General features: G+C 45.4%; 1 protein-coding gene across 4 annotated transcripts; it reads left to right on the forward strand.

Annotated features, from left to right (window-relative positions):
- Positions 1-12,708: 12,708 nt before the first annotated feature.
- Positions 12,709-58,687, forward strand: MECOM (MDS1 and EVI1 complex locus). 4 transcript variants are annotated; one of them, XM_032193713.1, is made up of 15 exons: positions 12,709-12,837; positions 21,834-21,936; positions 23,884-24,100; positions 26,702-26,849; positions 27,702-27,858; positions 33,724-35,080; positions 37,025-37,112; positions 40,014-40,040; positions 47,642-47,808; positions 49,039-49,116; positions 51,228-51,397; positions 52,432-52,576; positions 55,353-55,589; positions 56,395-56,581; positions 57,453-58,687. In XM_032193713.1, the coding sequence occupies exons 2-15, from the start codon at positions 21,888-21,890 to the stop codon at positions 57,585-57,587; spliced, it is 3,162 nt and encodes a 1,053-aa protein (XP_032049604.1). In that variant the 5' UTR covers positions 12,709-12,837; positions 21,834-21,887; the 3' UTR covers positions 57,588-58,687. The 4 variants fall into 4 exon arrangements, with proteins under 4 accessions (XP_032049604.1, XP_032049605.1, XP_032049606.1 ...); XM_032193714.1 differs by having other exon boundaries at positions 12,711-12,837; positions 27,705-27,858; XM_032193715.1 differs by lacking the exon at positions 40,014-40,040 and having other exon boundaries at positions 12,711-12,837; positions 27,705-27,858.
- Positions 58,688-60,948: the final 2,261 nt, after the last annotated feature.

A 60,948-nucleotide genomic window follows, 5' to 3' on the forward strand; every position in this document is an offset into this window, starting at 1 on the left:
AGCACCTAGTTAGACATTAAAAAGAAGACATTTTTAATTATGATTTCTGCCTTGGGCTCCGATCAGCATGTAGAAAAAAGCAAGCAGCAGTGTATGGTTGCTTGTCCTTCCTTCTGATTTCCTCTTACTCTTAAGTTCCTGAAAGGTCATAAAATAGAGAAATAAAAAAGTCAACTATATGTAGTTTTGTTAACTTTATCTTCTGAACATTAAACTTTGTTTCAAATTTCTTACGGTACATAAAATGTTTTGCCTTGCTGTATCATGTATACAGAACTTCAAAAAGTGAATGAGACAGCTCAGAAAATGTAATGGATGTGTAAAAACAGCTCTTTAGATCTCTTGTTTTCAGCACAGCATCCTAAAGGTGCTTTTAACATGATATCTAAAGCTATTTATGAAGTCATTCATTTTTGCATGGTGATTGGGCTTGCTTTGCAATTAGCTCATGTTTTCTATTCTGCTGTTGTGTGTAAGCCCCCCTGAAATGTTGTTCGGTGTTCATTGACCCTTTTTGTTTTCCTTTGAGGTATTCACCCTCATAACTTCCATCCCATGGCCATGTACATCCTAGCTCCCTTTGGCCCCTTCTGCAAAACTGTTCCCAAAATGTTGCATTAGAATGGAGCTCAGCACTTTTTGTGGGGCATTTTGAGCATAAAGAAGTTTTCCTGTTTGCCTTAAATCCATCCATCACATGAATTTCGGCTTCTGTGCTTAACCACTTCTGCTCCACATCCTGTTCCCGTGGGCCACAGCGGAGCTTTAGGGGGCTCGGCAGGGACGCAGCGTGCTGGGGCCGGTGTCTGGCCAGGGGCCTCATTGGCCACACTTAGCTGGAGTTTTAGGCAGAAGAGAGTAACTAAATCGTGATTAGTCTAGCTGGGAATCTCTCATGCATCCAGGCATGATTTATCCTGGTGCGAACTGGTGTGAGCCCCGAACTGGGCACGGTGGCATCGCTGAGGATCTCGAATCCGCTACCACTTGCATATATGCAACCCATTGAATTTCACAGGATTTCCCTGACGCACTTGCCAGCAGTAGCAATGACATTGGTTTCCTCCAATATGTCAAGCAGCTCGCTGTTAATCCATCAGCAGCAGGCTCTGCGTGCCAGCTGCTCAGCTTGTTCTGCTGCTCGCTGCAGCAGGGGTGGCCTTCAGGTGCCAGCACGGACCCCAGGAGCTCCCTATAAAGATATTTCTATACTAACGGGAAATTTTGCCCACTCCATAAGCCAGCACAAGTGGGAATTTTGAAGGCACAACCACTAGGTGAGAAATATTCAGGTGCATTGCCCATGGGGTAGCAAAGGCTCCATGGGGAGTTGCACGTGGCTCCAAAGCCAGCAGTGGCAGTGGGGTGGTGGCATCTGTGCAGGGGGTTTATGAACTTTATCCTCATGTACCAACGATCCTGGAGCCACACACAAAACTCTTTGGGATGTGAGCAAAAGTGTGTTCAGGGGCTGGAGGGGGGTGCTGGCAGTGGGACCCTGCTTGAATTGGCCTGGAAGCACTGGGGAGCTTGGCAGGAAAGGTGCGGAGAAGAGCTTGATAAATAAGATGATGTGAAACTGAATCACTGCATAGAGATGCATCAAAATTATAAAATCAATAGGTATCGATCTGTATATATCATACAAATAACTGTGCCTGAAGAGTGCCCAGATTTAACATGCTGATTATACAGCAGTCAGTAGAAATACCTTGAGATCCGAAGAGCTATTGCATTTTAGTTCTGCACCGCAGCTGAAACTGATAATATCTTAGTCAAGTCTCTCTTAAATTTTTTCCTGCTTGAAGTTCTTGGTAACAAGTATATTTAATCAACAAACCCAAACTGAAGAACAGATTTTTGGCTTACGGAATACTCCTGAGCCATCCAAAGCTGGAGTCCAAACACTACAAAATCTTCTGAAAACATACACCTTTCATCATAGCTTCCATTCACTTTTGCTGCTGGTCTGGCTCACACAAGCCGGGATCACTGCACCTCCCGTGTGTCCAGTGGCCACTCGGCTACTAACAGGAGTTGCAACGAGACAGCACCACCCATGGCCACCAAAAACCCAAGGGAAATAGAAACTGAATACAGGTGTAAGAGGCTTCAGACCAGTTACTGGTCAGACACGAGCAAGCCTCGTCTTTAACTTCTACCACATCACTTCCCATCTTTACTCACAGATGGGTAATGTTCCTTCTCCTTTGCTGGATTATATTTGCTGGGTGCATTTCTGGACATATACATGGTATTTTGGAATGAAAGCCTCAGATTTTATAAATCATTCAACCAGTTTAGTTTCTTCTTTCTGTAGTAGAAGCCCTTACTGGTAGGAAGATACCTGTTTTAACACATGTGCCTCACTTTGCTTATATGGACCCCAAACCTGCAGCAGCCCCAAGCCTGTGCCCAAGCCCTGCTGCATTTTCCAGCCCCTTGCTGAGACTCAGCAGGGGCCGGTGCTGGGCTGTGGGCAGGCTGCCCCCTCTCTACCCCCAGGGACTGGGGACACTGGTAACACGACATCGTGAACTCCAGTTCACGTTTTTCCCTCAAAAGAGGGAGTTTTGTGTATCCCCTTCAAACCTCCTCCTACAGGAGGAGTTTCCATTTATAGCACCAGGCAGCACAATGTGCTTATGTTCAGAGATCTGTTCCAAAGCATCAACGTCTCATTTCCAACGTTCAAATATTTTCCAAGCTAAAAAAAGGTGATAAAGTACAATTTCTGCTACAGATGAGCCATAGTAAAACACGCGGAGCTGTTTTCGCTGGCAGAGACGGAGCAGACTCCCCCTTTTTGTGCATGGGAAGCTGCGAGCACCAGGGGGGAGATGGTAGTTTCTGTTCAGTAGAGGCAAAGGGAAGAAGTAAAAAGCAGCTTCTCAGCGAAGGAAAGTTATGGGAAAGTACTGCACGAGGTTTGTTCCCAGCCTGTTGCTGATTTTCTCCATGAGCAAGTCTCCATACCCCCTCTGTCCAAACACCACACCGGTCTTCCCCTCATCGTGCAGCCCATGCCAACTGCAGGCCGGTCAGGGCAGAGACTCGTGTTTGTTATTTCTCAGCCCACAAAGGGCCCCTGTTTCAGCCAGGGCCTCTAGGTGCTGCTGTAATGCTAATAATGCTAATATTCATAATTCTGCTGGTGGCAAATTTAGCCCAACATCTTAAGCTTAAATAAGTTATATGGAAAAATGGTTATAAAGCAGCCTCCATCCTCATTTAAATTCTGCAGGTCATTTTGCATCTGCAGGACTCAGTTTATGGATTGATATGCATCTTATATATTGTATCTTGGGAATGTTTTCTCTATGAATCTCACACAAAATCTGCAGCATGACTTGTATAAAAAAAGCCACAGGAAAAAAATGCCTGGAGCTGTACCACTCACCTCCCTCCTCCTTCGCATGCACACATGCCTAACTTCTTTATTTTCCCCTTTGTTTTATCAGTATGGTGCTAAATTACCAAGTTTGAAATTTCTTCAGCAAATAAGGGATGCATGCCAGCACACAAGTGCCCTGAGGGATCTAAGTCTTAGGGGAAAAAGCCCTTAATTTCCAAGTTTATAGGTAGCAGCACTTTCCTGAAATTGGAAAATGTTCAACTCATTTATGAAAGAAATCTGCCACAAGGATATGCTGATGTTCATAGCTATTTCATTAATAACCCATTGTGATCAACACACATTTTTCTGGTTAGCAGAACAGGTTTATTTTGACACCTGTATCAAATACATCCAGCCACCCTCTCCCCCAGAGATTTTCCTGGCAAGCAAAATATCCTCGCTGCTCGTTACTGCACTCCTCAAGCAGGCAGGCAGAGGGATGCTGTGGCATGCTCTCCCTGCACCTTTGCAAGATCCCCAGCGAAATACTGCCTTCTTCACACCCCCTGCTTAGCAGGAGGAGAATTAGTGTTTCTAGGGGCTTGTTTGGGGTGGAGAGGTGGTGGGTTTTGATGGATGTGGGGGTCTTCATAGAATCATAGAATATCCTGAGCTGGAAGGGAGCCATAAGGATCATCAAGTCCAACTCTTGGCACCACACAGGTCTACACAGGTCTTTGGTGGACATGGTGGATTTTGGTGGATGTGGTGGGTTTTGGTGGACATGGTGGGCTTTGGTGGACATGATGGGTTTTGATGGACATGGTGGGTTTTGGTGGATATTGTAGGATTTGGTGGATGTGGTGGGTTTTGGTGGGCATGATGGGTTTTGATGGACATGTTGGGTTTCGGTGGATGTGATGTGTCTCGTTGGACGTGTTGGGCTTTGGTGGACATGTTGGCATTTTTGCTGCTCCTCTGCTGCTCCAACCAAGATCTTTTGTGCAAACCAGGTAGCTCTCAAGCCTTTTCAAAACGAGTGCGTGACTAATTTATGTGCAGAAGCACTTGAGCTGCGCACCGAGCCCTGCAGCCACGCACCACCCGGCTGGTTAAGCATTTACTGGTCATGCGTTCGCTCGGGACCCTGATTTCTGCCCCGGGGCAGGGGCACACACGTAGTCCTACCGATGCTGGGGACCCGGGCTGCCGAGCAGGCACCGCGACCCCGAGAGCTCTGTGGCCCTGTCATGGGGAGCCTGTGGGATAAGGATCAACCTTGCGAGCACGTCCCTGGGCCAAATAACTTCACATTCCTGAGTTGCAGTCCTCGGACTTATCTACAAGCGTGACTCGAATTGCTGTCAGGATTTCAGCCTATTTATAGTTTCTTAACGAGGCTGTGACAAAGGGTTGTCCGGCTCCTACCCGCGGGCAAATAACATGGGGTGCTACTGGCAGGGCAGCAGGATTTCGGACCTCAGGGGGCTCCTCTCCCCTTGCTGCAGGAGGAGGATAACTTGTGGCTGCTGGAGCCCTTGCAGGAAGGGACGGTGTGCCGCTTTCCTCTGCCTTTCCCAGGGATGACGAGTTAATTCAGCCGGAACGACGCTCGTTCATCGAGTTTTGTGGTTTATCTGAAAATCGAAATCTGGTAATTTCCAATGCCAGCCGACGTAATGCCCCTTTAGTTCAGGTTTTGGACAACTCCAGTCGATTATCACAGTGGGTTTAACGTGAGACGTAGGCGGGATGAAGCTGTGTGGAGACCTTGTGGGCAGGTTTTCCTGGCGGTGTGCGTGTGTGCGAGGCACGTCCCGCTTCCTTCGAGCTCGTGCTAGAACCATCCACACGTGCACGCTTAAAGCAGCAAATGCAAACCTGAAAATTTTAAAATGAGTGTTTGACTTTTTATTGGGTGATAAATTGCTTCTTACTCTTATAAAGTCCGCAGGTGTTTATGTCCACTCTTGTACGCCTAGTTAAAACTTTGGCTACAATAGGAATGCTTTGAAAATAGCCAGTGGTTCCTCAAATTGATTATTAAAATAGAATTACCTGCCATGCATCACATTAATCTTTGTAGTGTTAAGTTCTGCCCATTAACCCTCCCGATCCCTTTCATCCTGGCGTTTCCCCGGGCTGTTCGGTTCTTTCCCAATTTCCAACCCTTTGCTCTGGGATCGAGCAGGGCCCCACGCTTGCCACATGCACCAACCCCAGCCAGCGCTGAGCCGGGCCCTGGTGGGCTCCAGGCTTGGAGAGGTCTTTCAGTGCAGGCCCTGGGATTTTAGGGCAAATGAAAAGTCCTGAAAATTAAACATTTGGAGGGAGTGAAGAGTTAACGGATCCCTGTTGAATTCTTATGCACCTAGATACAAAGGAAGCCTGCAAGATCCTTGCTTGGCTTTCCACCTCCTGGGTATGGTGCCTTCTGGGGAGGCTCCTCGGCCACCTCCGGGGTCATAAGGGCATTTCCTAGAGTTCTGCTATATTTAGAGCAGCTTCTGCCAAAAAGTTGTGTTTCCAGGCAGAGAAGGAGCAGCCAAATGTGACGGGAACCTCTGGCCACCCCACGTCCACCTGCCCGCAGGGTCCTACTGCTTGGCCCGAGGAGGAGCAAACTGGGGGAAGCAGCAGTGGGTACACACTCGGTGTGGGTTTGTTCAGCTGTGGTGCACCAAGTATGAGTGGCAGCATGCTAAAAAAACAAACAAACAAACAAAAAAAACCACATACATATCAGACTATTTTTCCATCATGTTGGGCATCACTGGTAGAGTTTCCCTGATCCTCCAGAATTTTGGCTTTCTTTCAAAATAGGAAAAGTTAAAGCACAGTAAAAACCCCAGCTCCTTGGACAGGAGGCCAGCATCCACGTTAATCAGCTGGTGCATTGAATCGTCCTGTGTCCAGTAAGTGTTAAAATGAGCAAGATATCAGGGGTGTTTTAGGCGACTTTTGGCTCAGGACACGCACGTGCCAAAGCCGGCTGGCTCAGCTGGGCACTTAGTAACCGGGAGCATGAGAAGGGTCTGAGCTCGGAGGCTTCCAGACTCTTCTGTAATGGAAGTAATGAGCGTTACAACTGGGAACAGCCACAGTCCTCAGCATCCCGTGCCAGAGCACGTGCCTTGGCAGGGGAACTGCTGGGAAAGCTTGGAAAAGGGAAACTGGGAGCGCTCTGCCCTTGGGGTGCCCATTGCAGGGCCGGGGAAGGAGTGGGCGTGCAGTGGGAGGGTGGGCGAGCAGCAGCGCATCCCCAGCACCTTGTGGTGAGCTGCCAGGGGCTGGGGTTGTTGGCAGCAAGGCTTTACAACATCACTTGGCCAAGGGATTGCTGCAGTTTCCACAAGGTTTCCAAACCTTCCTCGAGGAGCAAATTCACGCACCTTCTGCTCAGGCAGCTGCACACCCATCATTGACCCATCTTTATGTCTTACTGATGGAGAAGGTAAATCCTCCTTCTCTTAGGTAACCACAGTAGCAGGGATCCTGCAACTTTTTTGGCCACCCACACATCCAACCCTTTCTATATTTTATTTTATATTGGACTATGTTTTGTTATTTTTTTTTTTTCCGCAGAAGTAATTAGTATTTTTAAGGGGGTGGTTGCTCCATGCACACTCCCCATATCCAACCAGTCCCTAACTGCCCAGCACTGAGGACCCCTAAAAGGGGACCCACTGCTGGGGGGAGTCCCCAAAGCCCCCAAGCACTGCACACCATGCTTGGGGAGCCCCAGGAAAGGGGTGCCGGGAAAGGGCTCCCCCACGTCCCGCCACCGGCCGGGGTGAGGGGAACCCACCCTCCAGCAGCGCCGGCAAAGCCAGCCTGACCCGAGCAAATGAAAATAATCAAAAGTAATTAGAAGCGTGCTGGACTGCTCCTCGGAGATCTGTGCGAGAGAATAAACATGCCGGAGCCCTCCGAGCCACTGCAAGGCCCATGTCGGAGCTGTTAGGTGCCCTGACCTTGTCCACATAAAGCCGTGATTTATGAAGTGCAGGGCACAGCAGCAGGGCTTCTGTCTTCTCCAGAAGAACCAAATTACCGAGGTGGAGATTAACATGCTTTCAGTTGGGCCCATTTCCAGACCAAGGGAAATTTTTTATTTACATTTTTTTTTTTTACCTTTAATTTCCTCCTCCTCTCCCTCGCTCCAGAGCTGCCTCTGGCCGGGAGGGACGAGCGGGAGGGCAGGGGGCCGGGGAGGGTGGCGAAACCCCGGCTGCCACCGCCACCGCCGCGAGGGCTGCGCCAGCAGCAGCTCCTCGTCCTGAGACAGGCAGCCGTGCCGGTGGTTTGCTCGATTTGATCTATTTATTATTATTTTTTAAGTCGGTATCTGCGGCGCAGGACGGGGGGGGATTTGCATGCAGGACTTGTGCCTCTTTCCCTGCTCGGCGCTGCTTTCCTGGGTCTGTCCTGGGGCGTCTGGTCCGTCGGAGGGCTGCTGTTTGCCGTGTTTGTTTTATTTTCCTGCTCCTTGCCCCCCTCCCTAGGATTTGAAGCGCTTCACCACGGCGTTAGCCAGGATGCTCAGTGTTGTGTTTAGTCACCTTGAGGAACATAACATTAAACCCCACTTACAGATGCGGTTACCAAGCGGCTCGCTCTATAAACGCCCGGCTAACATCGAGCCGAACGCGAGCACCGACGGCCCTCTAAAAAATCACCAGCGGCTCGTCTGCTTTTCCCCCATTGTCCCCGGCAGTGTTTGTCCACAGGAAGCCCATTAAAAGCGGACAGTGCAGTTATTTCATCTGGCTTCGGCTGAGCTGCTTGGCCGTGCTTTAATGATGTGCTGGAATGCGCGATGCCCATAGGGTCTCCATTATGAGAACTTTTACTTCTGGGACGACCATGAAGTTAAAGGCTTAAAAGAGGCATCAGTTTACAGCCTGGTGGGAATTACTAGCAGACTCGAGCACTAACTCCTTACTGCCTCCACTAATATAGCGACTTATTTTAAATAAACAATCGCAAAAGGGACCCTGTGGAAATATCGGGGCCTCTCGAAGCGCCTACCGAGCCGTCCACGGGGAGGGCGGAGAGGCTGCAGATGTGTTTCAAAGGCTCTGGCTGGAAAGAAGGAAAACACGCGGGGGTGCGCGGGGCATCTGCTGGGGGGGGGGGGTCACCTTCATCCTCCTCCTCCTCATCCTCCTCCTTCTCCTCTTCCTTCTCTGCTCCAGCCAAGCCCCCGCGAGCGGCGCGCGGACCCAAAATGGGGTTTTTCACCCCAAAACGGAGAACGGCCCGGGGGGGAGGGCTGCGAGCCGCCCGCCCCCGGCCGGTTCTCGGTCCCGCTGCCGGTCCCTGCCCCGCTGCCGGTGCGGGGGCTCCGTGTCCCGGCCCCGGGCACCACCTGGCGGCCGCAGGCGGGGCGGCGGCGGCGGAGCCCCGGTGCTGAGCGGCCCCGCTGCCGGTACCGGAGGCCCTTTTGTTTATCCAGCGGCGTTTCCTCCTTTTGTGGTAAAGCCGGGGGCATGGAAGGGGGGGCTCCGGCTCCTCTCCGGGGCCTCCGGCTCGGGCTATATGGGCTCGAGCAATCAGTTTCCCAGATTACTTGTATTTAATACACAATGCATCATAAAACAAATCCCTCATCCTGACAGGAAGAAAATAGAACAGCTCATAGCTCGAGCCGGTCCAATTTATGGCTAAATTAAAAAAAAAAAAAAAAAAAAAAAAAAAAAAGAGAGGGAGAGAGAAAGAGAGAGAGGGAGGAGAAAAGCCGGGCAGCTCCGGCAGCGGGCGGCCAGGAGCGGGGGGCGCGCCCCGGGTCCCCCGGTGCTGTGCGGTGCCAGCCCCCGGCCGGGTCCCCGTGCTGCCCGGTGGCTGTGGGGATGTGAGCGGGGCTCCTTCCCCTGCTCTGCCCCCTCCCCGCCTCGAACAATGGCCATTATCTGAAATAACAGTTCAATGTCACAGATAACAGGCCGCTGAGACGAATTAATCATCATCTCCTGGCAGCCGGCTTCTCGCCCTCCTCCTGCCCTCCCTGCCCGGCCCCCCCTCCGGGAAAGAAAAATCGACTTTTGGTCGGAGAAATGTATTTGGGGAGGAAAAAAAAAAAAAAAAGTGGGTGGCACTTCGGGATCGCGCAATAAATGTACAGTTCTGGGTTTTTTATATTTTTGCTGCACTCTTCCCCAAAAGGCGCCCGTGCCCGGGGGCTGCCGTGCGCAGCCCGGACGGGGCCGGGGCCGGGGGGGGTTTGGAGGGGGTCGGGGCCGCCTGGTGAGGAGGTGGGAGCGGGGCCGGTGCGGCTCCCAGCCCGGGATTCGTTACCGGCTGGGTGAAGGGGAGCTGGGTTGGGAAGGGGAGGCAAGCGGGGAATAAGCCGGGAAGCGAAAAGAAAAGAAAAAACAAACAAACAAAAAAAAAAAAAAGAAAGAAAGGAAAAGGAAAAGAAAAAGGGAAGAATAAAAAAGAGGGAAAGAAAGAGAGAGAAAAAAAGAATAAAAGTGGAAAAAGAGGAAAAATAAAAGAGGAAAAAAAAAGAGAGGGAAAAAAGTGGGAAAATAGGAAAAATAAAAGAGGAACTAAAGAGAGAAAAAAAGAAAAAGAGAGGGAAAAAGAGGAAGAGGAGAAAAGAGGGAAAAAAAAAAAAGAGGCAGAAAAAAAAAAAGAGGCAACATAAGAAGAGAGAAAAAAAAAAAAAGAGGGAAAATAAGATGAAAAAAAAAAAAAAAAGGAGGAAAAAAAAAAAAAAGCCGTGTTTCCCGAAGCCTCCCGTGGCAGTGCCGGCGATGTCGGCAGGAGCGGGGCTGCGCTGGCCGGGAGAAGCCGTCGGGGGAGCGCGGCCCCGCTGCCGGCCTCGCCCCCGGGGCGCAGCGACCCCGACGGCGGCCGGGGGCGGCGCAGGGCCGGCGGGGGGGCCCCGAGGTACGGCGGAGCCCCGGCGATTTGGGGATTTGGGGAGGGGGGGGGCGGCTCCCGGGGAGCCCCCGCCGAGGGGCCGGGCGGCCGCGACCCGGCGGTGACCCGGGGGGGCTGCGGCTTGGAGCGCCGCCGTCCGGGGAAAGGGGGACGGGAGGGGACCGGGCACGGGGCGGGGGGGACACACGCAGGGGGTGGTGGCCGCGGGGACGGGGACCTGGGGGGGGGGGGACACCGGGGCTGCCCCGCCGTAAGGGGCCGCCGGGGGAGCGGCGGGACCCGACGGGGTGGGCGGGGAGGGCGCTGCCCCGGGGGTGGGGAGGGGAAGAAGCGCCGCGGGCAGGCGGCGGGGGGGGGGAGGGAAGGGGAGAGCCGCCCGCCCCCCCGCCCGCCCACACTTTTCTGCCATCCCCGGCGGAGAAGTGAAAGAAGTTTGTTTGGTTGGGCGCTGCGCGGCGGCGGCGGGTTTGTTTGCTTTTTTTCCCTTTTTTTTTTTTTTTTTTTTTTTTTTTTTTTTGGGATTTTTGCTCCCTCTCGAAGAGGGCCGTGTGGTGGTGTTTTGTTTTTTTTCCCCCTTTCTTTTTTTTCTTTTTTTCCTCTCCCCCCCCACTTCCCCCCCCCCCCCCCCCCAACTCCTTTCTGCCGCTAACTTTCTTCGCACACACACACACTAAGGCAGCCGATAAGACCAGGAGGGGCCGAAAGGGGAAGGTGATGGCGAGCCGGCAGAAACCCGCCGAGCCCAGCCGCCGCTGAGCCCTCCGGGGCCGGCAGCCCCCCCCCCAACACCCGGCCCCCCCTACCGGCACCCCAAGCCCCCCCCCATTGCCCTTTCCCCCCCCCCAAATGCTGGAGCCTGCCCCCGCCGGGACCCCGACGGCCGCGTTTGACGCCGAGATGTTGCCTCCAGCCGCCTGAAGGATATTTTGCCCTCCCCCCCCCGGGCCCCCCCCCTTGCCCCCGCAGGCTCCCGGCGACACAAGGTAAGAGCAGCGAGCGCGGCGCCGCCGCTCCCCCCCCCCCCCCCCCCCTTCCACCCCCTCCTTTCAGCCTTGCCCCGTCGGTGCCCCCCGGGCAGAGCCCCCCCGGGACATGGAGGGGGGGGGGGGGGGGCGAGGGGCGACCCCCCTAAAAAAATAAATGAAAAAAAAATTAATCCAGGGGGGCATTGCAGGGGTGATGGGGAAGGGAAAATCCTCGCCATCCCCCAAAAAATAATAGTAAAAAAGCGCAGGGCCCTTGTTGGGGGTGGGGGGGGGGGACCCGCGGGGATGCGGCGTTACCGAAAGCTCGGGTTTTGGGGCCGGTTCTTTAGTTTTTATTATTATGACGATGATTATTTATTTCTACTCTTATTTTTGTTGGCGTTGCGCTGGGTTTGGGTGGCTTTCGCCTTGCTGGAGGGAGGCGGGGGGGGGGGGGGGAGGGAGGCAGCGGAGGTGGGAGCCCTGCCTGGCTGGGGCAAGCGGCGGGCGGCCCGACGGGCGGACACACGGACAGACAGCCGGGCGGACAGACAGCCGGACAGAAGGGGCCCGATCCTGCCACCCGCGGGGGCGGCGGGGCCGGGCCGGGGGCGGTGACAGCACCTGGGCAAAAAGCTCCCGGTCCCGGGGCGCATCCCCGGGGCTCTCCGCTGGGGCAGCGGCCTCCGGTTCCCCGTCCTCGCTGTGAGCCGGGGCCGCCACCCTTGGGATGTGGGTTATAGGGTGTGGGACATAGGCTATGGGATATAGGATGTGGGATATGGGGTGTGGGGCAGGCCCCCAGCGGGCAGCATCACGCCGCGATGTGTCCCGGCTGGGCAGGGAGCATCCTCGGGAGCTTGCGGCGAGCGTTTGGTGCCTGCACGATTGGAAGCGGTTCTCGCCGCCGCCACTCTTTGCGTTGTTTTCCCTTTTATTTTCGGGGATTTCGGCGTGGGGAGCAGTGGTGGTTGCTGCAGGAGGGGCAGGGGTGCGAGGGGGAGGCCAGCTGAAGGGTTCCCTGCCCAGCACGGGTCGGGGCGCAGCAGCACAGCCGGGCAGAGCCGGGGGGAGCTGCAAGCGGCGGAAACTCGGAAGCAAAAGCAGCAACCTCAGATGAAGCCACCACCGCCTCTTTTAGTAATTTCTGCGATATTCCCTGACGGATCGTGTGCCATTAAAATCGTAATTTTAACCCTAAATAATCACCGAGGAGTGCCAGGAAAATCAGACGGCTCTTACATTAACAGTGTTTCTTAGCAGTAATTAGACAACACCTCGGTTACATGTAGACATTTGTCAAGCCATTTTCCAGTACATTTGTTGTCCTTGCATTAATTTCTGTGTATTCTGACCATTAAAAAAAAAAAATTCCTCACCAGAGGAGCACATTTCTGTATAACTTGCCTAGATTATTATCCATTTGTTTATCTGAAAACCTGTGATTTATCTTTCGATTAGTATGCCCGGACAGCAACAGAAAGATTTACTCTTTCGTATTCTTCCTTTTAGATCTTGGATGAGTTTTGCAATGTGAAGTTCTGCATAGATGCCAGTCAACCAGATGTAGGAAACTGGCTCAAATATATCAAGTTTGCTGGATGCTACAATCAGCACAACCTTGTTGCATGTCAGATAAGTGATCAGGTATGTGGCGTTCACTTTCTGGACTTATTTTTTAAGGAACTTTAAGGTGTCACTGGAAAAAAATAACAGCAATTCACAACAGATTTTGGCCTGTTTGCTGTTATGGCAGAAGATAAGGCACAAATGTGAAATGCAGAATAGAGTAATTTTGATTATGGGCTGCAGACAATACGAATTTTCTATTTTTCCACGTTGCTATTCAATTCATAAACAATCTCTCTCTCCCTCTCTCTTTTTCTTTTTTTTTTCTAATCTTGTACCTGATAAAAATTGGGACTGCTTTCTTAGGAAAACAAAGCCAGTGTTTGCTGATTTTAAATTAGCAGCATTTTCTGTTCCAGTCCAACAGTGTTGCTAAATTAAGCCATTGTGTTAAGGAGAAACTTCAGTGTGAAGTTAATGGAAAGAGTGGAGGGGAAGATGCAAAACTGATAATCCTACCAATACAATATCGTCGCCTGCACAGGGCTTGGGATTTGAATGCACACGTGCATAATATTATTATGCCTTCTCGAACACTTTGCTCAAACTCATCATACTTCTGTGCTGAACCGGGATCTTTAATGGTTTTCTTTTTCTTTTCATTTATTGCGCTTAAATCCACTCTTTGTTAGGCTGAAACGTTATTTATCCTTGTTGTGTGGCAGAGGAAGGACTGGGATAGGGGGGAGGAAGGACGCAGTGAGGCATTTTGTTTTCAATTATGCTGATGAGTTATTAGGTGTTTCTTAAATCAAGGTTTGCTTTAGTCTGCAGATAATGTGTGTTGTTATGAAATATTTTAGTGGGTGAAGTTAGGTTAGGAAAGCTACGCTCCTTTAAACTAAAATATCTAAAACAGCAAAGCAACAACCGATGGTGTGTTCTTGTTTCAAATTTAAACTTTGGTACCTGCGACGTAGCATTTGGTTCCTTTAATCAGTGTTTCATTTTTCACCACTTAATTAACTGCATCAGGTGAATGTTAAAGATTATCTTTAGCTGATTTAATTGCTTTGACAGTATTGAAAGAAGAATCACAACCAGACACAAAGCTTCAATTAAAAATCATTCTTTCCAATCAAATTCCTTACGTAAAGGAAATGAATGTGAGACAGTCTGCTGGTTCCAGCAGCACCACCGCATTATGCGTTTAGCTCCTACGAGACAGTTGATTTAAGCCGGTTTACATGAACTTTTTCAGGAACTATGACAGAGGATTTTTTTAATTTTCAACTTTTAAAATTCACCCCCGAACACATGTAGCACAGAATGAGCCAGCCAACCGAGATATCATTTTATTTTTGTATATATATATAGCAGCTGGTTTAGCTAAAGAAGCCATAAAGATTATTAGTAAATGAAAAATACATTTTGCAAGTTGAAATATGTTTTACGCTGGAAAACGATAAATTCTCTCAACGCAGAGCATTTATGGAGCAGTGATACGAAAAGGAAACTAGAGCCTAATTGAAACAGCAAATCCAAATATTTTATGTTTAATAAGAGTTGGCATAAAGAGGTAAGGTTAGAAATGGAATCACGTGAATTGGTAGGAGCAACTTACTGCGTTTGCGTCGGCATTGGTGCTCTGCTGATAACTGAAAATACACGCCAGGCTGTAACATCGGCATCTGCCGCTGAGACGCAGACACGCACAGGCGTTTTGACGTTTTTGGAATGAAAGTTATGGCGCTTGTAACTTTCTCTTTTTTAGTGTTTACATTTCTGAGATTTGGTAATGGTGGCTGTACTGCTGCCAATAATTTCTTTCATTCACTGGAGACTTGTTATTTATTTTGCACGGTATCGTGCTGTTCATAATTCCATATTTTTATGGCTTATTGTTGCCGAGATTTGAAAATTAAAAATTGGTCGTCTTTCAAGTAGCGCGTTGTGAACTGCGCGCTGTCAGCAAGAGATTGTTGTTCATTTGGCCCTCTGGAAACGCTGCAAATTTACCCACAAAATTGTACACATACTCCAGCGTTTTATGACCAGAGCCTAAAAAGTTAATGCTAAAAATGTGCTCTCCATTCTTAAAGCGAAAAAGCTTTTCTAACAGCTCCTCCTTCTGCTTTCTTCTGGCACGAGCTCACGAGAGGTAATATAAAATAGAATAGGGAGGCAAACTGGGGAATGGACGTTACATGGCCAAACGTGTCCATGTGCAAGGAGTGACAAATGCAAGTCAGGGCTGAGCGTGCATGTGTGTGTGCGCGCTGTGTCAGTCTGCCCCTATAGATCCTAGACAGAAAAAAAAAAAATAAGAAAAAGAAAAAAAGCATGGGAAAGGCAGAAGACGTGCATGGGTCCTTGCAGGTAGCTGGAGTGCGGAGGCGATGCAGCCCCGCAGGAGTGCGGGGTGCGGGCTGAGCTGGGGGTGCACCCCTCATCCCAGGGGGACCCTCGGCACCCCTCGAGGCACGGGGAGCATCCCTGCCTTGGGAGCCCTCCTTCGCTCCTGAGGCACGGACACTTGATCAGCAGTAATTGTTCACCTCTAATTGCTTCAACTCATCTGTAAAATTTCACAAGCAAACATTGTGCCGTACCTGAAAAGGTAAAAGATCCTGCCAGCACTCTGAGCCTTGCGCTGGCCACAAGTTTATGCTACTAAATTCAGGCTTGACTGACAGACAGGTATGATTCCCAGACTGCTTGAGGCAGGGTTTAGGTGAAGCTCAGACCGACGTGTAATCTAGTCGCTCTGCTAAGCTGTACCTTCTGCATTTAACAAAAAGAGGGAAAGAAAAACATTTTTTGTTGTTTTCTCTATTAGACTTTTTTTCAGAGACATACCACCCCACCCCCCGATTCATGTTTGAGGTTAGGTTTCATCACTTAGGATCAACTTTACAAAAGGCCTGGGCTCTTTCATATAACTGTATAAATGAGCTTTGCTGAGATGAACAGCTCGATAATGGTGGGATGCAGTCAAAACATGCACGCTGGATGCAACTCGTATTTCATTTGATTGGAGGTGGAGTAGGGTTTAAAAGCTGCATTTTTTTTTTTTTTATTTCAAACAAAGTTGATCTAGGATTTCTCTTTGCTGTCTTCCTATTATCTCCTGTCATGCCCAATCTAACCTGACCGTATGTAATTCAAGATGTATATGAATAATAAAATTCCACAAACAGCACACTCTCATTTTTTCCTTTTCCCTAAAGAGACCTTAGTGTGTGCAGAGCTGCAAAGAGTCTTGTCACTATTATTTCCCTGGAATGTGTTTTTTCAGCTCAAAGTCAGGATTCAATAGCAGTTTCTGCTAACTTGGACGACTCCCCTCTGTTATCTATCATTAAATATCTATTAGTTCAACTTTTTAATGACTTCAGAACGATTAGCACTGGTAGGCTTTCTGGCCGAGCTGTCATCCCAGCAAAAGCATTATTTTTAGATATATATGTTAATGAAAGTGTGGTTGCAAATACAGCAGTAACTATAGCAATGGTGTGTCAGGGACTGTCACACGTTCCAAGCACATTTTCAAGCTGGGACCACAGTCACCTCCAAGCTATAATTTTTTTTCTTCTTTTTTTTTTCTTTTCTTTTCTTTTCTTTTCTTTTCTTTTCTTTTCTTTTCTTTTCTTTTCTTTTCTTTTCTTTTCTTTTCTTTTCTTTTCTTTTCTTTTCTTTTCTTTTGTGTTTTCTTTTTCTTTTTTTTTTCTTTATTTTTTTTCTTTTAGAAATGTAGTTGGTTGCAGTTTAAATCAGAGCTCCTGAAGTTGTTTCTATCTTGCTTGTTGCTTGCAAACGTCTGACACTGACATAGCCACATAGTGCTGTAAAAGTGCTCTTAGGTTCCAGGTCTCCTGGAAGATTCCCTTTGTTTTATCTATGGAAAACTGCAAGTGACTCAAGATCAACTTGTGGAGGCTGTGGTTTGTTGTGTGTGATGAAATAGGGTTTTTTTGGTGTTTTTGTGTGTGTGTGCGTTTCCCCCCTACTCAAGTATATGCCACTGAAATGGGAGAAAAAGCAGTAGAGTAACACGCTTAACAATGTGTGCAATGTCAGAGATATAAACCGAGGCGAGTGAACCTACTGCTGTAGGTTGCACCAGATCTGATCACATCTTACAAGTTTTACAAACTTTTGTAATCTGCAGGCACAGCTTCATGTTTCAGGTTTTACTGCCTGCGCCCCCCTGCCACGGCTTGCGGCTCGCAGGCAGAAAAACACCGAGACTTCTCCAGCAGCCCCAGACATAGAGCCACCTGCAAAAGTTGTGTATTTAAGGAATAGTTTTGAGGCTTTGTTGTCAGAGAGTGAAATTAAGGTTTTGGCTGTTATGGGTCAGAAGGGCATGTGCACACTGAGCTCACGCGGGGCCCTATTCCGCCGTGATTCCTCCTACGAATTATTAGTTTATTAAGAAAATAGAGCTTAATCCAGCTCCCACTGAAAACCTGTCTCCAGTGGAGCAGTGTTGTGTCAGCACAGGGCTGGTGGAATAAGGAGCTCGTCAGCTGTGGTTTTCCATTTGAGGTGATTTGGGTTGATGCTGGGCCTGAAACTCCTGCCCAGCCTTCTGTGTGCGCCTGTGCTATCTGCAGCCCGACACTCTGCCAGCGCTGCTGCTCACAGCATCGGCCTGTCCTGACGTGACCTGCGAGGAATTGTTCGGCACCAAAAATGGCAGCTAATTGTCGCCACTTCTGCGGGGCGATAAGCTTTTTATTGATGTTTAATAAAAGCAGTTGGGCACGCCGTCAGTGAGCAAGAACGCCGTTTTGTGATGAGAGCTGTCAAGTCCCACTTGCGCGGGGGGGTCCGGAGGATTACGGATGTCTGCAGAGACAGTGGGGCTGCCACTCACCGAGCACTTGTTGGGGCTCGTGAATGAAAGCGGGACGTGGGAGGGCAGCGGCGCCGTGCCCTCTCTGCAGATCTGTGTGCAGGTGGCCATCAGCAGGACGAGTGGGACCGTGACGGCATCCGCAGGAGCTCGGCTAGACATGGCAGTTCCTAACCTGGACCCTGGGCTAATATTCACCAGAAAACAACGGTGGAGGAAGACATGAGCATCACCGGAGAGGCAGCAGCGGCTTGGGGGATGCAGAGCAAGGGTGTCTGTGCAGGGACAGCCTGGAGACAGAAAGATGGGGACTGCTGATGCCATTTCACGTGGAATCCTCGCTGTGGCATCTCCTGCTCGAGCTGCCCAGGACACTCCAGGAAGCCAGGAAGAGCTGGACCCATGGTGTCACCTGCGGTGCTCCTGTCCCTGTCCCCACAGTGCAGGCCCCGGCTGAGGTCTGCCTGCTGAAGTGTTCCTCAGGCCTGGCTTGGGGATGACTCCTCACCCCAGCCCACGAAAAAACTCCTTTTCCTTTCAATTTATCACTTGCCTGAGCATGGCCAGAGGAGCCAGGCTCAGGTTTCACAGCGCAGCCCTCCAGCCGCAGCAGTTGTTCATCATGGGAGCCAGAATTGAACGTTCGCCGTTCGGACCTTTCCCCTCAGCTTTCCACCATCGTTTTCGGAGCTGGTTCTCCACTCATCTTCCCACTTGCACGTGACTGTGTGCACTGCAGCTCGCATGCGGGGCCCGAAATGCCACGTTTTTCCCCCAAAGCGGTGTGGCTGTTGGTGACGGCAGGCCAGCAGCAGCGGTGGTGAACGCTGGGCCCCGACGAAGCGGCCTGGGCCCCGCCGGGGAGCTTCAAAGCGCGCGGCCCCGGGCCCAGCTCACGGGGAGCGCATTTTCGCTATTATTTCAATTATTACAACTTCCTGAATAGGTGGAAGGTCATTCATAATTCACGCCTCTGTCATCTTTACACATGCCAAACGCAGTCTATTAAGCATAAATAAAATTTCAAGTGCCTGACCAGGAAAAGTAAACTGGGATTCATAACAATGAGGCCTTATTCATCCATTTAAAAGTAAATTGTGTGTGTTCCTTTTCTCCCCTCCCCTTTCCCTTTATGGCTGGCAGTTTGGGAGCTTTTATTTCTGCTCGGTAGCACGCGCAGGGGCAGGCACGGAGGGCGGACACGCGAGGCCGCCCCCGGCCGCTCCCCACATCAGACCCCCTGAACTCTGAAAGTGCTTCCAGATCTGGATCCGATTTTGCTCTTCCTATATAAACTGCAGTCACACACCACTGATCCCAGGGCATGTGAAAAGCGCATCTGGACTTTGCTTTTTTATTTTCTTTTAATTTTTTTTGGTCATTTCTCTACCGTGCAGCAGCTCTTTGTGCACTTCATGGGGTGGGCTGGTGCTTTCCTAGATAAGGGAATTTCTGGGGTTTTATGTGGAAAGAGTGGGGAAAAAAAAAGTCTTCCACGTGAAGTAGAAAGGACATTTATTGAAATCAGATTAAATTTACCTGCATGATCATTTTATTTTAAAGTTCAGTTTGTTTTATTTCAGATCCTCAGTGGAAAGCAATTTGGTATATAAAATATTAGTGCAGGTGTGGGATTTTTTTTATACAGAGCCTAATTTTTTTTTTTGTAATAATTAAAGGTGGTATTTTAACAATAAGAATGTCAAAATGCCAAATCTGGAAATCGGACACGTGAACCTTTTTTTGTAGGGCTTTAGTTGTGAGACACCAAATAAAACACAGCACTCATCTTAATCCAGGGAGTTTTTCCAGTTAGTCCTCTGTATCTTCTCCCTGCTGGGGTACAGAGGGGCTGGACAGGCAGTTCCTGGTGGATAGCTTCATCATCTCTGATATTCAGTATTTTTGAGGACCTACACTAACAGGCTGGACAATTGGCTACAGAGTTTGCACCTTCTTAAGGATTTGTCCCACATCTGCAGCGAGGATCCTGCATCATACTGGGACTTGCAGCAGGATGGGATGCAGCACAGCACAGTGCTCCGCAAACAAGCCCCTCTTTATGTGCCTGTCAGTCCACGTGTCCTTACTCTGCAGCCAGAGGTGAAAAGGTCTATCGAAGTGTCTTTGATGGGACAGCATGAACAGAGGAGGAAGAATAGCAGGGAAAGCTGCACCGTGGTTTCTCTTCATACCTTCGTGCAGATGCACCATCGACCTTGGACCTTGGAAAAACAAGTGTTGCTTAAAGCAGATGTTTGCTGGATGCAGTGTTGACATCAGCAAGGAGCTGCAGGGCTGCAGTGTAAGCACCACCTACGTCCTCTTCTGTGTGACCCTGAAGAACATTCACTAGACACCAGTGGCATTATTTTTATTCAAGATTTGCTGGCAGGGTTTTGAATGTGCTGATTCGGTTTTGCATCCATGTAAATTAGTGAAAAACAAGATGAATGTGAATGTATTAAGAAACAAGAGGAGTGCCCTGAGTCTGACCTGTTTTGTGCAAACATGGCACTACTGACCTCAGGACGAGCCTGCAGTGGCCCGGCAGTGCCTGGAGATGCTGCTGCTGTCGGTGATGGCCAGGGAGGGTGTTGTAGGCTCGCAGTGCTGAGGGCTGCTGTACCACGTTTTGGAGGCTAGTGTACTTTTGGAAAGGAAGCAAAAAAGTCGAACCTGACAAGACAAGAGGTGTTTTGCATTGCTGAAAGAAGCCCATTGTTTTCTAAGGGGAAACAGAATTGGAGAATGAACCGTGCAGCTTTTATACATTTATCTGACTGACAGGCAAAAAATAGAGAGCCCGAGCAAGCCCCTCTGACACCAGGGGCAGGACAGTGTGGAAGAGGAGGGGATTTTTGCCACAAGAAGGAGGCTGTGATGCAGTTTTGTTGTGCCCTACCTGGGCCATCAGGAGGGGGACATCGGGTTGTGGGACATCAGGTTGTGGGACATCAGGTGGTGGGACACTGGGCAGTGGGACATGCTGGCTCTAGCTGCCGCTGCTCTGTGGGCCTCTGCCAGAGCAGCTTTGGGGACAAGGCAAAGAAAAGAAAACAATTCAGAGGAAACGTGTCTTATTTAGTTATTTTTATGTGTTTAGCACGTTTCTGTGGGCAAAGGCCGCTTGGAGAGAGATAAACCATTAGGCTATACGGCCACCTCCTGGAGGACGTGGGTATCTGCTCGGCGCCGGGGCCACCCGTTGGGTGCTGTGCGTGAGAGGAATACCCACACAGCCCTCCCTGGGCACCCAGCCTGAGGCCAACACACCTGCTGGGCGTTAAACAGCAGAATGGATTTTGTGCCTCCCTCTCACGGCACCAGAATGAGTACTGAGAGTTATTTTTTTGCGAATGAAACCTTTAAAAATACATTAGATGGAGAAAGCGCAAAGGCATCATTTGTATAGGGGAGGAAGCCTAGCTGTCATGTGTTTTTGTTTAACAAGGCCTGAGGAAGTTACTAATATTTATTTGAGCTGTTTCGTGGAGCTTTTTTAGTGTTCTTCACGTTTCCTGCTGAGACAGAGAGCAGCCAGATGCATTTGGGGAATTTTGTTTGGGCAGAGCCTGGCAGCGAGCACACGACAGGGGCTCGCCCCGGCTTCATGGTACCACTGGGTGCATGGCCAGAGCCCGATGTCACCTGGATGAGGGGACCAGGTGCCATGAGCTGACGTGCCAACAAGCTGCTGTGGGCACACCTTCATCCTGGCCTACGCGTGCCTTTGGTTCCTGTTTGGAGCTGAGGAGTAAAAGGGTCTGCTGGGTTGTGCAGGCTTCTTCCCTCGTGGCTCTCAGGACTGCTCAGGTGCTTGAAGCAGGTGGGCTCAGATGCCTCGTGTTCATCATCAGCATCTCCTCAGGTGTGATTTGGTAACTCTCCACAGTTCTTTCCCCTTCTCCAAAGGGAGAAACAGGTTACATCTTCCCTGCGCCAGTCATTCAGGGATGTGTTTTATGGTTACCTTGTACATAGATCTGGTGTAATAAAGTACATGAATTGCTGGTGGTGTTTGTAGTCATCAGGCAGCTCATTTTGCAGCAGAAGCTGTTGAAAGCAACCTCTCCTTTATCTTCATAGAGCCCAAAGCACAAGGGCTGTGGGGCTGGCAGGAGTCTCCCTGCCAAAGCCCAGCCTGGCACCACAGCAGGACTCACCTCCCCTCCGCCTTTGTGGCATTCACCTGGCTTTCTCTTTTTTTCAGATATTCTACAGAGTTGTAGCAGACATTGAACCTGGAGAGGAGCTGCTACTGTTCATGAAGAGTGAAGATTATTCACATGAAACAATGGCGCCGGACATTCACGGTTAGTCACTTCTTACCTGAGATATCCAAAAAATTAGTGAGATTTCTCATCTGTTGCAATACTTTCAAAATCCAGAATAGTTTGCCTGTAGGGAAGAGAGCTGGACTATGGTTGTATTTGTCTATCTTCCGCCCTTCAGTTTTTCTGAAAGCTGTTCAGTGAATAAACTGCTCCAATACAAACATAACTCCTTCAGTGCCTCTGAGGTATGGCTGTGCTCTCAAAAGCAGTGCCAGCAGTGGCATTGAAGGGTTTCTGTTTACTTTCTTTATCACACCTGGTACAAATAGCTTCCAAAAAAATTGAGTGGTGCATTCTGTACCTGCCAGTCTTCTAAACTTTACTTTGCAGAGTTGATTTTTCTCAGTGTTGCATCCCTGCAACTCTTTCAGGTCTTACCTTCGTGTACGCAAACTTTTCCTGGCAGAAGCAGAGGTCTGCAGAGGTAATCAAGGGCATCATTAAGGCTTCAGAAAAGAAACTTAATTAGTTTTTGGGTACTGCAGAAAAAGGAAGAGAGTCCATATCATTATCTCTGGACTCTGCTAGTTGCTGGTCCTTTAGGACTAAGATGTATGGACCCTGATAATGAGTGTGTTGTATTTTTTTTTGTCAGTTTGCCAAACAACTGCTCTTTTGAAAAGAGAAAATCTCAGGTTGTTAATGTTGCTGTCACTTTTGAGAACACAGCCATCCTTCCTCCTCGTGCTCATTCATTATTCATCCAACACACAGGCCCTGGATGTAAAACTCCTGAGCTCCTGCTGATGCTGTGCAGATTGGGATGCCTCAGAATTTGTCCCCACTTCCAAATGCTCCTCCTGCCCTGCAGGAGGAGTGGGATAGGAAGGCACAGCGGGCTGTAGGATATCAACTGGATGCTCGTTAGGTTGCAGTTTATGCCAATGTGGCCATTTTACAAATTCTGAGGGATTTGGGGACTGCATATAGGGGTCTTCCAGGGCAGGGCATGGGTGTCAAGGGCTATGCTTTCTTATACCTGCCTGTACATTTGCAGCAGTATCTTCTGCTCTCTGAATAAGAGTTTGGGGATTATTCATTTATTGTAATTTGGTGTGGGTTTTCTTTTTCTTTCTTTTTTTTTTTTTTTTTTTTTTTTGGTCGTGGCTTTAGTTGCTAAAGTTGTCACCCTTTTTAAGCATACTGTTTTCCATGCCTATTCCATCTGGTTACATCTCAGATCAGCCTGTATCAAACTCATGAGAGGAGTTCTCTGCAGTCACACACAAATATGTGTCCCACAGGACTAATTTAGGAACAGATTGGACAAAAGTATTGCTAGGGGAAAGCAGTCCTAGTGGTGATTTCTCTGGTGCAATTCAGTCCTCAAGTAGGCACCAATTATATCCATTTGAGATTTCAGCCAGACTCCTTGGCACCTGTGCATTTGTATCTGCAGGGCAGATAACCCTGGAACCAGAACAGGGCATGTGGCTACTCACATGGGCCATCAGTGGAAAATCCAACAAAAGAAAAAAATAAAAAAACACACACACACAACATAGGATTCTCTTCTTCACATCTGCATTCTGGAATTTTCATCTCACTCTGGCTCACCTTGAACAGGGTTGAGTGTTGGAGGAGAACTCTAATGGAAGTGAAGAGACTTTTAAAAGTCTCTATGAACACCCTTTGGGCTATTTGAAATGCTGGTGTTTGTGTCAGGCTCCTTCAAACAGATAGGCAGAGACTGACAGCCTCCACTATGTATCCACCTTAGATCCCATGTATCCCTTTTTAAGATATTTTTAAGCACCCTGACTTTTGTACCAAACCAATTTTAGGAATCCCTATTGGTTGACACCCAGGCAGGTAGCATTGCACTGCCATGTATATTTTAGAATTAAAGTGGTATTAGAAAGTATTACAAAGCATCATTGTTTCTTTAGTGTTCTTCGCAGTCTCACCAACCGTTTTGTCTTCCAGAGGAGCGCCAGTATCGCTGCGAGGACTGCGACCAGCTCTTTGAGTCCAAGGCTGAGCTTGTAGACCACCAGAAGTTCCCCTGCAGCACACCTCACTCCGCGTTCTCCATGGTGGAGGAGGACTTCCAGAAAAAGCTTGAGAATGAGAACGACCTTCAGGATGTGCATGAAATCCAGGAGTGTAAAGAGTGCGATCAAGTCTTCCCAGATTTGCAAAGGTAGGAATTAATGCTTAAAATGTGGTTTAATAAGGCAAATTATGCAATGGCTTCAGTCAGATCATGCAGGGCATGAGCCAGGGCAGAATCTTACACCTTTTGATGAATAAAAATTCACTGCTTGTTGGTGTTTTAGAGCATGGAAATTGATGGAGTCTCAATAAATGAGAAATTCAATTTTTAATAGGGACCTTAATTTAAGAACTGGATCTTCTGATAATCAGAACTTTAGATGGCATGAGTTGGGCTGGTGGCAGTAAAATCAGAAGAGTGATTATAGTTCAGATGAAGTGAGTTCTCCTTCCCATTTTTGGGTAGAAGTTACTATGGGCATATGTCCTTGAAATATGCATAGGTAAGAATGTAAATACAAAGTAGAACTTCATATGCTGAAGTTAATTTAAGTGTTCCTGTCACTGTATTTTTTGGTGGCTACTTAACACAATGTATTGCAGTGCAGCAAATTTTGCAAATTACTGAAAGGTATTGAGAGGGCACGGGAGCTTCTGCAGTACATCCCTCACAAATCCACACCTTAATGCTCTCACTTTGAGGATGCAGGAGGGTTCTAGCAGTTGTGCTGAGGTATCTCAGCAGGCAGATGCTGGGTCAGATCCTCTGCTGTGATGAGACAGAAGAATATGTCGCATGAAGACAATTGATAGCAGCAGCAGATGTGGGCCAGTATCTTTTGCTTTCAGGCAGGGTCTGTGCAGCAGAATCCATGCTCCTACAGCTTCTTCTTTCCTGTTTGCACTGCGTGGGTACAACTTAGGTAATTGTATTTATTATGCACTTTTAGGGACAATAGTGCATTTATTTGCATTGCTTAAAAATCACATGCCAAATATGGACTTGCCCACTAATAGAGTACTTTGAAAGTTCATGTTTTTTTGTAGAAATCCTTACTAATCCATGGCTCAGGATCTCATGGTGTCTGCTGAGGTGGGATGCTAGCATGGATTTGTTCATGCACAGGGTTTGTCCCTTGGGCCATCTCATCCTGGATGTGCCAGGTGCTGATTGTGCTAGGTGGAGCCCCCTTCCCCAAACCCCAGCCGCTCCCAGGCTCCTGCTGGCCGAGCAGAGGCTGCTCGCTGTTGTGCAGGTGGTCTGTGATCAGCACGTCATGCAACTTGACCGTTACACCTCCTCAAAAGTAACGACACCAAAATGAGAACACGATGTGCCAAACGTTGCTCCCATAGGTCAGCCACACTGACTGTGAAGTTGTGCATGTGCAGTGCCTTGCTCGCTGCCTGGTGCTGGGCAGTTTCCAGCTCCACGTGTCTAATTTTCAGTCCGAGTGATTGATGCAGAAGGGTTGATGTCAGTAGAGAAGTTGAAAGGGCTGCAGCAGGGTGGGTGCGGCACTAGTTGGGACTGACATTTCTCTACATCGTGAGTTATTTGGTGTTAAAGCTCTTTTCTGCCCATGAACCAGAGGACAATATCTAACATATGGGAATCATTGAGCAAATGTAAATTTAGCTTAAAATATTAAATATTGAAGAGAAAGGGCAGAAAACAAAGAACGAGTCATCATAAATAGATGGGCAGCACTGTGAGAAAGAGTGAAAAATGAGAGAGAATGCAGTCATTCTCCGAACTCTTGAATTATTGAGAGGCTAATACACCACAAAGACAGTTCACAGCAAAAAAAAAAAGTACAGAAGCATGCTATATACAGATTATATAAAACAAAAGGCCCGAATGAGCCATGCTGGAGGGTGTGCATAATTAAATTGAGAAGGAGCTGAGTGTGAAGATTGAGGTCTGGATGTTCGTGTGGGGGCCAGGAGTGCTCTGGTGCTGATGGTGGGTTGTGTACTCACATCAGGTGTTTGGGAGAGTGGGGACAAGGGTCTCTCTAGGTCTGGCTGAGATTGGTTTACCAGTGCATGGTGGAGATGCAATTGTTCTAGAAATGTTAGCAGGCAAGGCCCGAAGTTTTAATTGCTGCAGATGAATACTAAAAGACAAATTCAGAAAATTCAGAGGTGAAAATGACTTCAAAGACATGCAGAAGAAATCAGGTAGGAATTGAATATCCTGCTAACAGACCGAACAAACTACGAAGAAAAGAACTACATAATTGAACACAGTTAGTAAGCATCAAAGATAACTTTACTCTTAATATGCTGTATTCAGAAGCTTTGTTCTGCTTGCTTTTGCTCATTCTGCCCTCCACCAGTGGAGTTATTCTGGGCTACTCCTGCTGTAAGAAAGATTGACTCCCATCGTAGGAGTGGAGCTGCATCAGGTGATAGGATCCTAGCTGTCGTTAGAGTGAGAGCAGTAAGGTAGAAATGATTCAGACTGCAGGGAGGAATTACCAGAGTGAAATATTGAGAGGTGGATGGAATAATCTCCTTGAGGAGTGATGGAAGCATCACCTCCTGGAGCATTTGCAAGTGGCCCGGCAAAACATCAGCCGATGTGTTCCTGTGGCACAGAGGAGATGCTCTGCCTCCCAGCAGGGACAGGCCTGACACACAACGGGCCTGGCTCTGTCAGGGTTGGACCTTCGGGGCTCTTTCTTTTTATTCTGTGGTTATCTGATCTGCCAACTGCTGGTAACCCCTGCTCCTGTTTCCGCAGCCTGGAGAAGCACATGCTGTCCCACAGCGAGGAGCGGGAGTACAAGTGCGACCAGTGCCCCAAAGCTTTCAACTGGAAGTCCAACTTGATACGTCACCAAATGTCGCATGACAGCGGCAAGCACTACGAGTGTGAGAACTGTGCCAAGGTACAGTGAATTTGTAGGCTGCCCGGCATCTCTCGTGTCGCTGAGCCCACGGGGGCAGCTGGGGTTGGGATACTCGAGGGCATAGTGCTCCCGCAGTGCTTCAGCCCGTTTCCCAAGGGTTTAAATCTTCACTTTGTATTTGTTAGCTTCCCACCCCTTTTGATTTGGAAGGACATTACTGCAATATAAAACCAAATAAGAAAAAATCCAGTTTTGGACTGCGCTGAGCGCAACCATCTCATCCCTAGGGCATCTGTATCACTTCCAGCACGGTGCTTGCTGCACAGATTATTTGTATAAAATTTCGTCGTACCAGATTCCCAGAGCCTGAGCTTTTTGCTTAAGGACTTTCTCACGTTTAAGTACATTTGCTGCAATAATGGGAAATTTGCATTGAGCTGACATTTGTAAGTTGCAGCAAAACCCTAGATACTGGGACTGTGAGTGAGATTTCCTGCTGCCATGTGCCCAGCAAAGTATTTCTATTGCAGTAATGTCTGGAGGTTTCACATAGCCATGGTTTGACTTGTTTTCTGTGGAGGTGTTGCTCAGGAAGTCACTGGCCTCAAAAGCTTGACTTCTAATTGCAGGGGCAAATGCTTCTGCTGTGGTGGCTGCATAGGGTTTAACAGCTCCACCAAATATTTGGCTGATCCTGGGAAAAAGAGGCCCCGTCCTGCAGGCACAGCTCCCGCTGATGCCCATCGGCCGTGTTGAGGTGCAACAAGCATCCACCGTTTTTTAATCCTAAAAAGCTCCCAGTAGCTTTGAGGTCTGAATTCTGAAAGACGCTTGTGTTAACTGGCTTCTTCTGCAGTTAAGTTTCTTGGTTAATGAGTACTCATTTCCTAGCAGGTTTTCACGGACCCCAGCAACCTCCAGAGGCACATTCGTTCCCAGCATGTTGGGGCTCGTGCTCACGCTTGTCCAGAGTGTGGCAAAACGTTTGCCACTTCTTCAGGCCTCAAACAGCATAAACACATCCACAGCAGTGTCAAACCTTTTATATGTAAGTCTTCCACTAAACGTCTTTGGTTAAGTGTATTTCTTTTGTCGAAAAACAGCATAATCTGCAAGCAGGAGGTTGTGTTGTTCTTCCTTGGCTTCTCCCACTGGTTTTGTGGGGGCTGTGAGTTATTAAATGAGAATTGGGTAATTCATAGTCCGATGCACAGCATTGCTTTCAGATGACTTTCCTTTCAGGCAGACACTGTGTGATGTATAAATGTACCCCTTGTCCCTGGGATATTTTTCCACGCACAGATGCAAAAGAGCAAGTGGGGAGTGAGATTTGGCAAGAGGGAGCCGTGCTTTGCACCATACTGAGCTGGCTGCTCTCCTTCCTGCTCCTCTGGAGGAGCAGCAGCCCCTATGCTGCATATCTGGCTCTGCCACGCAGGGCAGCATTAGTGCTGGTGCTGGGGAGGGTGGACAGTGCCAGCAGGAGCAGGGAGGGTGTCCCATTCAGCTGGAGGGATGGCACAGTCTGGACGTGTTGGGTGTTAGGCAGAGCCAGCAGGACCTGAAAGCCTGCTTTGCTTTAGAAATTTAATTTTGGGCCACAGGGTCTCTCCAGCAGATAACGTGAGTTTTGCGGGAATTGGAAAATAAACCTTAAAGCCATTGTATATCAGCCAGAGGAGCTTGCCTCCCTGCTCGAGGCTCTTTTACATGCCCTGAATTTAAGTATTGGGTTTAGCTATTAGAGCTTTGCCAACAGCTGCTCCAACAATAAAACTTGCCTGATATGTGGGCCTGATTCTATACCGGGCTATAAATCAGGTCCTCAGAGTCCCAAGGGTTGTGTTTGCTACTTGGCCAGATCCTGGTGTGAGATTGGGGAATCTGGGTGCACAGTAATGTTGCAAGTTGCTTTCTCTCCCTTTCACCAGGGAAGCAGAGGCAAAAAATATTTAAGAATGGTGTTCTTGCTAGCGCTAATGTCCTCCACATACTTTTCAGGCACCTGCTATGGCTTAAAAAGCACCTTATGAACACCTCCCTTCCTTGTTCTCTGAACTTCTTCACCTTTTGCTGTTCTCAAAAAGAATTTACCCAGTTCTCATCTCGATGCTTTTTTTTTTTTTTTTTTTTTTTCCAGCTGTCTGTATTTTCCATACTCCTATTTCACACCAAGTCTGACAGGAGAAGTGGCACCCCAGCCAGGCAGCATGTTAGGCATGGCAGGTTGCTGTCGCAACAGAGGACAGCAAAGCTGCAGCTCCAGCCACTACTGCATGGTCCCGTTTGCTGGAGCGGGCAGCTGCGACTGGGGCATTTGCCTCCTCAGCATATAGAAACCTAGGGAGCTCTAAAATGCTGCTTTGACACATGCTTTGGGTCTTATAATTCCTCGAGGGGAGCAGTAGTGGCTTGCAAGACTAATTTATGGGAAGTCTGTGTCTCCACCATTGGGTTAGATAATCTTTTTGATGGGCTTCTTCAGCAAGAAGATGTATAACTAACCTGATCCAATAATAAACCTCTCTAATAATTCTTAGACCTAGGATTACAGGTTAAGTAATTACACTTTAAATTTATACTTGTTAAACAACAATAGTTTCTGGCCCAGGTAGGGAACCTTCAGCTAGTCCTTTTGCAGCCAGTGCCCAGCATAAAAATGTGAAAGTGGCACCTCTCTCAAATGAAATAATCCTAAAATGTTTTTGTTACTATTTATTCTGATAAATCAAACCAGCAACCAGTGTTCGTGAAATGCACAGTACGAGAGATGAAAACCCATTGAGCAATCCCTGAATAATAGCCATGTAATTACAGAACAAAAGGGTTTGGAGACCACATGTTGGTAGGCTTTGCTGAGCAATGGGAGGGAGGTAGGGTCACCTCAAGGAGATATCTGTTTTCCACCAGAAGGCCACACACCATGATTTACTCTACCAGTCTGTTTATGGCAACTGTCTCTTATTACAGTACACCGCCCAAGCTTGAGTGAAAACTCACCAACACTAAGGTAATTACTCACTGCCTTCGCAAAATCTCCAGCCTCTCCAAATAGAAACCACATGCCATAATAGACCGAACATATTCAAAATAGTACTTACAGTAATTTTTTTTAATAAGCAGAAAATATGCAAACTTAACTGCTGGCTAATTTGGGGTCCAGAGACGATCGCGGTACGGAGCGTGCTTAAGCACGAGATGAATTTCTGCAATCTGGGAGACAGGCTGGGAGTTTGCGTTAAACCTGGGTCTGTGCAGCAATAAAAGCTGCGAGGAGGGAAGCTTCCCGTACAAGTTAGTTGCTTAAAAGCATGGTGCTAAGATTTAAAGGATGTAATAAGGTGTAACAGGAGAAATCAAACCCAGCTTCTGTTGCTTTGATACGTGGAAGCAATTAAAGTTGATAACCGTCCCCCATCCACTACATTTTAAGCAAAGCTTTACTTGGAAATAAAAGTCATGTGGTGAAAAAGAGGTAGATCTTGTAACAGGGACCTGCCTGAGTAGTCCTGGCTCTTGGGACTCCTGTGGAGGTCGGGGCAGCGCAGGGGATCTGCACAGCTGCTCTCCTGCAGAACCAGAGGGCATTGGGTGAGCAGCTCGCTGCTGCCACATCCCACCCGGCTTCAGGGGACAGTCCCCGAGAGGGAGACTCCTCTGGGGACTAAGGACTTTGGACCTGTCCCCGAGACTTCTTTGTTGACCTTGAAAGCCCATGTTTTTAATAGGCTGTTAAATGCAAGAGGCACCTCATTAAATAGCTTTAAATAACTGTCAGCCTCGGAAAGGTGAACTCCTCGGTACAACAGCTAATTGTTTCATCAATATAATAATAATAAAAAAAAATGTATATTTTAATGTTTTTACCATTATCAATTTGATTTTGTTTTAAAGCTGAGATCAGATGCATTAGTCAAATGAATATTTTGCAACTCTCTTTAACAGTTTATAAGGATCTCTCTTTGCATTTCTCCAGGAGTAGAACATACCTCAGTTCTGTTGACTTTTGAGTAGTTTAATGGAGACTAATAAATGGATAATGTATCAAGGCTCTATAAAGGAGAACTTACCAACTCTAGGACGACTAGATCTGTGCCAATAAGCCCCTTTTCCCCCAGTTGCTACTCCGACTGCAGCATTACATTTACTATAATCCTGTAGATAAGGAGCAGGTCCTTAGCACAACCTGGTAGAAAATCAAAAGCCCATAAAATATGATTTGTTTTAAATCATGCACTAACCTAGTTTTGTAAAAGCATGTATTTTTAAAAGGGAAGAGGGGGATTTTCTTTTTTTTGAAGAAAAATACTTTGCCTGATGCTCTGCTGTAATGTATTGGGCATAACTCCATCAGTGCAGATGGAGTTTTCCTGCTTGGATGTGATGGGAACTGGCCTGTAATATCCAAGATGAAGGTTGTGCAAGCCTGTGGATGTGCTCACTCAAGTTGTACCGTTGTGGTCAGTTTAATTTTGGTTTCTGTGATCAGCAACGAAGTGGGAGGAACTTTTTGTGCAAGAGCTCAGCAGTGATGGTGAGGGCTGCACAAAGCTTCCGTAAGCTTAACCGTGGGGTCCTGATGCTGTACCTGAGGTATGGCAATGAGTTTCTTCGGTGTTAGAAGAGATCTTATGCCTGGGATGAGGCTAAAAATAGGAGAAAATAGCAGATTAGGGATTTATATTGCAGCAAATCAACAACAAATAGTTCTATACTAAATAAAACATAGTTTCATTTCAAACAGGCAAATAAAATATTTTCCTAAAAGAGAAACAGAAGGCACTTATTAAGAGAAAATCAAACATTTTAAAGGAACAAGAGCAGCTCTACTCTACTCTACTCTTTTTTTATTCTTCTTTTTCGTTTTTTTTTTTTTTTTCCTTTCTCTTCTGTTTCTTTCCTTGTGAATGAAGATTTCCAACAGGAACACTAACTGATATACAGCAACAAACATTCTTCCTGAATTACCGCATAGCAAATTTCCTGTGCTTGGGCCCAATTCTGCGCTCTTTACCCCACGAATTGTCCCAGGGCTGTCAATGGGGCGTGAATAGGGAAAAGGGATGGGTGCAGCGTGGGCAGGATCAGGCCCTCGAACAATGGGAGCATTGTTGCTGAGATATGGAGCAGCCTACTGAAGAGGTAAACAGTCGAGACATGACAACAAGTGGTCAAGTTTCTCAAGGGCAGCGATCTGGACGAGCAGGAAGGTTAGCGCAGGCCCCGGTGCGAGTGGAAGTCAGGGGACGTGATTGCAGTTCATGGGAACCAACAGTGCAGGATGGGATACATTCAATTCAGTTTCCTTTGCAGGCTGAAAATAGAGCCATTGTAAATTATGTCAGTCTGTCTCAAATCATGAAAATGATTGTTAAAAAGGCCTCAGAATACACAATGTGCATTGTTGTGTGGCTTTGATGTGTGAAAGATGAGAGCCTATGATATAACGCAAATTAAATAAAAATACAGTGGCAACATGCTTTTTCCTGGCTGGGAAAAAAAAGAGGGGGGGGATTTATTACAGAGGGATAACACTGCTTACTGATAATGTTGTTGCCTTGTTTTTAAACAAAGCTGGAGCTGATACCAGTAGAAGCAAGTTAGTCCAGAGGCACGGAGAAATATTAGCATGTTGAAGAGCACAGCACATAGCGCAGCTGGGGACTTGCCCACTGTCCCTGCTAGTCCGAAGGGTGGGAAAAGAGGCCAGAAAAAATCATAAAAATGGTAACCTACACTAAATGTAAGAAGGGGAAAAAAGCGATGTAAAGATTTTATTGGGAACTAAAAAAATTCCATTGGCTTCATCGACATGATTCAGTCTCCGCAGTGGTGCATCTTGCTCTGTGCTGGTGATGGGGTGACTTTCAGCCTCCTGCTACCAAAATTTCTAGCTGGAAGCTGTGCTGCAGCACGATGAGTGTCGCAGGCCAGCTCAGGCCCAGGAGATCAAGGCAGATCTCCCCTTGGCTTTCTCCAAGTGCTTCTTTTGTGAGGCTGAAGTTACTCTCATCCCAGAGGAGCTTGAAAGGAAATCCATTGAGCTGTTCTGAGCATCGGACACGCAAACAAATACAGCTGCATTTTTAAAGGAAATTGTTGTTGAAATACGGTGGATTTTTTTCGTGTGTAAGAAACAAATAAGCAATATTAAGACTAGTAAAGTTATTAAAACATGGATTTATAGTTATGGCTTCTAAGGCACCTGTAGGGACTGTATGCATTACACGTATAGAAATGCTTTGGGCATGCAAGAGTACCAGACTGAGGTTACTCGAGAAGCTGTAGCCTGGGCTTTCATGAGATTAACTTCTTAATTGTAAATCAAAAATAATGTCTGTTAATAATAGTATGCCCTTGGGAATACCTGGTTGTCTTCTCCTTTGCCTCTTTCATTTCCTTGGGTCTTGCAGGCTGAGAGCTCTGCCAGGCAGCTCTGTCTGTCTCCTGCCTGGCCCTGCAAATGTTTCTGGCTAACTCACACATGTGCACAGTGATGCTGACGGAGGCATTTGGGGACATGAGTGCCTGCTCATCAGCAGCACCGTGGGTTCATCCGTGTCACAGCACCGAGCCACAGCTCGTGGCAGGGCTCTGGGTGCTAATGCAATGTGAAATAATGGTATCGAATGTGCAATGCAAAGAGCAAACAAGGAACCAAAAGCATTATCTTTTAGTGATTTCAGACCTGCTCTGGTTTGTTGGAGGGGGTTTTTTGGTGCTGTCTTTAGACATTTGTCTGCTTGGATGCCTTGCTTTGGAACAGTACAATAGCTTTTGTGCACCCAGACTTCTCCTTAACGGCTTCCTAATTGACATTTGGAGGGTAAAAATGGTTTTATTTGCAAAATTTTGAGGGTGGGGGCAATTACCATAAAGCCTGAGATTTGTTGTTGTTGTTGTTTACATACAGGTGAGGTCTGCCATAAATCCTATACTCAGTTTTCAAACCTTTGTCGACATAAGCGCATGCATGCTGATTGCAGAACCCAAATCAAGTGCAAAGACTGTGGACAAATGTTCAGCACTACGTCTTCCTTAAATAAACACAGGAGATTTTGTGAGGGCAAGAACCATTTTGCAGCAGGAGGATTTTTTGGCCAAGGCATTTCACTTCCTGGAACCCCAGCTATGGATAAAACGTCCATGGTTAATATGAATCATGCAAATCCGGGCCTTGCTGACTATTTTGGAGCCAATAGGCATCCTGCTGGTCTTACCTTTCCAACAGCTCCTGGATTTTCTTTTAGCTTCCCCGGTCTGTTTCCTTCAGGCTTGTACCACAGGCCACCTTTGCTACCTACTAGTTCTCCTGTTAAAGGACTACCGAGCGCAGATCAGACAAACAAAAGTCAAAGTCCCCTCATGACCAGTCCTCAGATACTGCCAGCCACCCAGGATATTTTGAAGGCACTAAATAAGCAACCATCTGTAGGGGAAAATAAGCCAGTGGAGCTTCAACCAGAGAGGTCCTCTGAAGAGAGGCCGCATGAGAAACTCAGTGACCAGTCAGAGAGTAGTGACCTTGACGATGTCAGTACCCCCAGTGGCAGTGACCTGGAAACCACCTCTGGCTCTGATCTGGAAAGTGACATTGAAAGTGAGAAAGAGAAATTTAAAGAAAATGGTAAAATGTTCAAAGACAAAGTAAGCTCTCTGCAGAGTTTGGCTTCAATAAATAATAAGAAAGACCACAGCAATCATTCCATTTTCTCACCATCTTTAGAGGAGCAGACTGCGGTGTCAGGAGCGGTGAATGATTCTATAAAGGCTATTGCTTCTATTGCTGAGAAATACTTTGGTTCAACAGGACTTGTGGGGCTGCAAGACAAAAAAGTTGGAGCTTTACCTTACCCTTCCATGTTTCCCCTCCCATTTTTTCCAGCATTCTCTCAATCAATGTATCCATTTCCTGATAGAGACTTGAGACCGTTACCCTTGAAAGTGGAACCCCAATCACCCAGTGAACTCAAGAAGATCCCAAAGGGAAGCTCTGAGTCTCCCTTTGACCTCACCACTAAGCGTAAGGAGGAGAAGCCCGTTACTCCCATACCCTCAAAGCCAGCAGCTCCGCCTGCGGCAAGCCAGGACCAGCCTCTAGATCTGAGCATGGGCAGCAGAAGTCGAGCCAGTGGCACAAAACAGGCCGAGCCTCGGAAAAACCACGTCTTTGGTGAAAAGAAAGGAGGCGACCTCGAGCAAAGGAAAGCGTCCGAGTCCTCTTTGCAGCACGCCCGACCGACTCCCTTCTTTATGGATCCCATTTACAGGTAACGCTGCTCTCTGGCACCCTTTGGTACAGCAGTTAGGTTTGCACGGGACAACCCCGTCCCCCTCCTGCTGACCCTACAGCGGTCACTGCAGGGGGAAAGGGGCAGGCTGCTTGCCAACCTGCACACCCTGGGTGCGGTAATGCCATAATTAGCAAATTGTCATTACTGCCCTACTTGCACTGAGTTGTCGGTTTAACCTGTGCAGCCTGATGTGCAGGACTGTAGCCCGTAGATGCATTGGCATCAGTAGTAAGTGGTTTTATATTTACTGTGTGTTTGACAGCACTGGTTTGCCACAAATTACTTTTCTTCCAAAATGCTTCCAACCTGGCTTTACTGCCTCCTGCATCTTCTCTTCCCTGGAAATCAGAGTGCATCCCAAAAGGCTGCCAGTTGTGCACCACCCACTTTGTTCTTCCTGAATTAAATGGCAAGATCTCATAAGTACAACAAGAAGCAAATTTATCCTGAGGTATACAAAAAGTATGGAAATTGAGAGTGATTTCTGCCCCTTTTAGCTTTGATTTGAGTAATGGCTGGATTTATCTAGGCATTTCATTAGTATAATTGAAGGCACAATGTCCCTGTGTGTACAAAGCCTAACCATGGGTTAGTTAATCTGATCTACCTTACGAATCAATGGGAGCCTTTGTGTTGGCTTTGACGGGCACACAAGCAGACACTGTCAGTCAAGCGAGGTTTTGAAAACCAGTTGTAAAATCCCGACCCCTCGGTGTCTTCCAGTAGAGCTGACACCAATCTCCCTGGGATCTGGATTTCACCTACATCCTGTGTACGTCAGCCCCCGTTTGTGCCCTTTGCCTTTCTGCTTCCATATCTGCAATCAGCTGAAGTCATGCATCTAAATTAGTCTAGGGGAATATCAGCCAAAAAAAAATGTTTGTTTATAATCTAAATGACCGATTTTACGGCCTATTGTTAAAAAAGCTATGTCCATGAAAATGATTTTAATTTATTACTTTATCTAAAAAGAAAAGCTATGGGCATAGTTCTTGCACAGTGCTCCCACCTAAGACAACAGGTATTCATTGTGAAGAAACATGGTCTGATGCTATTTATTGAGATGATTTTATTTATGTCAAATTGATATCTGTATTAGACCATAGGTGTTTGTGTCACGGTGATTTTAAATGCCCGAAGCAGTGGAAATAATGATTCGTGTTTTGTGGTCCTGCATTACAAACTAACAAAGCCTATAGAAATTCTGGCAACATAGTACAAGGGTGCTTGTTACTGAGCCTTCCTTTGCCACGAATTACATCTACGTAAGGACAACAGGATCTGTCCCTTAAACCGTACACATCAGTGACAGGAAAAGCAAAAAGACCTCAAATTTCCACACTGCTTTCAGTCACCCACACTGTGCTTCACAGCCTAAATGCACACATTAGTTGATCCCAGTGTTGGTCAGTGGCAGGTCAGCTCCAGTGCCTTCCTGCAAGCCTACATTTCTCATACAGCCCCCTTTAGGGCCACCTTGGCATGCACAGAGAATGGTCTCCAGGATGGTGACGGCAAGGTCTCATATGGGCAGGCGGGAAGGCACCTCTTGCTCACATCTCCTGTTGCCCTGAATTCCACTCCTCTGAGTGGAGAGCACACTTGGTCACCTTATTTCTTCATAAAAATCCTCAGTAGTTAGTCACTGGTTTTTGCTATCATTATTGCTGGTCTTTTGAAGCGGGATTACTTCCTATGTAAAGGGCACGATCGCCCTTCAACGGCGGTCCGCAGCCCCCGCCCGTCATAAAGAGCCGTGTGCGGGAACCCGGGGCTGACTGTACTTCCTTATCTCTTACCATTACCTCTGAGAAACAAACTGCTTGATGTATAATCGACTGTTTTAAACATGAGTAGCTGTATAATTATTAATATCTGAGACTGATTCATCATAAGCAAATCTAATTTTAATGTTTACAGAGTAGAGAAAAGAAAGTTAACTGACCCACTCGAAGCTTTAAAAGAGAAATACTTGAGACCTTCCCCGGGATTCTTGTTTCATCCACAAGTAAGTATTTTTGGAATTTTGATGTTGTAAACAAGCCTATTGGTGCTTCAAAGCAGGTGCAGAGAAATGAATGCGGTCTTAGTCATTTTTGGATTTCCTAAAACACACAGTTTTTGCTTCACCATTGTGGTGGAAAAGCGTAAGCATTGTTCTGGGCTTCTTGATGTTTTGCAGATGAAACAACATGTTTTGATTATAGAGGAAGCCAGATTCGAACTACATGTATGTTTTAGAAGCGTGTTCCTCCATAACCATAGCGTCGCCACCAACACTCACAGCTGCCCATCTTTTTCAGGGCCGCTGCAGTGGAGGCAGTATTGCCTTCAGGGAGTCAGTGTAGATCCAAAGTTGGGCAAGCAAAACTGAGCATCCCAGTTACTTGCTTACTTTTATACAATCGATTGTTTTTCTTAATATTAAAGGACTCCCAGAAAAGAGAGAAAACCTTCTACCCAATACATTTAACCCTCCTAATGCAAACGTCCATTCTAGCAGTCATGGGTGATAGCGTGTGCAGTGACGCTGTAGGGTCCTTTCTCCATGCCTGAAGCCATGCTATATGAGAGGGCTGCTGTGTTGTTCATAGGCCAAAATCCTACTTCTTACTTGCTGAACAACAATTTATGAGGATGTCCTTGAAGCAGAACAACAAGCACAGTGTGTATGCACTATAGAAAGAGTACATGTGTGCAGTCTGCACGTTTCTTTTTTTCAGCAGCACTGCATATTCATTCTGTTCTCCTCTTCTTTGCTCGAGGCAGTTTTGCAAAAAAAAAAAAAAAGTGTGCAAAATAAATAAATATTTTTGCAAAAAAAAAAATAAATCTTACTCTTGAAATAAAATGCTTTGTGTTATTTGCAAATTTAAACCCCTTGCTGACTATGGGCAGTTTCATCCTAATAGTGACACCCACATGGGTCTTGTGCAGCCAAGAGCTCCTGTCTCTGGTGCAGCTTCCTCTGAATTCCTGGGCAGACCACATCACTAGTCTGCCACAATTTGACTTTTTTTTTCCTTTTTTTTTTTTTTTCTCAGTTTACCCAGATTGTACAGAATATATTCTGAAGCATGGGACTGGTGGAGATGTGGGAAGGAGAGCTGATGGTGTGTCTTGTTGCAGATACACTGCTGTAATGCTCTTGCATGGGTGGAGAGTGCAGAAGCACCACAGGTCTTCCCAGTTCCAATGCCTGTAGGAAGTGAAGGGTCTATTAAGTATTAAAATTGTTGAGAATTTATGTACAAGATTTAATAGCAGCTCAGCACCTCTTGCTGAGTTATCCTATTTGCCAGAGTTCTGAAGTGACAAGTAGAAATTCCCAGTCCGTAGCAGGTAGTATTAATGCACCGATGCACAACTGGGAGCTGAATCCTCTTTGTCTCCCCTGGTGTAAAACTGGCCGGTTCATCAAGTAACTGATCCTGTTAGAACAAATAAAGGGCTGTACATTAATGGTAAATCATTCAAATTAGGCTATTTAAGGTGCTGTATCAATGGAAGAATTAATAACATTTTGCTGAGCCCTTGCTGGATTTTCAGGTGTAAATCCTTGTTGAGTTGAAGGGACTGCAGGCTTCAGCACAAGTTGGTCTGATGCCATCAGCAGGAGTGGAAGGAGGTTCTTGGTATAAAATTGCACTATTAGGAGGTTGTTTGGGATGGGAAGGAGCTGGATACTTTTCTACAAAGCTTTGTGTGAGTGGGTTGCATGCCAGGGAGAAACCTGGAGGAAGATCTGTAGGGTGCTAAGAGAGGGTGACGTGGGTGTTCAGGTGAACTGGAAACAAGGGGAGTTCTGCTACTAGTGGGCAGGATTTGCCCCCTCCTGCACTGGTTAGACCTCTCCTTGGTGCCTGTGGAAAGTCCCAGCACCGTCACCACACCAGATGCCACCTCCGTGCTGCTGGGGTGGCCGGGAGCAGAGTCCTCTTCCCGTGGTGCTGGGGCTGTGCCCTGCCAGCAGCACTGCAGGGCAGGGGGATGGCTGCAGGCTGCTTGTGCTGCTGCAAGTGGCTGCAGGGTTTTCCTGCCGTGTTTCCAGCCGCATTCTGCCTTTTTTGCCCATCCCTCCACATTGCTCATTTGCAATAGAAAAAAAAAAAAATCCAGGGTAAAGACTGGCTTTCTTTTTGCCACTTACCTGTCCGCTTGGTTAAAGTGTGTAACTTGTGAGTTGGGAGGATAGAAAAGCCATCGGTGTGACATGCACTCATAATACCCTGTAAAAAAAAAGAGGAAACCACCATCACATGTCCTGTCAAAAAAGTAAATGTCCAAATTTGCTTTCTTGCTGACATGAATAGAACGGAGCCTCCTGTTTGCAAAGGCAGAGTTTGGCGCGGCGTTTATAGAGGACTGGGGAACAGCTCGCAGAAAAGTGTTGTTGTTTTATAGTCCCGTTCGCCCCTGTAAAAGCATAGGTGTGGACTGCACCACAAGTTTTCATTTTCTGCTGGCAGGCTCTGTCTCTGTAAAACAGGAGCAAAATATTTGTCATTGTTTGCATCCTACAAATTTGTATTTCTGTAGGTGAATTTATTTCTGAAACTTTCCATTTGATTAAACAAGAGCTTAATTTTTTAAACTTGCTAATAGGACCACTAACAAGCAGATCTTTAAAATAGGTTTTGGACTAGAGATTAAAGGCATAAACCCTGCAGTCCCTGCAAAACTCCTCCCAGTGCCAGTGGCCAAAAGCTGCGAAAGATTAGGTCACGTAATTGTATTTCACAGTAATTTGCTGTTACAAGTGTTTTTAGAGGGAGAATGCCCCGATGCAACAAATCATCCAGGATAATGTCTTAATTAGTATCTTTAAATAAAATCTTAATTAGTTTGATTGCAATGAGGGTTCCAATGCAGGAATAATGTGTTGTTTTTGTTTCAATTTTGCTCCCAGTTCCAATTGCCTGATCAAAGAATTTGGGTAAGTTCATTGCTTATATTTTTGATTTAATCATTGTGAAATAAATTGCATAAGAAAAATATAATATGAAAGATAGCTTACCACACAATCACGGAGCATGCCACTCTTTCCTACAGTGTGTTGTAGCTGTAGCAGATAAATATCTGTTATGTCCAATTGGCTTTATTTTCACTCATCTAAGCCTGCAGTTTTTATCTGGTGAAGGCAATGGGAGCTTTACCTAAGTAAGGGTTTCAAAATGAAGTCTTTGTTTATATTTAACTGAAATCATTCCAAGGCGTTTCCTTCAGAGATTGCAGTGAAAATTTTCAGGCTGAAATCTTGTTAGATTGCAATAGTTATAAATATTTAATCTGCATTCTAGACATTAAAATATAGAGCCTCGGAGGGCTGCACGTTTCTGTCTCATATTGGCTTCAGTGGGAGTTAGTCACTTTAATAGCGTTGAAGTTTTGAGCTTAATTGCTCATTGCTGTACTTAAAGCCCAAATAAAACACCCATTTATTTGCAGTGCTTGTGTCAAATTTGTCCTGTATGTGCAGTTACATAGAGTCCCCCTTATGTGAACGGGAATTGTGCTTTCTGTATCTGTGGGATAAACTTGAGCATGCTCTTCTATTTTTATAAAATGTTATTTTTAATACGTCTAAATCGCTCCAGAAAAAAAATTAAAAAGAGCCACAGCAACTGCTTTTGCAGATGCAAGTGAAATAACACCGTGTTGTGCTCTCCCATTGCTGGCCCTCGCTGCAAGGTGATCCCATAAATACTTGTCCCAGATTTTTCCCAACCTCGCAGCTTCGGGTCTCGGAGGGGAGAGCTGGGGCCAGGCGGCTGCGGCTCTGGGCCTGACTCACGCTCGCTCATCACTCGCAGTGAGACGTGGACTAATTGCACAAGGTGTAGCCAGGATTTCATAAAACATGGGCTGAGGAGGCAATGTGCTCCCTCCCACGTGCATCCCAGCATGGGGTGCCCAGGAAGGGCGCTGTCCCAGCTCTCTTCCACGTGCCTGCGGTCCATGAGCAGCCATGGAGCTCTGCTTTGTGTCCACATGGCTTTAAAGCCCTGTTTTCTATCTGTAAAATGATGGCTGCTAGGATCCTGAGGTGGAACGAGGTCAGCAGGCTCCAAAAGGCTCCTGTGAGCACCCACTGAGCTCGATCACAGTGAGGTGTCTGGGTCCGTAGGAAGGTCTGTACCCAAAACCTGTTCCACTGACATTGGCCTTAGTGCCCCACTGAGAGCCTCTGCCCCAATAAAACAACGAAAGGGAAGGCTGCAGTTATCTTTCATGAATCCTAAGCAAGCCTCAGATGATAAGAAGCTGGGACACAGGGTTAGATGCTGGGCTTGGAGAGCACAAGAGGTGGTACCCAATTTCTTTGTACCAAAGTGAATTTAACATAGCAATATCCAGGGCCTGTGGTAGGATTTGTGATTTGGCCCATGCACACTGACTCTCAGAAAAGAGGCTTTCGAGGTGTTTGGCCAGCTGAAAGTCACAATGCAGTCAGTTTCTTCTGTCTGCTTTCCTTGACATTGGCTTGGTCCTCAAATTTTGGTCATCCTTTTTTTTTTTTGGCCATGCTGGTGCTTGAGCATCATCAGCAGCAATCAGTATGGAAAGTGCCTAGGGCAGGATGCAGATTCATGGGTGAATCTTCATCTCAGGAGATTTGACTATGTCACATGTGCCTTTCTATCTCAATTCAGAGGTGCATGTGCCACATATTTCAAGATTATTTCACGTTGTTTGTTTGGCAGGGAGGCTGTAGTCCAGCTCAATGGGAATCACCCTCTCTTGGATGGATCCCAATTTATTTACCTTGTGGACTTTTTCATTCCCTTCTGGTCCCATCAAGAGAAGGTTGCTATAAAGAGATTCTGTAATTAGATTCAAATTTTGTTTGCAATACCTTTGTGGAGAATCATTGTAAACAATTAAAATAAATTTTAAAATACATGAAATGTTATGAGTATATTAACAAAGCTTCATTTTACTGGGCGCATTGTAGGACACGATCCATTCTGTTAGATTAGCTAAATCCCCACCAATGGCATCAACCCAAATCGAGTTTTTCTGGATCTGTGCTGGGGATCAGCTGGAGTTTCTTGCTACTGCTTCATAAATTCAGCCACGTGTGCTAGGTCCTTTGGACATGAATATAGCTCAGCCAAGTTCCGTGGCTGGATGGCCAAATGCATTACAACAAATTCACAAATCATAATTTTTAGAGAAAGCAGCATAACTTGAACTGGGGAGGAAGAAATCCTGAACTTCAGTAGTTGGATTTTCAAGATTTCTCTAAATAACACTAGTAAAAATAGAAGGCAAACATTTGAACCTTTCTTTTCCCATGAGTTATAGCTATAAAGTCAGTTGTTTTTACGATAATAGCATCGAAGGAGTCTAGCTTCTAAAACACGAGGTCACGTAATTCATGACATTGTCTGCTAGATTATTTCATATCATCAGGTTATTCTTAAAAAGCAGCAACAACAAACCTTGCTTTATTTATGCCATTTTCTCTTCTGCTGGTTAATAAATTTTAAGACAAATATCCAGGGCCCCTGCTGATGGTATCTTGCCCGTTGAAATGTTTATAAATACTTGTTTTAGCCGATTATGGTAATGTCTGCATTTTTGAGCCCGAGCTGGGGAATTGTGACTACATGTTAGTTTGCGTCAGTAGGAGGTTAATAGCCTCTCGGGGAGCGGGAGGGAGGTGGGGGAAAGCTGCTTCCTTTTCCAGACATCTGGACGCAGATAGAATCAACAACGCATCGATGTAAATCAAAAGTTCCTGCTCTCTGTAAAACACCGTCAGTCACCCATCTCAGGTCGGGAGCAGACGCGACCTGTCCGTAAGGCAGGAACTTGATGTAAATACGGAATAATATCTCCTCGGTCCCCTGCCTCCCAGGAGAGCTTTCACCTGGGACACAACAATTAAACTAATCCCATCCCTGGGGCCAAGTGGTGCCTTCCTCCCCGGGTCCCGCTGCGGGATGGCTGTGGCATTTGGGTGCTTGCTGGGGTGCAGAGCTTTCCCAACAGATTTTAATTCCTGGTGGTCCTCAGGGACCATCCCTGGAGCGATGGGGTGGCCATGGACACCCACCGGACCTCCCAGCACTGATTCTACAGCAGCAGCATCCTCCGGGAGCTCGGTGGCTTGCTCACCACAGTAACATCTTCATGGTCAGCACAGCTCCTGTGGAAGCAAATCTTGCTTTAACAGTGCTTTGAAGCATTGGGTTGTGCTTCGGCTGAAAGGGGGATCCTCACTGAGAGCTCCTAAAGAGGCTGGGCAGAATAGGAAAGCCTTCTGGATTAAAAACCATCTTAATAAATAAATAAATAAAAGGGGAAAAATGGATAAGAATACATAAGCAATTTTTGCAGTAGTTGGAGTTTATCACCAACTTCACCCAGAGGTGTCACTGGGATCTGGATGATTAAAAATGTTTGTAAACAGCATGAGATGGAGGGTAAACAGGCAAAGAACAAAGAGCCAACAGTTTATTGAGATCAGCTAAATCCAAAGCTGACTGTGAAGATTTTGCAGAGGTTTCACAGAAAGCTGAGTCACCAGGAATTCAAATAAGAATAAAACTCAGTGTCGATAAGTACCACGTAACGCTGAGGGGAAAGTGTAACTCTTAACTCTCATCATTCAGGACAAGGGTCTTGAAGTCAATAATTTTATGAAAATATCCGAGTGCTTAGCAAAAAGGAATTGAAAGCATCATTACGTGTTATATTGCTCTCGGATCTTGAATACAGCTGAAGCCCCTCTCAAAAAGGACACAGTAGAATTAGAGAAGACACAGAAAAGTGCAACAGCGACGATCAGAGACAGGGAACAGCTTCCACACAAAAAGAGCCCAAGTAGGTTTTGATTTTGCAGCTTGGAAAAGAAATGCCCGAGGGAGCTGTGCCAGAGCTCTGTAAAACCGTGAATGGTGAGCAGAACCTGAATGAGAAATGGTTATTCATTAGTTTCTACAAGACAAAAAATGAGGGGCACCCAGCTGAATTATCAGGCAAAAGGCTTAAAAGGAACAAAAGCCGGCATCTTTTCATATGCACCTAATTAAATTGGTGAACTTCTTGACAAAAATATAAACGGATTCAAAAAGGGCTTAGATTGGAGCCAAAGCCAGCCCTGTTCAGTGCAGTAATCGAGAGGCAACCTCCAGGTAAAGCTCTCACACCTCTCATTTCTTATGTTTGATGCAAGACACCAGGCAGAAGGTCTGCTCTTTGGATGCCCACCTGTGTGTCCCTGGAGCCATGGTAGTGGATGTTGGCCTAAATTTGAAGCCCCACGCTGTGGGGCAGGAATGGCAGGGCTTTTGTGAGCTGCAGCAAGCCTGTGCTGCCCCCATGGCAAATCCTGTGCCGGGTACTCTGCAGCACTGAGGGCACCCCAAACATGCCGGGGAAAGGAAGCAGAGGATGAGGAGTGAGGAAGCAGCTGGGAGGCAAAAGGGAGAGCATCCTGAAGGCCCTGAGCACCAGCCACATGGAGCTATGTCCCTCCTCCCAGACCTTCAGTGCTTTGCAATTCACTCCATTTCCTACGCTTTCCAAACCTCTGTGCAACGTTTCCTTTCCCCATCACTGGTATTTTAGCTTTTAGCCTCAGTTGCACCAGGAGAAGGTTTTCTGTGGAGGAGCATCAGTTCCTGCACGGAGCTGGCGACCTTCACGGTGGAGCACAGTCTGGGCTGGGAAGGCTGACGTGGAGCAAACTCACCTCTCATCCTCACCACACCTTCACCGGGGCTGGCTTCTGTGAAGTTGTGACCTTTCTAAAAAAGAAGAATTTATTGCTCTCATTATTCTTAGGAAAACGCCCCGGCATTGTGAGCCGTACCCCCAGCAGCCAGTAACTGCTGTAATTACACCGACAGCAGTGGGGTGATGCTGATTTTTATCAGCAAAGACGTCGGGCCAAGCACTTCCCTTTGTTGCCTTTCGTGAAAAATATAAATCATACCAGGTAACTACATGGATCAGTCTTAAAAAAAACACCACAATAGTCATTCCTACGGTGAGAAATGTATTTTTGGAAATCTTGTAATACTTTAAAATAATTGGAAGTGCTTGGATTTCCTCTGAATGAGGGCTTTAAGATTAGATCCTGATTTCATACCTATTTTGGGACTGATGTAATCCTGGAGGCAGTACGGAGTTAGTGCTGACCTACACCAGTGTACATTAGAGAAGAATCGGTATCAATTTCTCCTCTGCAAAATCCTGAAAACAATAAAAAAAAAAAAAAAAAAAAAAAAAAGCATGACTAAGCCATTTTAAATGTAAAGGGGAAAATAGTTTCTTTAATATATTACTGTAGGGAGCCACGTACATGAGGAATGGTGATCCAAAAATGATTTAAAATCACTAGATAATGAAACTGACTTGAATATTAAATATACATAAATAAAACATTTATTATACTTCTCGGTGCCCTTATTATTCTTCACCGTAAATATGTGCTATCATAACCCACGCACTGTCTTGTCACTGCTAATCAGCCCGAAGGCCAAAGGGCGTTTTTCATTCAAACCATTTATTTTCCACAATTGCAAAATTGACAAACGATTTCTTGCAGGGAACAATTAGAAGGAATTAAAGGCAGGGGAAAGACTATTATAAAAGCTTTAAGAATCAATTCTTCCTATAAAAAAATACGGAGTCATATAAATATATGGTAATGTTGAGTTGTATGGGTTGATAATGACATCTCTCTGCTGAGATAGAATTACCTCCTCTCCCAGCAGCATCATCATTACATATCTCACGCCTGTGATCAGTACATGTCAAAATCCTTCATATTGACAAATGTGCTGTCCACTTGCATCTGTGGAGAATGTTTTAGCAGCTGAGTGATTATGAATCAAACCCCAGAGCTTACAGCCCCTACTGCCTCGCAATGCTTTCCCATTTGTTGCCTGACAAGTAAATGTATCTTGACTTCCCTCTGAGATTTTTTTTTTTCTTTCACCGTGTTTGATGAAAGACATTTGGCAAATTGGCAGTGGTACCCTGTACATTGCAATTTGTACTCGGCATTAGGAGTCTGAGCATGAAATGAGAGGGCAGGCTACAGGCTAAAGGGAAAAAAACCGAAACACCACCACCACAAAGTCAGAGCTAACCATCACGTGAGCAGTCATTTCAGAGACAAGCATGGAATTCTTTCCATTAAAATAAAGTTAAAAATAAAAATAAAAATCAAAGCAGTCTCCTATGGATGAATGGGCTGCAAAGGTGTTCTCCCAGCTGGCACTTGGTTGATGCAGGTTTATGACCGATCCGTGTGCCCAGGCAGGGGGATGGTTAGTGAGCACTTGGGAAGTGCTGCAGCACCCAGCACTGCCATAGCTAAGGAGCATTCAGCTTCTTGTCTTCAATGACATTTCCTCCTTCGTTCAACCAAAGCATTTTGCAGGGCTCATGCTGTCGTGGTCTTTAGGAGCCTATCTTGGGTTTCTGTGTTGTTTTTTTTTTGTTTGTTTGTTTTGTTTTTAAAATTTATTGTATTATTATTTTATTTTTTCCATATGTTTTCAGTGACAGGAGGAGGCAGGTGGCTATTCTCACCTCTCAGGAGGCTCAGCAGCGATCTTGAGCTCTCCAAGTGACAATGTTGGTGGTTTTGGAGCAGTTTTTTGTGGTCAGTTCCACTTTAAAGGCAGCCAAGCTCCAGGAATGGTTTAATGCCCAGTCCTTGAAAATTAAAGACAGCTACACTGAGAGGTGGCATCCCAAAGTGAGTAGGGCCTGCAAACAACTGAGAGTAGAGCAGAAGTATAAAGACGTTGTAGGAAAACCCGACAGGCATCTAAGTGGTAATGTGAACAAACACATAGCACCAAGCCCACCAAAGCTTTATTTCTTATGGATTTCTCTCATGGTTTGACTTTGATGTATAAGAAGACTTTACTGAATGCTTGGATGTGGCTGGGACAATGACAGAGCCTCTCTGGTGTGTTTCAGTGTTTGGTTGAGCTAGAGTGTTTATAAGGTGTCCTCTATGGTATTTTTCCCCTGCAAGTACTTTATTAAAATAAATAAATAAATAAATAAATAAATAAAATAAATCAGGAATTCAGTTATTGGGATCTCTGTATTTTCTGTTGATTTGGTCTAAAATGACAAGAGTTCAATAGGTGGTTTGCTCAGACTCATAGACACCCACCCAAAGAACATGACTGCACAAGCTGTATTTCTGTAGATGCTGAGAAGTAAGAAGAAAATAAGAAGAAATACAAAAAAATGAACTCTGGGTAACTTAGATCTTGTATGGAAGCAGCTTTCCATTTTGGCAATTAGGACAGGAGTTGTGCTGTGCACTGGCCTTGCCGAGGAATGCACCCAGTCCAGCAGTTACAGGAGTTACTCCAAGAGGGACAAGGTCATGGCCACCATGGTGCCTAATTTGCCCAGTAATTTTTGTGACTGCAGCTCTGCATTTGCTTTTTTGTTTGCTTGTTTCTTGGGAGCATGTGTGCTTTATACCTAGGTTTTTCAAAGCAGGCAGAGCGGTATTCACCGTGACGGGTGTTGTGCCATCTTCTGTTGCAGATGTCAGCCATCGAGAACATGGCCGAGAAGCTGGAGAGCTTTAGCGCCTTGAAGCCAGAGGCCAACGAGCTGATCCAGTCAGTGCCGTCCATGTTCAACTTCCGAGCCCCCCCGAGCGCCCTGCCCGAGACCCTCCTGCGCAAGGGCAAGGAGCGCTACACCTGCAGGTAGCCCCATGACAGCTCGATGAATGGGGTGGAAGCTATTAGATAAACAACGCCTTTTCCAAATGTTCTCCTCCCTTTCATATTCACAAGTGTGCTTTCATCATTGAGTTTTTTGATTGTAAACTACAGACCCATTTTTCTCTTATTTTTTTCTTTAATAATCCAAAGGTATTGATGATAAAATGTATGATTTATTAGGACATAAGTATACAGACCTAAAAAAAAAAAAAAGATTGTGGGTGTACATACAGCCCAAATGAATGGAAGCTTTGCCAAAGGGAGCAGAATTAGCTGCACAGCTATTTTGAAGGCTTGCATGTCATGTTGTGAAAAAAAAAACAAAACACAAATGGGGTGTTACAAGTAAAGGGATGCAACCTTCAAAGTTGTCATGCGAAACAACGACCTGCCTCATTCTCTTGAGAGCTGTGCATGCTCTGTCCTCACGGAAAAATGGGCTGAATGTGATTAATAGAACTGGACTGATTATAACCTGAATATTAATGTGCTACTCAAATGAGTGGGGAGGGCTAACGAGGTATATATTGTTTATATGTAACATATATGTGTGTGTATATAGATATTGCCATTATTGGTCCTATGACATGTTGCAGAGTTTGGAGAATGGTTTTTAAATTGCATTGTTTGGGTCTCTATATCATCTCCAGAATGCGCAGGCGTTTGACACTGGCATATCAGTTTATCTGATCTTTTTGAAAACATGTCACCTTCTTTCAAGACATGTTGTTATAGAAACATACCTTGATGGATTAGGTCTTTGAGTCTTGTCTGGTCTGATCCTATTCAATGCACAGAATGATGTCACATTTGCTGACACTTAGAGTTGGTTGAAAGGTTTGAAATTTGCTTACATCGAGGCTGAAATACAAGGCTTTAATAATAGATTCTCATAATTCCAAATCTGAATGTGACAGATAAGCACTTAGTGAGCTTAGAAATTTGGGGTGATCTTTAAAACTAGCGTGTTTTCATGTATTGCTTGTGTATGCACTAGAAAAGCCACTCAGTGCCAGCAATTCCAATTCCATTCTTCTGTGTGTACGTGTGTGTCTCAATTGCTTCTGTTTACTGCATGCTTTTATTGAAGTGTCTTTATACCAAAGTAATGCCAATAGTACTCTATATCAGTGAGGCTATGGCTCTAGCAGCTGAAACTGGAACGAGGCCAGTGAATGTTGCATTGCCTTATCGAGCCTTTTCTCATCGCAGATACTGTGGCAAGATTTTCCCAAGATCTGCAAACCTAACCCGTCACCTGAGGACGCACACTGGAGAGCAGCCCTACAGGTACAGCAGCCCCTTAATACATGTCGGTGGTCATTCGTGTGGTCAGGTGAATAAAGCAGAGGTCCATGTGCTCAACAGCCTTGCTCGTTAACAGCTCATGGACGTTAACAATGGTTTTGGCTCTGACCTCAGGGAGTTTTGGGGTGAGACACCACTGCCATTGCGATGGGCATGTCCCCATGTTGCTTTTTGGTTTCCTACCTGAGAGCAGGCAGTGCTTTCCAAACAGCTTGTGGTCACACAGGTCACTGTCAGTAGAGGTTGGGTGGATTTTTGTCTTGCTGTTAGAAATGTGGTGCCCTTATTGGCAGAACTCTTTTCCCACTTAAACTCACCATAAAATTTCTATTCTTCACGGGAACGTAAAGCTGTGTCTTGGAGTCCTGCTCCAGTGACGCTGGAGAACGTGAACATTTGCCTTTGTTTTGAACAAGGCTTTTTGTGCTCCTCCAGACAAGGGTGGCTGTACATGATGCTGCGATTCAGTGTTCGAGCTGCAGCGATGGGGGAAGGTTTTGGTCATAGCTTGTGAAATTCTTTTGCCTCAAGCAGCCACCCAGGCGCCATTCGTGAGTCCTGCCTTTGCCTTGCAGGATAGCTGGCATTTCTGAATGAGCAGGGATGAAGTGATTTTCAGTAAGGCTCATGGTCACATTTTCCCTTACAAAAATCAATTTTTTTTAATTTTTTTTTTTAAATATAAGAACTCTGTGGTGTTATTTGCAGCCCAAAGTTGGGTGTTTTGTCAATCATCTGATTTCTGAAAGGTCCCAGTTGCAGAGACATTACTATATTTATTAATTTCCTGCCTAATCTGGATCTTTTTTTAGGTCTGATTAACCAAAACCCATGTGAGCTTACTCTCTTGTTGATAAGGATATGTATGTGATATTTTATCCAGGACAGTTACACACAGCAATGTGTATGGAAGCTTTACCTTATTGAAAATGAAAGATTAATTTAAATCAGCTGGAAAGAAGCCAGCACGTGTTCCAGCAAAACAAATGCACAAATTTCTGCATTTTATGACCTGTAAAGAGCAGACTAAGCTCATTGTTTGGGAGGAAACAATATGTTTTTTTTTTTTTTGCCTCTAGTCTCTTTGGGAAATGAGATTCACATCTAATTTTATTGAAGAAAGGTCTTGATGCATGTAATACTTGTCTGCTACATAAAAGCCAGGAACAATTAGTAGCATAATGGGCGATTTCAGCACTAAAAAAATTGACATCATTGACAAGCGTAAAAGACATGCAGAGACGCACAGGAGAAGTGAAAGATTGAAAAACTAAAGTGGTGAAGCCTGTTGGCTGGTTGCCAGCAAGAGAATTTGGAATAGTTATAGTATGACTTAGTAATGGCTTAAAGAGCAATACAGTAAAGGCTTTAGGGACTCCAAATCACTGCAGAGTATGAAAATTGATGCCTCTGGTACCAGAGTGATAGACTAAACTACTCACATTGGCACGGTATTAAAGGTTGGGATTGTTTATTGCTGGTTTTTGCAAGATAACCAAATTTCCTCTGGGATTAGCAATCGAGTAAGCTAATTCCTCAAGAAGAGATTTAATCACACAGTATAATTTAGAATAGGAAAAGAAATGGCCCTTTTTACCTTATTTGAGCATTAGAAGAGATCTGTTTCATGTTTTTTTCCAAAAGTGTTTAATTGTATTGTATTGGCAGCACATGAAACAATGGAGTTATTGCTCTACTGTTTTCAAACTTCCCAACTTTGTGTGCAACAGTTTTAAAAACATGGGAATCAATTACCCAAGCTAATTGGATGCCATAAACTCTGAAATATTACGCTCGTTCCTAAGTGTAGTATTTAAGAGATAAAGACTAATGTGAATTAAAGCTAAAAACCAACTGCAGAAGTGACGTCTCCATTCCAAGAGCACGACTCCCCAGTCACTCAGCCAACACACTTCTTCAGTTCAGGGAAGGTCTTGCCACAGTAGGGACCAAGGAACTGAGTTTGGGTACTGAGGCTGATCTTGGAAAGTATTTCATGTCTCCTAGGGCAAAGCTTACATATTAAGCTACTAACAAATGGTTTTCTACCCACCTGTTTTTTTTTTTTTTTTTTTTTTTTTTTTTTTTTTTAGATGCAAATACTGTGACAGGTCCTTTAGCATATCTTCCAACCTGCAGAGACATGTCCGTAACATCCACAATAAAGAGAAGCCATTCAAGTGTCACTTATGTGACAGGTGTTTTGGTCAGCAAACCAATCTTGACAGACATCTAAAAAAGCATGAGAACGGCAACATGTCTGGTATGTAGGCCTTTTCCCTTCCATTGCACCCTGCATGCAGCCCATGCTCACATACCGGGGCTTCACGTTCCCTTTCAATACTGACTTTGAGCACCGAGTGTCAATCGGCACAAGTTACTCAGCACCAAAGATTTTTGGAAAATGTTTAAGTGCCTAAGCCCTGCAGACATTTAAAGTGCTTTGAAAATCCCATCATAAACTCTACCCTTGTATAACTTAATACCACTGGATGATGTCTTTTCTTTTGTTTTTAATTAAGCCAACCTGAACATTTTGAGAACAGACTGGGAAAATTGGTTTAATCCCAATCACTTGGCTGTCAATAGATGTCCTAGCTTTAGAGTCTCAAGGGGTATCCTGAAAGATTTTATTGGCACTCTGTAAAATATTCCCACTGTCAGGAGCTGAAAAGCCCTATCTGTAGTGGAGGTAATGGTGCCTCAAAAACCTGGGAGCAAAGTGGTCACCTCACAACAGCAACAAAGGCAGGGGGAGGTACTGAGTATCATTGGTCTGGTTTAGGTATTTGCAGGGTTTAATAAAAAGCTCTTCAGTTTTTCCAGTCTACTTTTTGCTCCAGTGGAAATACCAAGCACGTTTGCTGAAAGCAGAGCTGTCTTCAGGTGCACAAAGATGTCTGTCACTGGTCACCCAGTGCTAATGAACCTGGTTGATTATGTCAATGGTTGGTTCATATTTTATGGAAACCTATATAATTGGTAGCTAAAATTAAGTTCCATTTGCTCAGTTCAGCTGTTTGTCTGGCACAGTTATTGAGTGACCACTGAAGTTTGAAAGTAACAGGGAGGAGGTGTTGAAATAGCAATTTTGGCTGGAAACCACCTTAGCCCATGGATAATAACTCTTCCTTTCTAATTGCCAGTTTTACAGCTAAAAGCTGATAGAGCATGATGAACAGCTCTCACTTGGTCTCACCCATTTTAAACACCATTTCAATTTTGATCTGATTTAGAAGGTTAAATATAGAAAATGTAAATGAGCAACAACAAAAGTCCTGTATTTCTCCTATTAAGGTACTGCAACGTCTTCACCTCACTCAGAACTGGAAAGCACAGGGGCAATCCTAGATGACAAAGAAGATTCTTACTTTACAGAAATTAGGAATTTTATTGGAAACAGCAACCACAACAATCAGTCCCCCCGGAACTCAGAGGAGAGGTAAGTTTCAACTGGTCTGCCTTCAAAAGGTGCCACTGTTCTTTTTCCAGTTTTGTTTGCTTATTAAACCTGATTTTTCACTTTTAATGATGTGTGGAGCCAGAGTTATTTTAGCAATCTGGTTGCTTCAGGTTTCACCTAAGTGTCTTATGAAGAGAAACATGCTGATTCCCTCCCCGCTGTGCATAAACGTATTCCTGGTGGCAGATGCTGGCCAGAAGTGTACATCTACTTAGACATTTCTCCTTGTATCAGTACCTTTCTTGTTCAAGTTGCTGTGCACCATTTGTCATTGCTCATTTAAGTCTGTTAAAAAATTCCTTCATTTTACATTCATGGCAGAGCAGGTGAACATTCAGTGGCTGAATGTGGAAGGATCAGATTGCTTAAATATACTTTAAATGTATAGCTTGTAAAGTAGACTAAGCTAGATTCTTAAATGAAATGGAAGATTATAACTTAGAAGTCCTGTCTTGCAAGGAACTCAGTGCCAAGAAGGGTGCTTACTAGCAAAAAGTCAGTGAAGTTGTAGGTAGGTGTTGTTAGTGCACAGTGCTCTAGTATGTGACAGATTTTTTCCTATTAAGATTTATTAATTATATGTGTTTTAAGCTAGCAGAATATAGACCATTTCTAAAAATTCTCAACTAATAAAAATATAGCTAAGCAAAAAAAAAAAAAGGCTGTAACAGGGATACGCATATCAACTATGTATTTCTTTGAGACTGGTTTTGCATTATGCATTACTTGTGCTTTTGAATTGGCATTACATTAGCAACATCAAAAATTTCTTACTGTTGGTGACAAACTTCACTGTCTCCTCAATTTCCAGATGTCTTTGTGAGGGAATAAAAATGGTGGACATAACACAATTTCCCTGAAAGTATTGGATTAAGTGATTACATGCATATTCAAATTCCATTCCATCTTGATTGGCAATGAGTGCTTGGGATTTTTTTTTTGCACATCTGGTCTCAACATGTCCTCCAACAGGAAGCCAGCAAAGTGAAAAGGTTGCTGGGTTATGCAGTGTTTCCTTTCTAAATTTGGCACTTCAGACTGCTTTTGATGGATATTTTATCCCTGGCAAATTGCTGCATTTGAAAGCATAATTAGAGAATCTGTTTTCTTAATCACATGGCTTTTTTTACTTTGGTTGTAGTCCATCTCCCTTTCATTTCTAGCAGCCTCAATTGAGCATAGCAAGCAAGTTGGCAGCCCAGACTGTGCTCAGCAATTTCTTATATCTGCGTATTTAAATAAAAGATGATAAAGAGATACTGCTCCGATTAATTTGGAGAGGGGGTGGTTGCTTCAGCTCTCCCGACTCTGCACACCCTCAGATTTTTTGATACTGTGATATAAACACACCATTCCCTAGCTTTCTTTAATGCAGTAAGTACTAAAGTTGTGACAATTGGCTGGAATTTGCTCAGAAAATAGATGAAACTGTTGTGTTTAGGAAAACTACGCTATCGTCGTATAACAAATTAGATTTCACTTGTGTATTCTCCATAAGAAAGGACATCTGTTATAACAGCAAGTCTAACATTAAATATGAAATTTGCTGGTAAGACTCATCCTTATCTAGCGAAAACTTTTGGTATATTCCATATTGTCCTGCACAGTTTGAAGCACATGCGGTCTAAAGCAAACTGCAGGCGGACAATAAGGTTTCCATTTTTATAACTGTATTCCTGGAAGAGTAGGGACCTTTTGCACAATTAGAACAATAGATGAATCAAGGTCTCCATGCTATGTAAAACAGTGGGGCAGATAGGCTGGTAGCTTGCGCTCACGTGGCTCCACTGAGTTCAGCCCTGGCATGCCCCGGGCACGTCTGGCCACGCATTTCCAAGTTCAGTGGCTGTGCTGAGTATCGTTAGCTCTCATTTAATGCAGTGGATGCGATGCATCTCCAGTAGTCACAATCCTGCAGGACTGAGGCCATTAGCAAATAAGCCTCTACTTCAGCATGAATACTATGCCCTTGATAAAATCCCATAGGAAGTAGTTAAGAGAAGTCATTGTCTGAAAGCAAGAGACGATGTAATAGCAGCGTTTGGACCAAAAGGTTCTCCACATGCTCATTTTTAAAAATAAAGACACCTCACTTAAAATGCTTTGTGCCCTTTCTTTTAATTACTTCTTCAAATCAGTCACTAGTCAGAGTTCAGTGTGGAGGCAATATTGCAGACAACTCTTCATGTCTTCAGCTGAAGTCACTTAGGTTCCCATGTATGTAATCCATACGTTCACTTAAGTAGTATGGCTTCCAAATGGATGATGGTGTGCAAAATTAATTATGCATGTAATTTTGACTTTAAAACTCCTAATGCAGTATTGGATGTCATTCTTGAAAATGCCAGAGCTCATTTTCAGAGTTTCTCGTCCCCTACAGCTTCTGCTAAAAGTCAGAGTTGTTTTGCCTAGACTACAGACATGGTTGGAAATATGAGATGAAATAATGCGTGAGAAAATTTGGAATGGATATCTGAACATCTCTTCTCTTGAACAGTAGTTCTAGGCTCCCAGGATAACAGGAAAATCCCATGCCAATTGCGCTGTAACGTCCCACTGATTTTTGAGTGGATCTTTCTACAATACCGCTTAAATGTCTGAAGCTCAAAAAGATAAATTACACTTTTTTTTTTTCCCAGGAAATTATGTTTTTCTACTGAGACATTCTTTTCAGATCCATCTCCAACAATTCACTGGCGTGGAGCTTTCATGAGTGATTTTTGATTATTGCATGTTTTTATTTTGGTACTTTCAGAATGAATGGCAGCCACTTTAAGGATGAAAAAGCCATGGTAACCAGCCAGAACTCAGATTTGCTGGATGACGAAGAGGCAGAAGATGAAGTAATGATGGACGAAGAAGACGAAGAAAGCGAAATTGCAGGGAAAGCAGTCAAAGAGCCTGTTACAAGCGACATACACGAGGGGACACCAGAGGAGGATTACGAGGAAACGAGTACTTTGGACATGAACTGCAAAGCTTCCCCTGGCAGGTTGGTTCCTTCCTAGTATTGGTTCGCTCAATACACAAAATAAAAACAATAAACCATACAAGAGTGCCAGCACCAAACTGTGTGCCGTGGGAACCCGTTCGAGGTAGCCAACTTCCCAGTTACGATAGCAACATGCATCCGTGTTTTGGTCAATACCAGCCCTGTTTTCAGCCTCTTCATACAAAATGGGGCCGCTAAGAGGAAAAATAAGTTCACTAAGGGAACTATTGTCAGGTTTTGGGTGAGACAGGAAATGTTCTTGGGAGATACGTTATCTGCTCCTTAAACCTACCCTAATCTCCCATAATGGTCTGGTGAAAGGCTGTGGAGACACCAGAAGAGAGACAGACTCTCTCCAACCTCTGCTCCCACTGCCCACCCTCTCCTCTTTAGAACAAAAAGTATGATGCCTTTTGTTTCATGATTATGGTCCCACAGTGCAAGGTGGGTTATGAGCCTATAAAAAAGGGGTATTCATAGGTGTAAATTTGAGAGGAAGAAGGAACGCAGTGAGGATCAGCCTTAAACTCCAAGCTGGTGGTGGGCAGCACTAGGTGTGACTGAGGGTGGTTTGTCTGATGTGACCGTGCACTGCAGGACATGAGCCATACACCAAGGGGGCTCTGGGGACTCCTTCAACCCTGCTGCTATTGGGTAGCTCTGCAGCATGTGTGATTTTTGGTGCAGGTAGTTCAAAAGCTTGGAATGGATGTGAATGCCTGAGAAGGTTGGGCAACAGCCATTCTGAGCAGCCTGCAGTTAACAGATGTTAAAACTCCCTGTAACCTCTGTGGTGTTTTTGTAGGTATAAAGAGGAGGAGTATAGTAAGACTGGACTTTCTGCTTTGGACCACATAAGGCACTTCACAGATAGCCTCAAAATGAGGAAAATGGAAGAAAATCAATACAGTGAAGCTGAATTGGCAGCTTTCAATACTTCCCAGCTGCCAGAGGACCTAAAACAACCATTATACAGGAAATCCAAATCCCAGGTAAAAGTTTTAACTAAGTTAAAATGTTATTGTCACCAGATACCCAAAGGATTAAGCTGTTAGTGTGCGGCGGGCAACGTCGTTTCAACTTGGTCAGGAAGGGCTGCACTCCACCTCTGTAAATCTGAGCGTGCCCCAATTTCCCCCTGCATTTCTACCACACAGGGAAACATCACATGGTTCTCTGGTCCCTGGTGCCAGAGGATTTTTTTTCCTTCCTTGCTGGTTTTGTTCCTGTCTGTGAGCCACAGAAATGCCATGATAATTGTGAAATTGTCACAGTGCTTGCAGACAGCCGGTGCACTCCGGTGGATGCTGTGCAGTTTAGCTGCAGCCTTGCAAGGATGAGATTTGGTCTTCTGGCTGGTTTGGCTTTTTGGTGTTTCTTTTTTAAAGTCTGTTGGATGTTATCGCATCCAGGTCAGTGGTGTGTTTTAGAAACAGTAATAATTGGACTGATGCCCAAGTGGCATTTCTTGAATTATTTTAAACATTAATTAAAAAGGGTCTTTTTAGCCCCTGTAAAGATTCCCGTTTTAAAAAAATGCAGAATATGCCCATAGAGAAGGTCACAGCAAAGTCTCTTGCGCCAAGAATCTGAAGGCAAATGAGACTCTGGGACCTTGCCTATTATCAAAGTTTTTTCAGAGCTTCATGAAGCCAGAGGAAAGCACAAATAATTACTGCTATTAGTGAGTCAAAAATGTCAGTGAAAAGGTTGACAGTGGTTTAACCTAATGCACTTGGATTTTTTTCATTAAGCTCAGAGGACCAGTTGTGGTCTAAAAGATGCCTGGACCACATAGCAGTAGCATGGTTTGAACCTCAGATAACCTGAAGCATGACCTCTTTTTCTTCTTTCCCTGTCCAGGCATATGCTATGATGCTCTCTCTCTCCGACAAGGACTCCCTTCATTCTGCATCCCACAATTCTCCCAATATGTGGCACAGTATGGCGAGAGCTGCTGCAGAATCCAGCGCCATTCAATCCATCAGTCACGTATGACATTGTGAAGTCTTACCAAGAATGGGACCAAGTCCAAACCAGTAGCATGGCTCTTTCATATATGACTGTTTAAAAGACTGCTGAGCAGAATGCCTTATAAATCTGCAGGGTCACTCATTTAAAGTCTGGTGACCTTAAACTGAATAATTTTAAAAAGAAAGAAACTATTTATTCTCAATATTTTGTTTTGCACAGCAAAGGCAGCTGCTGACTTCTGGAGGATCAATGCGACTTAAAAAAAAAAAAAAGTTTCAGTGGATTATGTAAACCGGGGCCGGGAAAAAGTGTCTTCCAGTTCACCCGGCTTTGAGGGGCAGGGGCAAAAGGGTTAAGACTGCATTGATACACACATGGGCACTCCTTTAAAGTAGTAACTGAATTCATTTTCTTTTTGTATAAGATAGTTTGACACAGGATTGGGAACAGTTGCTTTTATGTACAAATCTCTTCATTAAAGCTTTATGCATTTTAGCCCTTCAAAGAAAGAAAATAGTTCTATCAAATGCACACTATCCATCGTAAATGTAGAAAGAAGTAACAGGGAATATTTTGTTCTCTCCGTAATTCTTTTGCCTTCTCAACTGCATTGTTAAAAAAAAAAAAGGAAAATCAAGAAGAAAAAAAAAAGAAAAAAAAGAACTATGAGAAACAATACATAAGAGGCTTGTGTATATTGTAAACTATGAATGTTCACTACTCCAAGAAGCTAAATCATCCAGATAATTCCGTGAAAGCACCACGTCCATCGACAGCACCACTAGTTCAAATCATTGTAATGAGATTTTAATTTTAGACAATCATGTCACTATTTTGTTGTATTGTTTCCTTTCCCCCTTCCCTCTAATTTCTTCTTTGTGTTGTGTGTACCATGTATTTATTTGTTGGCAAACAATTGTTTGTTGATTAAAATAGCACTGTTCCTGTAACAAACAGCACTGCTCCAGTCCCCCACTGCGTTACAATGTAGGCACCCATGTACTTAAAAAAAAGTGAGGTGAACTGATCTGTGTATATGGGAGTGCAAAACAGTGTTTGAAATTTTCTTACATTCCTCTTTTATTTTATTTTTTTTTTCCTTTTAATGAACTAAATAACTAATAGATGCGACTTAGTTTTTTTTTTTGTAATACAGTAAATTGATTCAATTGTATAAACAGTTATAATTTCTTCATGAAAGCATGATTCTTCTGATTAAAAACTGTACCCAATATTTTATGCTGGTTGTCTGCGAGCTTGTGTGATGTTATGTTCATGTTAATCCTATTTGTAAGATGAAGTGTTCCAAATTTATGTTTAAAAAAATAAATAAATAACGGAAGGTATTCAGTTATTTTTGGGGTATTTTTTTTGGCCTTTAGTGAGGGACCAGATTTATTTTTCCTTTTGTTTATAATCTCATTTTGAAATAATCGGCAAGTTGAGGTACTTTCTTTAAATGCTTTGTACAATGTAACTGTTACGCATTTCAGTACATTACTATGGGAGGATCAACTTAAAAAAAAAAAAATAAAGGACTACAAAACTGAAGGGATCCTTTTCCTTATTGCTTGCTTTTTGTCTGGGTCAGGTCAAAAATTTCATTTTTCATCTGCAGTTTGGGGAGTGAAGAGAGCTGCTCTGCATGTCTGTGGGGCCACAGCATGAGGGCAGCCATGGCATGAGGCGAAGCACCTGGGACTTGGTCGTGCGACTGCAGGCCCGACCCCGAGTCTCTCAGTGTCCCTCTGTCTCCTGAACCTCTCTGACATGCTTGAGATGAGCCCTTTAAGCTACAAAATGCCTCCTTGAGAGAAACACTTCCCTCATTTTGCAGGAGAGGCTTGTAGAAAGTCGTCTTCTGATGCTCTTGTAGAGCCTTGAGCTCGAGCTGGTGAGGTGCCCGCCTGGCTGCTCGTGAGGTGACGTTAGGGAGCGGTGAGTAACCATGAAACATTACTGACTCACCAGAATGATAGAAATCCATAATTAGGAAGCTAAATTGGCCTCAAAGTGCATGAAATGAGCCCTTAGGGTCTATCTAAAAGGAAAAAAAGTTTTAGTTTGAGTGTTCCCTTTGCAGTCAGGTCCAAAGCCCCGCTTCTCCTGGACACGCTGCAGAGCAGCAGGAGGTGGCATGCCCAGGAAAAGCCTCCTTTTGCCCAGGAAATACACATCTTCTGCTCCTCCTGTCAAGAGAGAGGAACTGAGGCAGCTCCAAAGGGGACCCTCAAGATGTCCCTGCCAGCCACACACGGCTGTCCTCCAAGTTGAAGTGTCTCAAACGAGTAGATCTGACACACTGTAGGTTTTTTATTCACAATAGGACCAAGGATTGCTATCACCAGATGCAAACAAGCTGGTGTGAGCCAGCAACACTCAGTATCAGTAACCACATAAAAAATGCACCGCTGCTCAGGGAGAAAGACACATTCAGGGGCCATGGTTTGTGGGAGGTTTAGTTAAATCTGGCTCCAGTGAAGCAAAATGTGCTTTCAGAGATGGAGGCCTTGTCTCCAGCTCAAAGGTACGGGGAAGTCCTGCTGGCCAGACACCTCTCCCAGCAGCATGACTGCATTTACCTGATCAATAAATAAAGGTTCTCAGAGCTCATCAGGTGCCATTTCAGGCTACCATAGAGGTAATTCTTGTCTTCAGCCCAGCTGTGGTCTGACTCATTTTATACCCAGCTGGTAGCAATGGGGACATCGGCAGGGCTGACTGCAGCACGGACAGACAGGTCAGTGTTAGGCTGTGACCTCAGGGCCTATGGTCTTCACCTAAAACATACCTGGAAAAAAAAAATAGAAAAAAAAAAAAACACAACCATGTGCATGTTATTGTCCTCGCTTCATTGGCCTGAGCCAATGGCCAGATACCTGCGGATAATTGCAGAAATAGCCTATTATTTTTCATGCAGTTACAGTCACCCTGGAACCTGGTTTTAAGTTACTGCCAAATAAAGGGAACAAATAGATTAATCAGTCAAGTTTTATCTGCAAACAACTTTCCAGATCGTTTTCTCCTTTAATTCACTGCAATGACAGTTCTTATCAGCTCTGCCCTCACCTGCCCTAGATGAAAGGGTTTTTTTTGGAGGTGGAGAAAGGGTGGGACAGCTTCCCTTGGGTTTAATGTTCTGGGTTACAGTAGCAGCCTCCCATCATATAACTGTCAAGAAAAGGCCTCCTTTGGCCCAGTCACAGGGCTGGTTTAACTTCTGCGTGCCCAGGTCTGTTGATGTCCAGGCAGTGGTTGTGCAGGGCTAGCACCTACCCTCCAAATCCACAAGGAAGCCACAGGCTCTGCATGCAGGGTGTGACGAACTTGGGGGGGAGATCAGAGGGCTCAAAACATGTTGAGAAAGGCCACTCGGGCCAGTCAA

The sequence above is a fragment of the Aythya fuligula genome, chromosome 9 (genome assembly GCF_009819795.1).
Source record: "Aythya fuligula isolate bAytFul2 chromosome 9, bAytFul2.pri, whole genome shotgun sequence".
NCBI lineage: Eukaryota > Metazoa > Chordata > Aves > Anseriformes > Anatidae > Aythya > Aythya fuligula.

Bases quoted from the DNA above. Each gene is read 5' to 3' on its own strand.
- MECOM (XM_032193713.1), top strand. From the start codon at position 21,888: ATGAAGAGTGAAGATTATTCACATGAAACAATGGCGCCGGACATTCAC. The intron at 40,041-47,641 runs GTAAGTTCATTG...CTTCTGTTGCAG, and splicing joins TGCCTGATCAAAGAATTTGG to ATGTCAGCCATCGAGAACAT. The intron at 49,117-51,227 runs GTACAGCAGCCC...TTTTTTTTTTAG, and splicing joins ACTGGAGAGCAGCCCTACAG to ATGCAAATACTGTGACAGGT.